The sequence below is a fragment of the Humulus lupulus genome, chromosome 4 (genome assembly GCF_963169125.1).
Source record: "Humulus lupulus chromosome 4, drHumLupu1.1, whole genome shotgun sequence".
NCBI lineage: Eukaryota > Viridiplantae > Streptophyta > Magnoliopsida > Rosales > Cannabaceae > Humulus > Humulus lupulus.
Genome location: NC_084796.1, coordinates 232,426,889 through 232,498,977, shown reverse-complemented (window position 1 = coordinate 232,498,977; position 72,089 = coordinate 232,426,889). Strand labels below are relative to the sequence as shown.

Sequence of the window (72,089 nt, the reverse complement as noted above, 5' to 3'; positions counted from 1 at the left end):
TAACGACAACGCCATTGGGAGGCATCCCAAATTCATTTAAGTTATTTGAGTTTTTAAGCGATTTTAGTTGAGACAATTTTTATTTTATTTATTAGTTTTTGGTTTATTTTATTTTATTATTTTATTGTAAATATTATGGATTTTGTCATCTTGAAATACGTGAAAAAAAAGAAGAAAAGAAGAATAAAAATTGATGAGGTTGTGGTTTATAGAGCAATCCTGCGACCGCAGGAATCATTTCTTGCGGCCGCAGGACCAGAGATCAGGGCAAAATGGGAGCAATCTTGCGACCGCAGGAACCACTTTCTGCGGCCGCAGGTCCAGAGGTATACGAGAAATGGGGAGATTCCTGCGACCGCAGGAATGGTGTCCTGCGATCGCAGGATCCCGTATTTAAAAAAAAAAAACTTATAATAATAATATATATTATTATTTGCATCAGAATCTTTCTTTCTCTTCTCATTTTCATTTTCTCATTCTCCTATTCTTTTCATCCCCAAATCTAATTCTCTCCTTCTTTCATTCTTTCAAAAAAAATTCAAGAGGACATATCACTCCAAGGTTTTGTAAGTCTAATCCTCTTCTACTCATTTTCATCTCTCTCTCCATTATCATCTACCATTGTAAGTCCCCTTCCTCTTTCTCCTTTAAATTTCTACATTGTGTTCTTAAGAAATTTTTCATGCTAATCTCTTGAATCCGAAATTTGTGTGTAGTGTTTGATAAATATATGTTATTTCTGGATTTTTAAGATATTATTGAAATAATTGTATTGCATGTTGGTGGATTTGCATGTGTATTGAGATTCCTTGATTTTGCAATTGGGAAAATTTGACCTAATTTTGGGTCCGAATTTTTCTTTGTGATTTTGTGAAATTGAATTGACATTGGTGAAATTGAGAACTATAGTTGCTTATTTTTATGTTCAATTTCATTGGGTCTTCAATTTATTTGGAGAATTTTGCCATTGTCTTATTATAAGGTGTAAATTTGGGGCTTTTGCAATTTGAAGGAATTGATCATTGTTTTTGTGCTTGTTTTGATTGGGGAATTTTATAAATTGAACATTGCTATCACTTTTGCAATTAGTGCCCTTGAGTAAATTTTTAGTGGAGTGTGCATTATTTTGAGTAGTTTTGGTTCTTGAATCATAATGTCCACTAGTAGAAAACGAACTAAAACTGGAAAAGCGAAAAAACACCAACCACCTCCCCCATCCATAAAGAATGAGGACGACCTAAATTTTGAGGATGTGCCTAGGTTTGTCAACCCAACAGCCAATTCTAGGTACATTCAAGATAAGGAGCGTAGCCTTATTAGAGAGAGAGGTTTTGCTACCAATTGGAAAGATGAGTTTATTGTCCCTGAAGAGTATACATCAATGATTAGAGCCCATAAGTGGGAGGTTTTCTGTGATCCTCCAATTGCTGCTATCATCCCTGTAGGTAGAGAATTTTATGCTAATTCTTTTCACCATGACTATACCTGGGAAGCCGCTGTTAGGGGAAATACTGTGAAATTTCACAGAAGTGATATCAATAAAATTTTCAAATTGCCTACCTTAGAAAATGATGAATATAGGGACTTACATGACCAACTTTGTGAGGAGAGTACTTGGGACACTATCTTGCAAGCTTTAACCCCGCCAGGCACTGAATGGACCTTCAATGGCACTCATCGAGTGGGGTTTCCCTTCAATTTGTTGACGAGGGAGAAAAGAGTGTGGTTGTATTTTATTTGTTCAAATCTGACACCCACCGAAGCCTTTACCATTGTCACCCCTAGTAAAGCGCTATTGCTGTATGCTGTCTTACACAAGAAATCTATAGATGTTGGCAATATTATTGCTGCTAATTTAAATGAGTGTTGTGTCACTGGTTATGTGGGGCTTTATTTTCCTAGCCTCATCACTAGTTTGTGTCTGCAAGCAGGGGTTCCCATTAATGAATTAGAGGAGAAATTTCCCCCTCTAGTTTATGATTTGGTCAAGATTAACAATGTCAAAAATTTTTCAGCTGTTCCTAGTGCAGGTACCTCAAGACAGTATGCTCATCCACTGCCAAGAACTCAGAATGTCAACCAAAGGCTGGACACTTTGGTGTCACAGTTCCAGCAGCACTACTTGTGGAGTGTCAACGTGGCGCAGAACCAATATGCCTACAACCAAGCTTTCGCCACTCACTTTGGCATTAACACAAGTGGATTTCCACCATATCCACTACCACCCAATTTTGCGTATCCTCCACCTGAGGGGGATGACGAGGCCGATCCTTCATCGTGAGTCGAGTCAGGTAACTTTCCTTTCCTTAGCTTTTATTTAAACATTGGGGACAATGTTTTTGGTAAGTTTGGGGAAGGGGGATTTTCTTTTAGTTATTTGTGTTAAGTTAGTTGAGTCAAGTGGCTGTTTCGTTTTGGTGTTTTGTGTTTTGTTAAATTGTGTTTTTTGTTTTGTGTGTTAATTGTGTTTTGTGTTAGGGTTTCTAGAGAGTCTGTCGAATCAAGATAACAATGATTAGCTGATGAGAATACGTGAATGACTTGTAATATAATTCGAGAAAAATATATTTGATTGTAAAAAAAAAAAAAAAAATCTGTGTGCTTGGTTTGACCACTTCTTTGGATTACTTTAATTCATTGTAAAACTGAATATTTGATCATGATTGGTAAATTCTTACATTTAAATGTATTTACACTTGCTGAATTTTGAATGTGGAAAGAATGTATGAATATTTCTAGAACTTGCTTGCTTACTATTTGAGGCGAAATCCCAGACAATGCTTGTGTTAGGAAAATGATTTAGGCGATTTTTGGAACGTTTGAGCCTTTCAAGCCATCCTTGATTAATTTATCCTTAGTTACCCTTTTTCGAGCCTAAAAGTATAACTTTTTATTGTTAACCACTTATTTTGAGCCTAATTGAACACTTCATTATAAATTTTTCATTCCCTTGATCTATACCATGAGCATATAAACATATAAATGGGGATTGATTTGTAATGGGTGTTATTGTTTGATTTGGTTGTGACAATAGAAAAATAAAAGGAAAGATTGAGAGGAAAATTCAGAAAAAAAGAAAAAAAAAAGATTGGAAACAAATTACACTTCTTATGTTTGTTCACATTGAAAAACATAAGTTTGGGGAAGTGTAGTTAAAAAAAAAAAAAGATACAATTAGTGTGAATTTTTCTCAATCTTGGAAAATAAAGGGAAATTTAGGGTTGTTTGGATTACAATGCGGATATCAAGTTTGGGTTGTTTGGATTATGTGTTTATGGTATATATGAGCCTAAATGACTATCTTATCTACCGTTATCTAAGCCTCTCAATACAAGCTTTAAAAGACCTTTTGATTCTTGAACAGGCATTGATTTATATTAGTGGAGAATAATAAGTTAGCAAGCATATGGAAATTTGGGATTTGATGGATTGATGGTGAGAGTTCAGCAAGTGTAAATTATTTTAAATATGGTTTATTTACTGTTCATGATTGAGTAGACAAAAAAGATTAATGGGTTAAGGTAAGTTGAAGAAGTGGTTGGATTGAAAATCTGGATTACTTTTTAGTTAGTTTTCGAAAATTATATATGCTTGTCATTCATTAATTTTGAGGCTTAAAAAAAATTGTGGTTATCTTGATTCATTTGTTTAGTGTTTGTATCTGTTTGTTTAGTTTTTCTTAAGTTTTGTTTTCTTTGCTTGAGGGCGAGCAAATGTTAAGTTTGGAGAAGTTTGATAAATGAGTTTTAGACTCATTTATCTATGTGTTTTTCAGGAAAAGTATTGCGTGTTTTTTTTGTTCTGTTCTATTTTACGTTTGTTTTTGTATGTTTTCAGGTGTCGAAGGGCTTAGGTGCGGAAACATGGTGGAAAAATCGACAAAATGACAAAAATTGGTGGAAAACGTGTTTCAGAGCACTTCCTGCGACCGCGGAAAGGTGTCTTGCAGCCGCAACTTCAGAGGAGTTTCTGCATTTCTAGAGCATTCCTGTGACTGCAGGAATGGCATCCTGCGACCGCAGGATATGTCTACAAAAGAGAAAAACGCAGATTTTTAATTAAGGGTGCTTTAGTCATTTCATGTTTAACAAAACACTAATTAGGTTTAAATGACGATAAATGAGAGGGAAGGAGGCACTTTTTGATATCTGGACTGGGAGAGGAGGCTAAGGAGTGCTTTGGATGAAGATTGGATTTATCATCTAGAGTTCTTTTCTTTTTCTTTTAGTTTATGTTAATTTCATGTTTATGGATTTCTTAATGATAAACATGAACTAAATTCTATTTAGGGCTTTTAATTGAATCTCTTGACTCTTTATTATGAATTAATGCAAGTTTTTAATTTATTCTTCATTTAAGATCTGTTCAATTTGTGTTGATTATGTATGTGATTGATTGTGCACCTTTTACATGCTATTTATGAATTCAAATCAAAATCTGAGAAGTGAGATTTGGATATGCTAAAATTGAACAGACATAGATGTTAATTTAGAACGAGAGTATCAAATTGTTCTATGTGATTTAGAGCTGAGTTCATTGCTTCCTATTGTTTAGATTTCTCATAGAAATCTAGAGAATTTGCATTAGGTCGAGTTTTATATTTCTTAATCTGAATATTTAACACTTTTGCATGTCTTTCATCTTAATGAGAAGAATTACCTCTGTGATTGCATTAATGAATAATAAAGTGGATAGTAGAGGAGATTAGAATCCCTAATTTCTTATCTATATTTGAATCAAGTTTGCTGCAAGATTATTGTTCTTTGTTGTTTTTCAATTAATTCTGTTATTTATTTATTTTAGATTTAAAAATTCCAATTTTTGATTACCAAATAGAAAATAAAATAAACTATTGGTACTTGATAATCAGTCTCCGTGGGAACGATATCGGTCTTGTCGAAATAAACTACAAAAGCGATTACGTATACTTGTGTAGCCTTAATTTTCGCAACAAGCCTTGCTTCTTCTTTAGCACACATGGTTATCAATTCATTGATACTCCATTTGTCCGTATGTGTGTTGTTGGAGATTTTAAAAGGACCATATTGAGGTGGAAGATTGTTAAGGATGTAGTGGACCAGGAAGGTTTCAGGAATGACTACATTGAGCTTCTTCAGTTGAGCAGAAAGATCCCTCATCTTTGAAATATGTTCTCTAACTCCTTTAACACCAGTGAGTTTTGTGGATGAGAACTGGTGGATGAAGTTGTTGTACAGTGGTTTGTCCAAAGTGTCGAACTGCTCATCGATCAGTTTACCGATCCACGCATGCCCAGAAGGATCTTGGACATGATGAACATGATGCTGAGGCAATTGGACCGCTCCCATTTTTCATATAATGGGATCTGAGCAGCAGTGATTGCAGCAGGTTCGTCCTTCCTTATTGCATAGTCCATGTCGGCGCAACCTAAATGAAGAAGAACTCGTTCCTTCTAGATTTTGAAATTGTCACCCCTAAGCTCAGGAATTTTAGTAAGGATTTCAGCGAAACTAGAGGAGGATGAAGAAGCTGCATGAATAGGAGTACAAAGTTAGATTTTGAAGATTGAGGCTTAATGAAGTCATGTTTTACCAATGTATAACATGCTGAAGAATGAAATTTTATTAAACAAAAATTGTTTGTGGGCTAAATTTTTAATTTAATAAAATTAGATGTATAGGATGATAGATTATTCAAACGAATTATTTAGGATAAATTAAGGTTTGATACTTCTATCTTTATTAAACTTTATGATAAAACTATTAAATTAATTTTCATAACTCATGTAGGTAAATTAAGAAAATTAGTTTAATATATTATCCTAATTAATTATATAAATATAATAAAATCTCTATGGGGTAAAATTATTATATCTATAAAATCAATCACAATTTATGTCCATTATGTGATCCTTTCAAATTAATATATAATTTAAGATGTTGTGGCTACTCTCTAATTATTTAAAATTATATGGTTCACTAAACATTATGTTTTAGGCTCTAGGAAGACCTAAGAACAATTTTGTTATAACATAATTGGCAATCACAGAGAGTAGTGCTCCTAGTGTGGTTGTCCGAAGATCATTAAAAACCGTTCTAGATTGAGCATTTGTCTTAGTTTCATGCGTTCTTATGTCAACCACAAAATTGTTTATGAATTATTCATAATTTTATTCGCTCTAAATGTTTTATGAATATTTTATGAATAAATTATGGATATTAATGTGCTAAATATTATTCAACCTATCTTAATGTTTGAACAAAATCTAAATATATCTAACAAAATTATGGATTATACAAGTATTTAAAATTATAAAGTCATACATATAAAATTAAAGATAATTATACTTAGAATAAATTTGCATGAATAATAACAAAATAATCATACAAATTGGCATAATTAACTATATGTACGAAAATAAATACAATACTTCCATATATATGCTTGGCAAAAAATACACATGCTAAATAAGACAATAAAATAATCTATTGATTTAGTGAATTAATAAAATAATTGCACAAACTCAATTGTAAAACAAAAAGTAATTACATTATTAAAATAGCACAATTATTTAATATTGCATGAATAAAAGAAAATAACCATACAATAAATACACCAAAATCAAGTAATTGCACATTTTAATTAATTTCTAAATATATAATGTAATGCCCCAAATTCTCCGTTGTGTTTAACGGCGTGAACAGTAGGCTGGGAGGGTCATACTTGCTTAATTATGTTATTAACTGATAAAATGCATGTATATGTTGACTATATTATGATATGATGTGAAATGCATGCATGCGAGTCCATATTTCTTATTACAGGGGTGTGATGGTAATTTGGCCCGTTGAGGGTAAATTGGTTATCTGTTCGCATGTTGGTGATATAATTTGAGACCACATTATGATGTGGGTTTGTTCGAGCTATTTGGCATGAGATGATCAAGGAATGTTAAATATCGGTTTGGTCATAACGGGTTTAAGCACGGGGCTCGGGGTGAGTCTCGGGGTGTTTTAATGATTAAAACGTCGCCAGGAGTAAGAGGGTAGCAGGATATGAATTATTGGTGTTTGGGAATTTTGAGGAAAGCGGGAATTGGAGAGCGTTAATTATGATTAACGAAATAGGTGAAAGATGACGATTTTACCCTTGGGGAGACATTAGAAGCTTTTGATGACCTAGGGGTATTGAGGTCTTTTTTCTTGGGTTATATATGTTTCAAGAGGCTGTAGAAAGTTGTAGAACAAAAACAGAGTGTAAGCTTCTTCCTTCCCGTACCTTCACCTACCTTCATCTTCTTTGTGAGATTTGGTGATCTTGCTGAGGATTTGAGCTTAGGAGCTAAGCCTTGGTACTTTGGGAGAGTGTTCCACTGTGGAAGAGCACCATAGCCTGAACTTGAGGTAAGATTTTAGCCATTAGTTTCCATGTATGGTCTGTTTTCGTTTTAGGATTTCAGCTCTTGATTTTGGTGTGGGAAGTTGGAATCAAGGGGAGTTCTTGTGGTGTTTTACTTGGGCTATGATGGTGGAGAGTTATGAGTGTTGTTTAGGGGTTTAATTGTGTGTGTGGAGGAGGTTTTGAACTGATTTGAAGGACTGGTTTGGGAGGAAAATACAGGGGAAAGTTTTAGTTCGCGTGCTGTCATTTTGGCCATTCTGGGTTGGGCGCCGCGGCGCAGTTGTAGTGCGCCGCGGCCCTTGGCGTCTGGCAGGGGAGGCCCCCCTTCTGTCTGAAGGGCGCGCCGTGGCGCAGCAGGGGAGGGCCGCGGCCCTTAAGGCATTTTTGGCCAGAATTAGCTTTTTAGCATGGGGATTCAAGCCTAAGGCCTCGGGGTTGAACCTACTACCCGGTTGAGTAGTGTTTGAGATCCCGGAGGTTAGGTTTTGGTTTGGGAACCTTTTATTATTCATTTTTATTGATGGAATCCCATAATTTGGTTATGACCAGGTAATCGCTAAAGGACCAAAAGGTCGATCGTTCTCAAGGTCACTCTTTTATTTGTTCTAGCTCGGAACTGGAGGTAAGAAAACTGCACCCCAAGTGTGACATGCATGGATATGTGTAAGGCATGTTGAATGTATAATATGGACATGGATTGAACATGGAATGCTTAGCGTATGTTGTTCGCTTGTGCATAGCACTGACTAATTAGTCAGGTTTGGCAAAGGTGCTAGTATCAGCTGTGAAGCTATGACTGATTAGTCAGGTTCGGCAGTGGTACTGGGCACTGGTCACGTTGCACTGACTTGTGAGTCAGAATTGGCAAAGGTGTTAGTGTCAGCTGTGAAGCTGTGACTTATTAGTCAAGTTCGGCGGTGATACTGGACACTGGTCACTTAGCGCTGACTTATTAGTCAAGGATGGACTTAGCGTGGTTCACGCTAGCCAACAGAGATTAGATCTAATCGACTACTAGCATTGAATGACTCAAGGAGCATTAATGCCTGACCGACCCTGAGGGTCGATGAATAAACAGAGCTTGGAGGCTAGTGGCTTACCTAGCAGCCACTCTCCCGCTAAAATCATGTGAAGTTCATTCGCTTGTTGAAAGCTTTATGTTCAGTGTGACTATAATGATAATCATTTGATAATGGTTATGAAAAGTATTATGTTTTCTTGCTGGGCTTTGGCTCATGGGTGCTATGTGGTGCAGGTAAAGGAAAAGAAAAGCTCACCTAGCCTTGAGTGGAGAGCTGATGCGGTGGTGTGTACATATGCGGCCGCTTGACCACCACGGCCAAGGTGTTCTCAGAGGAACTAGGGGGTTTACCCTATTTTTGCCGCTTAGGTCGGCGGTATTGAAATTTAAAACAGTAATGAGCTTTTTGTACTGAGAACTACTTGTAAATGTTTTGTTTAGCTCTGCAGAGCAGTTTGTAATAAAATCTCCATTTCCTTTTTATTGGTTTTATACATTAACCTGTTAATTACACTTAGAGCATGTTTTTGACCAAAGGACTCAGGTAACGAGTCAAATTTCTGGTCCACCGTTCACCGTAACTGTTCTGGGGTAGCCAGGGCGTTACATATAATATACCAAAATTATATGTGTTTAATAAAAATGGAAAAAAAAATTAAAAATGATATTTATTGTCTAAATAAGCATTAAAATCAAGAAAATAATAAAATCCCAAAATAAATCAAAAATGTAATTTTTCATAATTTTTCTTCAATTTTTTTTTTTTTAATTTCTGCCTTGGGGATGTAGTCGTATGACCCGTTAAACGACGGGTCGTTTTCTTCTTTAGTTATCTGGGAGATATGACCAGGTTGCAGATAAACGGGTTCGAAGGACCCGGTTGTGAACCTGGCTGGAAAATGGCGTTTTTGACGTCGAAAATTTAATCTCTCAACCCAGATCAATTAGAAAACCGTGTCTAAAGAGATTCATGTAATTATAATGCATAAACAACAACTAAAACCGAGACTTTGATTTCAAAATGAATTTTGGACTTAACCGGTGCTTAAGGTTTCAAAGCTTGTTTTACAGGGTCTAAAATATGTTTTTCATTCTTAAAATCATAAGAAAATTAAATAAAACATGAGGAAAAGAATCTCTAATGATATTGAAAAACAAATCTTAAGCAAACCTATATGAATTAGTATCCAAAAAACAATGTATTTACATATACACACACGTGTATATGACCATAAGTTGTTATGTCCAAAAATGTTAGGAATGAAAAAAAAAACATCATCCTAGACTTAACAACAAAGGCAGGAAAAAACACAATTAAAATACCAAAAGAAATTTTGTTATGTGTACGGCCAACTAAAGAATATATATAAATATAAATGCATATATAAAGCAAATATATATATATATATGCAGATAAAATTAGCAAGGCAAAGATGTAGATTAGGCGGCTGATACCAAATATTAGATTAAAATAAATATATGTATGCATATGAACAATCTTATACATGTAGGCGGAATTAATATATAGATTGAACATATACAAATAGATGATCGAATATTGTATACCTCCAACCATTGCAATTGATAACTTCGATCTAGCTTTAGATCTACAAAAGAAAATTAAAATAATTAGAACGAGTACTCGGTCTTCCAAGCTCTCACTAACTTTTTTTAGATGGAGTTACTGATAGTCAGAATGAGCAATGAGCTTGGAGACCGGTACTCTATATTTATAGAGTGAGAGTTATCATCAGAGTCTCTGCCACAGATTGAGATATTCTCTTAATCAATTGGGATATGCAAAATCGGGTAACAACAAAATCGGGTAACAAATAATGTTGACCATTAATTGGAATATTTTGTCAATAAATAAAATATTGACTCTGATATATTAAATCAATTAGATGTAACAAATTGATTTTATATACCATTTAAATAAATATTATAACAATTCAATTTAGAAAGAAAAAACAGAATACCATATTTTTGTCCCTTGGACTTATAGGTTCTACAAAAAAAAAAAAAAATGAACCCTTCATTATGTAATTTAGTTAAAAATAATACTTTCAGTTAAATTTCATTTTAAATAGTTATTTTGAAGAAAAATTTACCATAAATTTAAATACTCTCTAATACTATTTAAATGCCATGAAATAGTTGTGATTCATTTAAAAAATTTGTTAATGAAAACAAATAAAACTTAAGGCACACAATCTCACTCAAAATTCATATGAAAAAGAGATATTTGTGAGATAAATGCGCAATATTTTCGTATTTATCCACTTATATACCAAAACAAATTGACAGTAAAAGGACCCATTAATTTCCCTTGCAGTCGTCACTATCAGCTCCATTAATTGCACTCGCGATAACTAAGTAAACAAGTCATTATTCAATGTCATATTTTTAATAAAAAACTTATAATTAATTAATTTTTAAATTATATAAAAAATTAAATACTCTCTCCTTCGTCTCTTTCCCTGACTCATCCTTCTTCTTCTTCGTGGGCAGCAGATTGATGAGTAGCTCATTGAAGGATAGCTTCCCCTAGGTTGAAGAGAACCTCCGCAGATCAACCTCACAGCTCACCTCTACACCTCCTCTTCTTCTACCCAGATCGGTGTGGGGTTGTGCTGGTCGTTGGAGTCGGAATAGTGTGGGTGTGGGTGTGGGTGTGGGTGACAAGCTGGGCGTGGGTCGATGAGATGGGCAGGGTAAACCCAGAAAAAAAACCAAATCCCCTAAGTTTATATTAATCCCCGACCCTCTCTCTTCGATTGAATCTGGTTTGTAATCCAGATTCCCATATGTTTTTTTTTTATTATTGTTGTTGTTGAATTTGATGTGCTTGTTGGTGTACTGATTTGTGATGTTTCTTTTCATTGAATAATAAAAAATAGTGGTTTTTTGGTTTGAGTTGGGTATTTGAACTGAGTTTGTGTTCATTGATAAAATTTGAGTTTGAGATTTAGATTACTGATTTTGTGATCTGGGATTTAGGTTGTCGATTTTGATTTTTCATTTTGATTGTGAAAATTTTAAGTATTGCATTTCAATTTGAGTGCAGGTTTGGTTTGATTTTTTTGCTGGATCTATCTTTGTACTGGGTTTAATCTGGGTTTGGTCTTGGTTGAATATGTGTTATTTTGGGTTTTCTAATGAAAAGAGAGGAAGAAGAAATGAAAGCATTGGTGAAGGTGAAGAAAAAAATATTTTTCTTATTTTTAAAATCAACTAATAAGATTTTTTTTTTTTAGGAATTATGATGTGAACAAATAAAAGAATAAAAGAGTGACACGTGTCAGTTTACTAAGCCATGTCAGCTATTAAAATAACTGGTGGTAACGACTAAAAAAAAAGTAACTTGAGGCGATTAAAAAAAATATTTAGATATACAAGTGTATAAACATAAAAAAATATTAAGTATTTATACTGTAAATATTTCTATGCAAAATAAACTCTCATCATCTATGTCTGCATTTGAGTTGTTTTGAATTTTGATAATCACAAACTCATGTTAATGGTTAATTAGTAACTATTACTTATTTTTTTCATACTAATAATTGGTTAAGTCTTTTTACTAAAAATATTGGTAAATGATTTTTATTGTAAATTTATTACATATTATAAATAATGTGGATATTGTAGTACAAAATATGATAATGATGAGTGATGGGAGCAGAAAAGCACCACTTTTGGGGGACCAATGACTCCGATGTACAAATAAATATATATATATATATTTATATAATTTTTTTTTAGTATAAAGCAAGAGGCCCACAGCAAAGCCAGGGTTGTATATTGGTAATTGCTTATTATATTGTTTCAATTAAGAATTCGATTATAAGTCTCAATTATTTTATTGAAATTATAGATCAATTAGTTTTGTGATCCAATTCAGTCAAAATTACAAGTTTTTGTGTTTAAAATACGAGCCCAAAATATATAGTTGGTCTACCTTTCTTTTCTCTCTTTACTTTTTTTATTTTTATTTTTTATCTTCTCTATTTTTTTTTATTATCTTGACTTGCCATTATTTTCGTCAACTTAATTATGTAGAGCAGTTAATCAATTAGACAGGAAATAAAAAGAAAAGAAAAAGATATTTTACATAGTTCAACAATTAAAATATGTCTACGTCCGCGAGTCAATCTTACTAAAGTTTGTGTTAAAGCTTCAAGAAAGAGCAATCTCACAATGTATTTCTTAGTACAAAATTGTACGTAAGTACAAATGACTAGATCCAGCTATTTATAAATCTGGTTGTAAGAATATTTTTCCACAAATTTAGGGAAGTTATAACATATATTCAAATTTAAATTCAAATGAATATTTGAATAATAATACAATTTAAATACATTATTTAAATAAAGATCCCTTAAAAATATGGATTCAATACACGGCTTTAACTAATCCCAAAGAAATATAGATTTCCTAATAGCTTCTTTGTGTATATATTTAACTCGTCTTCGAGCTTGAACACCGCTTCAACGCGCTTTCGAGATGACTCATAGCTTCAAGCTCACCATTCCAGTTGTCGCCACCTTCTTGCTTGATCAGTCTGTTGAACTCATCTCTTGGAGGAAACAAATGACTTTGAGCCTGCAACTCATGCTCGAGTGCTGATGACGTAGTTTTGGAACTTCGTAATGATTTGTCAAAGTATAATGCTAACACTTTTTAATCCCGAGCATACTTACGAGCCTACATTTCGAGGCTATTTATTTATTCTTGAAATTTGAGTGTAACATTACTTTTTTTTTTGCATCTTTTTCTTTTTCTTTCCTCCTTTTGTGTGTTTTTTTCCCTTAATTTTAATATTTTTCTTAACCAATTTTATGGATAAAAAAAAAAAAAAATCACCCTAAATCTTCTTTTTCATGAATCTAATGTTTAGTGGAAAATTTAAAGCAACCAAAATAAAAGCACCATTACATCATTCCCCAATTTTCTTTATATAACCGTGTTCATTGTAGATATTTAAGACATTCTACAAGATTTTAGAAAATTCAAAGTTATTTAAGGTGCCGAAATCAGAGTTCAAACAACACGTTACACATGCATACGAAAAATAATAAGCACACATGCAATAAATTGTTTGAACTCTGCTTTTAGTACCACAAATAATAAAATTCCTTGAAAACTTGGAGAATATTCTAAATAGCTACATATAAAAGAAATTGAGATTATAACTTCACCACGTGCCAAAACAGAAAGTGATGCACTGATGCATCCTTTTTAGCGATTGCATCATAGAATTATCCAATATTTAGTAACTTCAAAAAGAAAGAGGAGAAAAATTACATAAATTAAAAAATAACAAGGAGTAATTATAACAAAAAAAGGTGTTGCTATTAGCACCTCTCATTTTTCTATTTACACCCCATGTCATTAATTATTATTTCCAAATATATAATTTTGGTAAAATGACATATATGTCCATCTCAAATATTAAAATAATAATACAAATTTATTTTTAGCACAACTCCAAAATAACTAATATATCACTTTATATATTAATTGATTTATCATTTTTAAGAAATTATTTGAATATATTTGAATTTTTTTTTACAAGCATAACAATTGAATATTTTGATTTTACTAATAAATTTGATTTTAATGAGAAAAAAATTGTAATTTATATTTATACTTGCTATTATTTTTAAGAATAAATAGCATTTTTTCCCTCCAAAATATGATCACTGTATGATCGTTCCCCTCGAATGATTTGCGATGTTAAAAATTTCCCCCAACCTATGCACGTTACTGAAATATGAGAGTTCTGTTAAATTTCATCCTAGGTGGCTAACGGATGGATGATGTAGCATTTTGTTTCTTGATGTGGCAGTGTCATGTGTAGAATAATTAGAATTTTGCCCCCCGAGCTTTGACCACTACCAAATTGTGCCCTTTTTATTAAGACTAATTTAATTTTTTTAAAAAATGATAATTAAATCCTTAAAAATTAAAAAAAATCATTTTTAAAGATTAAGAAAATAATCAATACTAAAAGTTTCAAATTAATTAAATAAAATTCAAATACTCAAAAAATAAAAATATAATTAATAGCAAATAATTTTTTTTACTTTTTCTTTTCTTTTACAATATAAAATAAATATATTTTAATATAAAAATTAAAAAAATCATAAAAAAAAGTTTTTTCCCATTTGTCCTCCTTTTAAATTAAAATTTTTATTTATTTATTTAAGTCTTTCGTCCACCTCTTTAATTAAAAGTTTTTTTTTGTTTTAGTATTTATTTTAAATGTTCATTCTAAAATAATTTTAATTAATATTGTAAAAGAAAAAGTAAAAAGGAGTTATTTGCTGATAATTAAAATTTTTTATTTATTAAGGATTTAATTATTATTTTTAAGAATTTTTTTTAATAAAAGGGGTATAATTTGGTAGTGGTCAAAGTTCTGGAGACAAAATTGATAATTATTCTACACATGGCACTGCCACATCAATAGACAATATGCTACGTCATCAATCTGTCAGCCACATAGGACGAAATCTAACAGAAATCCCATATTTTAGTAACGTGCATAGTTCGGGAGAATTTTTAACATCGCGAATCATTCAAGGGGCATGATCATACAATGGTCATAGTTCGGGGACAAAAATGCTAATTATTCTATTTTTAATTAAAAATTATGATTAATTTTTAATTGAGAGTGCTATATGTAAATTTTATTTAAATAATAAATTATAAAGAAGAAACAAATTAAAAAATAAAATTATTTACTAATGAGTAATTTTGTACTTTAAATTTTTGTTGAAAGGTATGTAAAAAGAAATTTTAAGAACTTATAATGGGTTTATTTAGAAATATGTGGAGAGGAAAAAAAAGTTGGTGTATAGAAGCACCCTAATAAAAATTAATAATCATTTTTGAATTTTTAAAATAAATACCGAAGATGAAAATTTCTATTTGTACATAGATTCTTAAAATCACATACAATATTTATTTTAGTAATTAAATCCCATAAATAGTTAGGGCATGTCAAGAGTAGGGTACACATTTTTTTTGTATCGATACATTAGATAAGTCATAACCCAATTTTTTATATGTATTTGTTGTAGTTACGAAAACCCTCTTGTATATTTTTTTAGAAATTATAAATAATTTAGGGTATGTTTGGTATTGTTTTTTGTTTTCAAAATTGTGTTTTTAGAAATGAGAATAGAAATCAGGTTTTGTAGTTTTAAAAAAACAACAAGTGTTTGAATAATATTTTTAAAAATAATTTTTTAGTTTTATTTAAAAAAAATCTTAAATAAAAAATTAATAAATATATTTACAAAGAGAAAAATCTTTTGACGATTTGTAATAAATAATGAAATAAAGTAATGTGAAAGAAAAAGTGATGAAAAATAATAAGAGAGAAAATAAGAAAAAAGATTTTGAGTAATAAAAATTGAGAATAGAGAAATTAATGCAAAAAAATGAGAGAGAAAATGATTAGAGAGGAAATAATGAGATAATAAGTGATGAGAGAAAGTGATGTTAGAAAAAGTAAATAAAGATAAATTAATGAGAGAGAAAGCGATGTAAGATAATAATTAAAAATGTTATGTGAGAAAAAAATTGAGAACAACTAAAAACAACTTTATATTCTCAAAATTTTCTATTTTTTGTAATTTTGTTTTTAAAAATTAGTTTATGACAATAATATCAAACATCCCTACTTGTTTTCAAAAAACAAATTTTAAGTTTTAAAAACAAAAAATAATTTTTTAATTAAATAGTCAACCACCCTCTTAATGGGCTGAAAATAGAGTTAGATTTTTTTTCTACACGTAGTTGTTTGGAATATATTAGAAAATATACAAGAAGATTGCGGCAACTACAACCATGTAAAAAAAATTAAGTCCTAACTTATTCAAGTGTTTAAAAACAGTAGCGTAACATACTATTAGGGTAAAAAAGCTTACCCTGTTGTAGAATCCCAAAAAGTTAAATTTTTAAAAATCCCAAACATTTCGATTTGCATAACTATGTTCCAACTTTATAAACATGCCTCTTTTGCGTGGATGTCAAAACTGTACGTTATAGTCAATCCACTAGATCGATGAAAAGAAAGTTCCTTCAAAGAAAATATCTATATCTTTCCCCATAACTAATATGGCAATGTAAGTCCCTATCATATAATAAATTCCCGATTGCACATTCAACCATCAACCAACAATATGTATTCACACATTATATTATTTATTTTTCTATATTTTTATATAAAAAAAATACTACTAAGTCAATTAAACTTAATTGTCATGTTCCATACATAAAACCCATAATTGGTCTCCTTAAGAATATAATTTAAATTTTTAAAAAAATTAATTGATGGGATGAACTCAACTACTTTGCCTCAGCCATTTTAATTGGAGTAACTTACGTGGGCAACACGGTATCTATGTGTAGAGGTAGACAAGGACTGATCTACTTGGCAAACTCTTTGCCCAGTGCCTTACTAAATTTTTAGGAAATAGTAATTTAAAGCTATCATCTCTATTTTTTTTAAAAAAAAATTACATGTTCAATTCTCTTTTAATACATATATGTTTATATCTTTTGGCCCTCCCTTTTTTTTTGCCTCCGTCCCTGTGTAAAGGTTAATCAAGATCACAAGACCATCTCCAAAAAGCAAAAATTCCTCAAGTTTTTTAGTACTAAAACCTCAAATAATATGATTACTCTGGAATACATTGGTTAATATTTGGACAAGACAGTCACTTTTAGTTTTCATCGAACTTGAGGTCGGTCAAGCATTAATGCTCATGATGGTTAATTCAATGCTTATGTTGATTAGATCTAATCATTTCGGCTTGTGTTGAACACATCAATGTCGTTCTTGACTCTTAAGCCAATACCATACAACTCGTGCCGATTTTTGACTCATAGGTCAGTGCCACTCACAAGTAAGCAATGCAACCAGGCATATATCATATGTCAAATATCCAAATGCAGTGCATTCAACATGCTTACTTAACAATCACTAGCATAATGATGATCATACACATTTACAGATGTATTCATGCCATGCCCTAATCACATGTATCTCATGCATCACATACTGGGTGCAGTTTTCTTACATTTGGTTCGAGCGAGAAATAATAAAAGAACGACCATTGAGAACGATAAGTCTTTTGAGTTCCTTAGCAGTGACCTAGTCATAACATGTAGATGCTCAAAACTCCATGCTTGTAAAAGACCCAAAGCACATGCTAAGGTCCCCCAAACGCCTAAATACATACTTGTGCCACAAAACCCTTGGGCCATCATCTTCTCGCAAGGAGACACATGAGGTTATTCTCGGCATGACCAGCACCCGTGCACCTCGACGGAACCTCTCGGTGTGCCTGGCACCCATGCACCCAGCGAGGCCATGCCTCGCGCAAGAGCCCCTCGCGATGCCACCTGGGATCCGCGCGCGCTGGGCCTCGCGACACCACCTGAAATCCGTGCGCGCTAGGCCTCGCGACACCACTTGGGATCCGTGTGGGCTGGGTCTCGCGACACTACCTGAAATCTGCGCGCGTTGGGCCTCGCGACACCACCTGAGATCCACGCGCGTTGGGCCTCGTGACACCACATGGGATCCGCGCGCGCTGGGCCTCACGACACCACCTAGGATCCGCGCACGCTGGGCCTCGTGACACCACCTGGGATCTGCGCACGTTGGTCCTCGCGACACCACTTGGGATCCACGCGTGCGTGGCCTCGCTCCAAAGAGCCTCGCCCAAGAGCCATCTTGCATGCATAAGGCCTCACTCCAAAGGGCCTCGCCCAGGAGCCATCTCGCGTGCATAAGGGCCTCGCCTAGGAGCCATCTCGCGTGCATAAGGGCCTTGCCCAGGAGCCATCTCGCATGCATAAAGGCCTCGATCCAAAGGGTCTTGCCCAAGAGCCATCTCGCATGCATAAAGGCCTCGCTCCAAAGGGCCTCGCCTAGGAGCCATCTCGCGTAGGTGCTCCCACAGCCTCGCGCCTATGTCGCTTCGAAGGTGTATATGACACCCCACGCCTCGCGGGCGCACACGGTGCTAGGATCTCCCCACGTCCTCATGAGACCTCACTAGCCTTATAACATGCTATACCCACCTCGTTGAAAAGGCCCTATGTCACTTGGTTAGGTTGGGGCCACCAAAAAAATACACCCTCTCCAGTTAGCCAATTGGGACCACTTACAAGAAGGCCAACCAGAGATGTCGTTCAAGGTGGCCCACAAGAGACAAGAAATACGAACAAGGTACCTCTAAATAGGTACATACATGCCTGCAAGGATCAAGGAACATACCTGACACCTGTACTCGACAAGTAGTGGTGGTAAGGGGTAGTACGAGGAGTGGGAGCACCACCTCCACGCCTCTGACATGCACTAGAGCCGACCACCACTCTCCCAACACCACTACACCTGATACCACTCTCTTGACAATGTACTTGTGTACCATCTGGTCCCCTGGACCACACTGTATCAAGGGCCATTAGAGCCTACTATAAAGGGAACCCTTCTTCAACATTGAGGGGGGGTTGGAAAAAACATTGTAGCTTGAAACAACAAAGGAATACAAGTTCTTTTCTCGTTTGTTCTTCTGTAACTATTTTCTAAGTTTCCAAGTCTCTGATTACATTGTTGAAGTTTTTCATTGATAAGCAATAGATTTTGATTTTTCTAACTTAACTTCGTTGATGAGTTCTCACCGTCAACATAACCAAATATGTGATTCCATCAATAAAATCAATCAATAAAAGGTCCCAGACTAAGAGCTAGCCTCCGGAATGTTGAATCCTACCAAATCGGGTAGTAGGAACGATCCTGAGGCCTAAGGTTTAAGTTCCCATGATAAAAACACCATTCTTGCCAAAAAGGCCTTTAAGAGCCACGACCCCACCCCACTGAGCTGCGATCCGCTTCCTATACAGAGGCGCCAGCCTCTTCTCTGTCTATACCTTGCGCCGCGGCCCTACCTACCCATCAGCCAACCTCGTCCTCTTCATCAAGCCTGGGCCGCGTCGCCCTGGAATAGGGCTGCGGCCCGACCTCAAACCAGTCATTTTTCCTTGTTTTCTCCCATTTAAAACCTTCCAAAAACTTATCCAAACATCTCCAAAATTCACAACCAAACATCAACACATCATGTCCACTAGTTTAACCACAAAACCCAAGCTTTAAACCATTTAAAACCACACCAAATACTCAATTCTATAATCAAAACTCTCAAACTTTCAACCAAACCAAAAACAGTGTAAAACTTAGAATTAAAGCTAAATAACCTTACCTCAAACTCAGGTTTGAATCCCCTTCAATGGCTGAACATTAGCCTAGAACCTCAAGCTCTAATTTCCTAGGTTGAATCCTCAAATTAAGCTTCAAAGTTTAGAAGAGAGAAGAAGATGATCGTAGGGGAGGGAAAGGAGTGCTTTGTTTTGCTTCTAAGGTTTCTACAACCATCCTTAAGTTAACATATATCCCTTGGTCAAATGACAAAAATGCCCCCAAGCCTATCTTTTTTTCTTAACAGCCCCCAAGGGAAAAAATGTCATTTCCCACTTATCCGTTAATCATAATTAACATCCTCAAATTCCCGTTATTCCCAATATTCTCAAATAATAATAATCCATATCCCATTACCTTTTAATTCTCGGCAATGCACTAAACATCAAATTACCCCGAGACTTACCCCAAGCCCCGTAAATAACCCCGTTATGACCAAACGACTAACTTGCATTCAAAGACCGTCTCATGTCGAATAGCTCGAACAAATCCACATTATAATGTGGCCTTATCCATAAATCACCAACATGCATGAAAATATACAAATATGCCCTCAACAGGCCAAATTACCAAAATTCCTTTATAATGAAAAGTGGACCCACATGCATGCATTTATCATCATATAATAATATAACTCACATAATCATGCATGTAATCATTTAATGACATAATAAACCAATTATGGCCCTCCCGGCCTCCTAATCAAGGCCCTAAGCCTTATTAGGAAATTTGGGTCATTACAAAACATCTTGTTGAAACAGCTCTAACCTTACTTGCCAATGCTTTCTTGCCCCATAAATTCTAGGTTGAGGTTGTTCATACCTCTACTTACCTCATTAATCGTCTTCTTTCTCCAGTCATCTTCAATACAACTCCTCTTCAATGTTTGTTTCATAAAAATCCAAATTAAAGCAAGTTAATTTTTTTTGGCTATGCATGTTATCCCAATATTTGACATTTTAATGCTCATAAACTTCAATATAGATATGTTGAGTGTACTTTCCTAGGCTATAGATTTAAGCATAAAGGCTATATGTGCCTTTATTCCACAGGTCGAGTATACATCTCATGAGATGTGATTGTCAATGAGCACCATTTTCCTTGCTCTATTCTCAAATTTGCTTCTTTTCCTTCACCGATTATTCAACCTAAACAACCATCTATTTTTATTCCTCTATCATCTAAACTTTGTTCTGTAGCCTCTTCTTCTTCTCATTCTCCTCATGTCTCCACAATGCTCTCTAATCCTCATTCCTCGTCTCACTCTCCATCCACTTTTTTGCTTCTGTCCTTCTATTCCATTGTTCCACAACCACCTTCTAGTGTTTTGCCACCTGTTATCGATCCTTCAGTAGTAATTTTCGCTACCTCTTCTCCTCATTTACATGATCCTATTTCCACCAACCCACTTAGTCCTACCTTTGTATTGCAAATTGAACCGGCATTACAATTTATTATAGAGCACCCTAACATTCACAAAATGGTTACTCGATCCAAAGTTGGTGTGTACAAGCCGAAAGTATATATCACTTCCAAAGAGTCATTGACGCTTGTTGATGCTCTTCAAAATCCCTTATGGAAATCGGCTTTGGATGAGGAGATTAAAGCTCTGAATCAAAATGGTACTTTGACCTTAGTTGAGTTGCCTTTGAATAGAAAAGTCATTGTTTGTAAATGTGTGTTCAAGCTGAAAGAAAATCCTGATGGTTCCATTCTTAAACACAGTGCTCGTTTGGTGGCTAAAGGGATTCAATCAACATTATGGCTTTGATTTTACAAAGACCTTTTGTTCAGCTATTAAGCCAACTACCATTTGGATTATTTTGACTATAGCTCTCTATCATGGTTGGCCTATTGAACAACTTGACATTAACAATGTTTTTTTTTTGAATGGGCAGCTTCAAGAAGAGGTTTTTACGTCTCAACCACCTGGTTTTCAACTCAAGGAATCTCCTAAACTAGTATGCAAGTTGCATAAAGCTCTTTAAGGCTTGAAACAAGCTCCAAGAGCTTGGTTTGAATGATTAAGAACCACTTTATTCTCATTGCAATTTAAGAGTTCAAGAGCTGATCAATCTTTATTCATTAAGCTAACTCCCTCTTACACTATATTGTTCTTGTTTATGTTGATGATATCTTGATAACAAAGAGTTCTCAATATGAAGTTTACCTCTTGATTTCTCATTTGCATTCAATATTTGCTCTTAAAGACCTTGGTTATATTCATTACTTCTTGGGCATTTAAGTGACAACCACCTCTCAAGGTCTATATTTGTCTCAAACTAAGTATATTATAGATATCCTCTGTAAATCAAAAATGCAATTTGCCAATGGTCTTCCTACACCAATAATTGGTGGTGAAAATTATCAACCTCAGGCAACGACCCTAATCAAGATTTGAAGCTATATCATAGTTTGGTGGGTGCATTGCAATATGCTACTATTACAAGACCTGGAATCTCTTAGTCGTGAATAGGGTATCTCAGTTCATGCATACCCCTTGGAGTCACACTAGAAAATGGTCAAGATGATTCTCAAGTACTTGAAGCAAACTTTAGACTTTGGTCTTCATCTTAGAGGCCCTGAATCTCTTCAGTTGGTTGGCTTCTGCTGTGCTGATTAATTAGGCTACAGACCTCGATGATAGGCGCTGAACTTTTGGATTGTGTGTTTACCTTGTACCTAATTTGGTCTCCCAGTTTTCTAAGAATCAAGCTATTGTTTCACGTTATAGTAGTGAGGCTGAGTACATGATGTTTACCCAAATAATGGACTACCTGATGACGTGGCAGGATTGATCTGCATGTGAGAAACACGTGGCAGTTTTAAGTGAACATATCCTCCTCGACCCTCAACTAGGACCATTGGCTTATCAAGTAATCATGGGCGACCGGCCTTATAATGCCCCAAAATCCCTAATGTGGTTTAATGGTTGGATTAGTAGGCCGAGAGGGCCATAATTGATTTATTATGCCATTAAACTATTATATGCATGTTTATGTGAATTATATTATAATATGATGTTAAATGCATGCATGTGGGTCCACATTTCATCACAGGGGTATTTTAGTAAGTTGGCCCGTTGAGGGTGTAATTGTATATTTGTATGCATGTCGGTGATCTTTTGTTGAGGCCACATTATAATGTGGATTTGTTCGAGCTATTCGGCATGAGACGGTCTTTGAGTATAAATTAGTGGTTTAGTCATAACGGGATTAAGTTCGAGGCTCGGGGTGAGTCTCAGGATATGAATTATTGGTATTTGAGAATTTCGAGAATAGCGGGAATTTTAAAGGTGTTAATTATGATTAACAAAATAGGCAGGAAATGACAGTTTTACCCTTGAGAGTCTTTAGAAACCTTTAAATGACCTAGGGGCAAAATAGTCATTTCACCCCTAAGATATATATATATATATATCAATCCTTTAGACTGTAGAAGCTTACCAAAACAAAGCTTCTGGTTTTCCTTCTCACGATCATCATCCTCCTCCTTTCTTCTTTTCAATTTTTGAAGCCCAATTTGAAGAACCAAGCTAGGAAATCAAAGGTTAGAGCTTAGAAACATAGTTCATCCATTGGAGAGGACTCAAATCCAGCTTGAGGTAAGAAATCATCCACGAACTTAAGCTATACTCTGTTTTTCTTATGGTTTTCAGTCAAGAGAATTTGAAGTGGTTAGTTGGGAATTAATGGAAGTTTTTGAGTAAGTTTGCTTGGTTTTGATGAGGGTGTGATATGGATGAAGTTTTGGGGTTGAATTTGATGTTTGGATGATGTTTGGGATTGATTTGGAAGCTTAGATTTTAGGGGATGTCGCAAGGGAGAAGACCAGAAAATTTCTGGTCTGACAGTGGTGCCCCAGCGCCACTCCTGGCGCCCCAGCGCTAGGCAGAGCAGGGAGCTGGGCCTCTGTAATGCCCTATAGCTTTAGAGCCATTACTAAGTGAGTTTAAAACGTGCAATTAACTCGCTAATCGAGGTTTTTAAGACAAAAGTGTAATTAAACCATAATCAGAGTCATAAACTTTGAAAATAAACCATTCACTGAAAATTGTAAAGTGTTTAACATTTGGGATCCCAAAAATATTGTCTAGAAATATTTACAATTCAAAAATATAACCAGAGTTGGATAAATGACAAAATTTAAGTTTAGTACAATCATCCCCCAAAAGTACCCCTGGCCGTGGCAGCCAGGCAGACCAGACATGTACACGTCGCTCATCACGCTCACCATACTCAAGGTTGGTCGACTTTCCCCTTGCCTTTACCTGCTCCATAGAGCACCCGTGAGCCAAAGCCCATCAAGAAAACCCTCACAAGCAAATAATATATGCATATCAAGTACCTAACATATAAACAAGCCATCATCACACATACGACCATGTCGTCCCAGGCGCTTTACCAGGCCCTGGGTTCGCGGTCCACATCATGAGGATATCCCAGGTATCCTTTGGGGTCTCGCCCTGGCAACTCGCACTCCGCGTGCTGAACGCTGCTCCCGACCCCTTGCCGTTCTCGGCCTTCGCCATTCCTGGCCATCGCCGTTCATTCATTTATATGTACACATAACATAACTAAATAGATACTTAAACACATATAAATTCAATCAAAGGGCCACGCCTTGCAACACAATTTTATTGGGCCGAGCCCTGCAACTCAATCATTAAGGGTCGTGCCCTGCAACTCAAGATCTACGGGAATAGTAGTTTTCTTACTTGTGTCCCAAGCTTTCCAAGCATCGATGTCCCGAGCTCAATCCCCTAGTCTGAACCTCGCCGAAACACTAGTCACAACGCATTAACAATTTCCACTCATCAAGTTCTAATTCTTTGAATAGCTTTGGGTCATAATTCTAGTCTCCGGAACATTGAATTCTATCAATCCGGGTGATAAAATCCATCCAGAGACTTAACTATTGAATTCCTGAGCCTAAAACCTCTCTAGAACCCAAAAATGCACTAAGCGCCCCAGCCCTAGGAACTTATGCCGCGACCCCTAGCTCAACTCAAGGCCCTGCCTCAAATCAGCCTACACATGCCGCAGCCCTTCCTGAAGGGCGCCGTGGCGCGCCTCCAATTCCAGACACCCCTATGTTCTAAGGGGTCGCGGCTCAACAAGAACAGCGCCACGTCCCGACCCCTTGAGCCTAGAAAACTCACCATTTTCACCTCAAAAACTAATCCAATTTACCCCAAAATCAAGCCAATAATCCAAACAAATCATCACAGAGGTTATACTATAGATTCAGCAACAAAACCTATCAAAGAACTAGCCCTAAACCTCATCAATTCTCAAGAATGATCCTTCACCCAACACACATGCAAACTCTAAGAAAAACCAGCAGCTACTCAATACAATTCACTGAGATTAAAGCTTACCTTAAGCTGAAGTGAATCCCCAAGTCAGTTCTCTAAGCTCCAAGCCTCTAGCTCCCCAAATCCCAGCTGAAATTCCTTAGTCTTTGATTAGATTCACCAAGGTTTCCCCAAGCTTCCAAAGGATGAAACTCCAAGAGAGAGAGAGAGAGTTCAGAAGGGAGGGTTGGTTTCTTTTTTTTTTTTTCTTCTAAAGGCTTCTTATGGTTTTGTTTTACTTAACTCAAGTTCCTAAGGTTACCTCAAGGCTTGGGGTACCAAAAACGTCCCCGAGGGAAAAATGGTAAATTTCCCCAATATTCCCTCCTAAACATTCTAACCTCAAATATATCTCCAAATATTTATTTCCATAACCCGATAATCCCATAAAATGTCTAATACCCGAAATGCCCCTCGAGTCTCCCCGAGTCAGATTTTTGACCATGTTGTGACTTTCTAGCTAACCACTCCCTAGGACTGTCTCGGATCGTGCAACACAGATATATCACAATTATCACATTTATGCCCTCAACGGGCTAAAATTGCAAACATGCCCCTAATAACCAAAAGGGGCCCACATGCATATTTAATTCACCTAAACATGCATCACTAATCACATATTCACAAAAATTCACATATTATAACAATAATTCACTTATTGCCCTACAGGCACGCTAATCAAGGCCCTAAGCCTTATTATCAAATTTGGGTCATTATAACTATCCCCTCCTTACATAAATTTCGTCCTCGAAATTACCTGAACAACTCGGGATACCATTCCCGCATCTCATATTCAAGTTCCCACGTCGCCTCCTCGACCTTGTTGTTCCTCCATAACACTTTTACCAAGGCGATGGTCTTGCTCCACAAGACTTTATCCTTCTGGTCGAGAATCTGAATTAGCTTCTCTTCATAAGACAAATCCTGACCTAGCTCCAGATTCTCATAACACAGAACATGCGTCGAGTTAGACACATACTTCCAGAGCATGGACACGTGAAACACATCATGAACCTCTAATAAGGCTGGAGGCATCGCCAATCTGTAAGCTACCTCTCCAACCCGCTCCAGAATCTCGAAGGGTCCAACAAATCTAGGGCTCAGCTTGCCCCGAACACCAAATCGTTTCACTCCCCTCAAAGGTGAAACCCTAAGGAACACATGGTCACCAACCTGAAACTCCACACTCCTGCGTTTGAGATATGAGTAACTCTTCTGGTGACTCTGGGAGGGGAGCATTCGAGCTCTAATCTTCTCAACCACCTCATTGGTCCTCTAAACCATCTCAGGACCTAAGTACTTCCTCTCATCGGTTTCATCCCAATGGATAGGTGATCTGCACTTCCTCCCGTATAACATCTCATACGGAGCCACTCCGATAGACGCCTGATAACTGTTGTTGTACGGGAACTCAATCAAAGGAAGATACTTACTCCAAGATCCCCCAAAATCTAGCACACAGGCTCGTAGCATGTCCTCCAATATCTGAATTGTCCTCTTAGTTTGACCATCTTTCTGAGGATGATAAGCAGTACTAAATCGTAATTGTGTGCCCATAGCCTTCTGCAGACTCTCCCAGAACTTGGAGGTGAAGGTGGGGTCCATGTCGGATACTATTGACCTTGGAGTCCCATGAAGTCGAACAATTTCCTTCACATATAACTCAGCATACTGCTCCTTAATATAAGTCATCCTGACTGGTAAAAAGTGGGCGGACTTGGTGTACCTATCCACAATCACCCACACCGAATCATGTTGTCCCACGGTCTTCGGTAAACCAACTACGAAGTCCATGGTGATATCCTCCCACTTCCACTCTAGAATCCCTAGAGGCTGCAGCAACCCTGCTGGCCTCTGATGTTTAGCCTTGACCTGTTGACAAGTTAAGCATTTGGACACATAATCCACCACATCCCTTTTCATGCCCGACCACTAATACAAAGCTCTCAGATCCTGATACAACTTTTTCGTACCTGGATGTAAAGAATATGGAGTGGTATGCAGTTCATCTAAGATCTATTGCCGGATATTTGAATCCATCGGAACACAGATTCGACCCTTGTACTTCAGTAACCCCATCTCCGAGATAGTAAAAGATTATGACTGTGAGATCTTGTATCATCCAGGAAAGGCCAACGTGGTAGCTGGTGCTTTAAGCTGGAAGGGTCCGAGGAAGATTTACAGTGCGAGGCTGATAGCCAGAGAGTTAGCAAATGATATGACCAGAGCTGGTATAAATTTGCTGGTGGGCCAGTTGAACAATATTATGCTTCAGTCTACACTGTTGGAGAGAATCAAGGAGGGTCAGTTAAGTGATCCACAACTGATCAAGAGTAGAGAGGATTTTTTGGCTAGAGCTTCTAGAGATTATATAGTGTCTGATTTAGGCTTACTGCGATATAAGGGGCGGATATTTGCATCCAGCTACCACGAAGATGTATCAAGATGTGAGATTGTTGTATAGGTGGCCGGGGATGAAGAGGGATGTAGTGGAATATGTGGCTAAGTGCTTGACATGTCAACAGATCAAGACTGAGCATCAGAGGCCGGCAGGGTTATTGCAGCCTCTGGATATCCCAGAGTGGAAGTGGGAGGACATCACGATGGATTTCGTGATGGGGTTACCTAGGACTGTTGGTCAGCATGATTCTATTTAGGTTATAGTGGATCGCTATACCAAGTCAGCTCACTTCTTGCCAGTGAGAACTACATATACAGTTGATTAGTATGCAGATTTCTATGTGAGAGGGATCGTGCACCTCCATGGAGCGCCGAGGTCTCCGTGTCAGATCGGGACCCCACTTTTACTTCCAAGTTCTGGGGGAGTCTACAGAAGGCCATGGGAACACAATTGAAGTTCAATACTGCTTATCATCCTTATACAGATGGGCAATCTGAGAGGACGATTCAGATATTGGAAGACATGTTGCGAGCATGTGTGCTGGACTTTGGTGGATCCTGTAGTAAGTATCTACCTTTGATAGAGTTCTCCTACAACAACAATTATCAGTCTACCTTATGAGATGTTGTATGGTAGGAAATGCAGATCTCCCATTCATTTGGATGAGACATGAGAAAGGAGATACTTGGGTCCTGAGGCAGTTCAGAGGACCAGTGAGGCCATTGAGAAGATTAGAGCTCGGATGCTCGCTTCTCAAAGCAGACAGAAGAGTTATGCAGATCCCAAGCGCAGAAATGTGGAGTTCCAGGTGGGAGACTATGTCTTCCTTAGAGTCTCATCATGGAAAGGGGTGAGAAGGTTTGGGAAGAAGGGCAAGCTGAGCCCTAGATTTGTTTGTCCATTTGAGATCGTGGAGAGGATTGGTCAGGTGGCTTACAGGTTGGCCTTACCTCCGGCATTGTCACCCGTGCATAACGTGTTTCATGTTTCAGCTCTTCAGAGGTATGTATTTGATGTAACTCATGTTTTGAGCTACGAAGATCTGGAGCTTGAGGCAGATCTCTCTTATGAGGAACAACCATTCCAGATACTTGACAGGAAGGACAAGGTCCTACGGAATAAGTCGATACCTTTGGTTAAGGTATTGTGGAGGAACAGCAAGGTCGAGGAAGCGACCTGGGAGCTGGAGTCAGATATGCAGAGTCAGTATCCCGAGCTGTTCAGGTAAATTTTGAGGACGAAATTTCTGTAAGGAGGGGATAGTTGTAATGCCCCAAAATCCCTAATGTGGTTTAATGGTTGGATTAGTAGGTCGAGAGGGCCATAATTGATTTATTATGCCATTAAACTATTATATGCATGTTTATGTGAATTATATTATAATATGATGTTAAATGCATGCATGTGGGTCCACATTTGATTATAGGAGTATTTTGATAATTTGGCCCGTTGAGGGCATATTTGTATATTTTGGTGCATGCTTGTGATTAATTGTTGATGGCACATTATAATGTGGATTTGTTTGAGCTATTCGGCATGAGACGATCTTTGAGTATAAATTAGTGGTTTAGTCATAACGGGATTAAGTTCGAGGCTCGGGGTGAGTCTCGGGATATTTTGGTGATTAGAGTGTTGCCGGGAATTAAAGGGTAACGGGATATGAATTATTGGTATTTGAGAATTTCGAGAATAGAAGGAATTTTAAAGGTGTTAATTATGATTAACGAAATAGGCGGGAAATGACGGTTTTACCCTTGGGAGTCTTTAGAAACCTTTAAATGACCTAGGGGCAAACTAGTCATTTCAGCCCTAAGATATATATATATCAATCCTTTAGACTGTTGAAGCTTACCAAAACAGAGCTGCTGGTTTTCCTTCTCACGATCATCATCCTCCTCCTTTCTTCTTTTCAATTTTTGAAGCCCAATTTGTAGAACCAAGCTAGGAAATCAAAGGTTGGAGCTTAGAAACTTAGTTCATCCATTGAAGAGGACTCAAATCTAGCTTGAGGTAAGAAATCATCCATGAACTTAAGCTATACTCTATTTTTCTTATGGTGTTCAGTCAAGAAAATTTGAAGTGGTTAGTTGGGAATTAATGGAAGTTTTTGAGTAAGTTTTCTTGGGTTTTGATGAGGGTGTGATATGGATGAAGTTTTGGGGTCGAATTTGATGTTTGGATGATGTTTGGGATTGATTTGGAAGCTTAGATTTCAGGGGATGTCGCAAGGGAGAAGACCAGAAAATTTCTGGTCTGGCAGTGGCGCCCTAGCGCTAGGCAGAGTAGAGAGCTGGGCCTCTCTAACTTGGGGCAGCGCCCTAGTGCTACCTAGCAGTGCCCCAATGCTAGGTTTGCTTTAGCAAGTCCTATTTTTAGGGCTCGGGATGACTTTGGGGGCTCGGGGATTGGTTCCTTTACCCCGTTTGGGTAGATTGGGAGTCCCGAGAGTGCGGGATTGATCCCGGAAGTAAGGTTTAAAATTGTGAACCTCTTATTGATTTAATTTATTAATGGATTCCAATTGGTTATGACTAGGTGACCGCTAAGGAACTAAAAGACATATCGTTCTCAAGGGTCGTTCTTTTACTAATTCTCGCTCGAACCCAAGGTAAGAAAATTGCACCTTATATGTGACATGCATGATTATTATTGAGGCATGTTGAGTGTTTAAATGTGGACGTGGATTGCATATCAAATTCTTAGAAAATCTTGCTTACTTGTGAATGGCACTGACTTACTAGTCGGAATCGGCAATGGTGTCAGAACTAGCTATGTAGCTGTGACTTACTAGTCAAGTTCGACAGTAGTTTTGAGCATTGGTTGTATGGCATTGACTTATGAGTCAAGGACGGTTTTAGCATGTTTAATGCAAGCCGATAGATATTAGATCTAATCGACATCTGCATTGAATGAATCATCATGAACATTAATGCCGGACCGACCCTAAGTTCGATGAAAACTAAAAGCGCTTGCCTAGTTCTATGACTAGTTACTTAGAGCCAAGGCCAGAAGGCCTAGGTGACCCTATCATCACATGGCTAAGGGTACGGAACCCACAGTTGTGACTCCATGGTCACTCATTTGGTTTACATTGGTGACTCGCTTATCAGTCACATATCCTATTAAAACTAGTGGCTCGATCACTTATTTGTAAAGGGTGCGGAATCCCCTGTTAGTGACTTATACATCTGTCACTCATCAATTTAGGACTATAAGTCCTGGATGATTATCATGATCATCGTTTGATATTATATATATGCAGTATTGAGTTTTCTTGCTGGGCTTTGGCTCATGGGTGCTATGTGGTGCAGGTAAAGGGAAAGAAAAACTCACCCAGCCTTGAGTGGAGAGCTTAGGTGGCGATGTGTACATATGCAGCTGCTTGACCACCACGGCCAAGGAGTTTCTAAGAGGAACTAGGGGGTTTGCCTTATTTTTTCCGCTTAGGTCGGGGGGTTGTAAATTTTAAACTGTAATGATCATTTTGAATTGTAAATAACTTGTAAATGTTTTTACGGGCCCATGAACAATTTTATGTTTTAAATAAAATATATCATTTCCTTTTGATTGGTTTTCCACCTTAACTTATTAATAACACCTAGAAACACGTTTTTAACCAAGGAACTCGGTTAGCAAGTTAAATCACGATTCAAAGTTCACCGTAATTGTCTTGGGGTAACCAGGGCGTTACAAGCCTCGTCGCATATATTCAGTTATTTCCTTCAAATATGCAATCTTGCAATTACGTATTAATTATAATTTTCATTATTATTTAGATACTCATGTATTAAATGTAATTAAGGCCCATTGGCCCATGTAAACCTCCTTGAGCCTATAAATAAGAATCAAAGGGCTCAAAAGAGGGGACTTTTGCTTTTCGAACATTTGGCTTGAGAACGCTTGAGCTAAGAGAGAAAAAGAGTGTTGTTATCCATCACAATTGTATTAATCTGAGATCTAGTGAAACTTGTGAACCCTAGTTCATTGATCACTTTTCTTGGAATACTACATCAATAAGAACACTAAGTGGACGTAGGTTGTTACCATTCTATTGAGGCCAAACCACTATAAATCGTTTGTGTCGTTCATCTTTTGGTCTGGAGTTTTTCTCATTTTCATCTTACTTTATATCCTTTATCTGACTCAGTGTCGTTGGCCAATTCGAGGGTCAACATTTTGATGCTTTCATTGAGAGTTCAACTCAAGACGTCCAGAAATATCAAATGATGAAAACATCCAGAAAGATGGGACAAACCTTTGGTGCTGCGTCCACCCAGCCTCCTCCACCAAATGTGGCTGAAGATGAACCACTGTTGGATTTCGAAGAGGAGGAGGAGATGGATTCTGAGACCTTGAGGACAACACTGAGTGTGTTGCAGGAGGAGTTAGCCAATATGAGGCTTAATCAGGAGAATGTGGCTGAGACAATGGCGTTGCAACAGAGAGAAATTGACTGTCAACATCAAGAGTTGAATGAGCGGCAGGCCGACATGGACCGCCGACAGAGAGATGCCATCGCCGCCCTGGAGTTAGCCATTCAGTTTGCCCAAAACAACGTGCGCCAACTTCTCAACCGGATCAGCCACCAAGTGCACCACCACAACAAGGCCCAGACCTAAGTCCTCCACCTCAGCCGGCAAGCCCTCAGAGGCCAGAACAACCTACCACGGCTCAACAGGATATTCCATCTCAAAAACCTGAGCAGCAACCACCTTCTCATTCTGGTCGAGATAACCCCCAACATCAAAGGAAAAATAGGGCCGGGCAGCCTCCCCGAAGCCATAGATGCCAAACTGTTGAGGAACCGAACCCACTGAACAGGGGACAGTGTCCTTCTGCTAGCAGAAGACAAGTCGAGTCACGCTCTGCGGTCAGCCCCCCCCCCCCCCCCCCACGACATAATAATGGCCGGGGACCCACCGAACAACGCATGCCTCCCTCTAACGCTCGGGACATGCTAGCAAGAGGAGGTGACAGTGCGATCAGCAGGTCGCGACATAACCGGTCACATTTTAGATGGACACGACTACAATGAGGCTGATTCCGGCAGAGGAAATGTTGGTCGAAGACAAGGAGAGCGGGGTGGAGAACAGAATCCCCCACCAAGAGAAAATAGGTTTGCGAGCCAGAACGCTGGGGGGCAGCCTAGGCAACCTAACGTCTTTGATCGGTTGGGCGCTAGCGAGCAAAGGCGTAGAGATGATGACTTGAGGGATGTGCTCAATGATAGATGGGAAAGGCACGATGAGTACGCTCCTCTAGCATCGGTAGCCCCAGCAATACCAGATGCAGTACAAGCCTAGATCGATGTGCTGAATCAGGCCGTACAACAGGTGGTGGGGAGCCGAACATCCCACATCGAGCATGATCGGAGAAGAGGCACATTCATACAAAGAATAGCAATGGCAAAAACCGCAAGTAAATTTAAGATGCCAGTATTGCCCAACTTCGATGGATATGTGGACCCGGTATCTCATGTGAATAAGTTTGAGATACAGTTGGACATCCAGAAGGTGTCGGATGATGCTCGCTGTAGAATCTTTCCGGCCACCTTATCCGATACTGCTCAAGAATGGTTCTTCAAATTCTCTCCTGCTAGCATAGTGTCATGAGAGATGCTCGTAAAGGAGTTCTACGGGCAATTCTACGCTGGTCGAGTACATCCGACTGAAGCTAATCAACTGGTTGAGATATGCCAGAAGAAGGGAGAATCCTTAAAGGAATATTTTCAGCGTTTTATGCGAGTGACAACTGGAACTAAGATGGTTGGCGATGAGGGGAAAATGATGGCACTTACTGCTAGAGTGTGGCGCCAGTCACCCCTCTTGAATAGATTAAGGAAGAATGGGGTGAAGAGTACCCAAGAATTCCTAGATCGAGCAGACCGGTACATCAAGCTCGAAGAGGCGATTGCTGACGAAGGGAAGTCACCTATAGGAGACAAGGGGCCAAAGGAAGATCCCGTCAAAGCCACCAATGGGTCAGATAAACCCAACAGCAACGACAAAAACAACTGGAAAAATGGTGGAAAAAGGGCAAACAACGAGCTATCGAAGTTTCAGAATAAGCGCCCTAAGGGTAACAGATACGAGCCAAGATTCACCAATTACACGGCCCTAGTCGAAAGCAGAGCGGAGGTGTACCAGGCGACCAGCACCAATGTCCCTTACAAGCGACCAGCTCCGATAAGGAAAGATATCTCCAAGAGAGATACAACCAAGTTCTGTCTTTTTCACAACGACTATGGTCATGACACCAATTAGTGCAATCAGCTGAAAGATGAAATTGAGTTCCTTATCAGATAGGGACACCTGAGGAGATACGTATGAGCCACTAGAGGTTCTCAGCGAGAGGCTCAAGGAGGCAACAAGCATGCACCTATACGCCAACGCTTGCCCCCTTTACAGCCAGCTCCCGTGGCAGGTACGTTTCTAACCATCTGTGGCAGACCACACCTAGCAGGAGATAGTGGGAAGGCAAGGGATCGATACGCCCGAACCTTACGCCATGACCAAGACATTGAAATGTTGAATGTGGAGGAGCGAACTCCCAAGAAACCTCGAACAGAGGAAGAACTGATAACTTTCTCTGAGCTTGACGCTCAACACGTTCGGTTCCCCCATTCGGATCCTCTGGTTGTGGATGTCCAAATCGCCAATATGATGGTTAAGTGGGTGTTAGTGGACATAGGGAGCTCAGTAAATATTTTGTACAAGTCTTCTCTGGAAAGGATGAAGTTATCCGTGAAGGATTTGGAGCCATGCAACCAAACCATTTATGGTTTTTCTGGCGAAGGGCTCGCGCCAACAGGGTTGATCAGGCTTCTGATCACAGCAGGAATTGCACCTACAAACAAGACATTACTCACTACTTTTATAGTAGTTGATTGTCCTTTTGCATATAATGCTGTGATTGGAAAGCCTATTCTAGTCGACCTGCAAGTCGTGACCTCAGTATGGCACCTAGCCATGAAGTTTCCAACCGACGCAGGGATAGGATGTGTGTTGGGAAACCAGCGAGAAGCGAAGGAATGCTACAATTCCTCGATTACTAAATGAAAAAGGGTGGATCGAGGGGAGGAGCTGAAAAAGGGTTGCAATTGGCCAATGAGTTACAAGCCCCATCAGGTGAGCACGTTGCCAAATAGGGTGTTGCTCAAAGTGAGGTAAAGATTTAGATCCTCGCTTTGGGGATTTTGAGGAAGATGTAGGACTAGTCGAGGACCTCGAGGAGGTCCAACTCAATGAGTCAGATCCGACCAGGGTTATGAAAGTCGGTAAAAACTTAGAGACAACAACAAAACAAAAACTGGTGAAATTTTTGAAGAAGAACCAGGAGGTCTTTGCCTGGTCGCACAAAGATATGGTTGGGATTGACCCATTAGTTATCAGCTATGTCTTGAACATAGATAAATTTTTTCCACCAATACAATAGAAAAGAAGGCTGCTTGACAAAGATAGATCGAAAGCCTTAAAAGAAGAAGTCGAGAAGCTGAAGGAGAACGTATTCATCAGGGTAGCATTTTATCCATCATGGGTCTCTAATCCCGTATTGGTTCCCAAGCCAAATGGCAAATGGAGAACATGCGTGGATTTCACAGACCTTAATAAAGCCTGCCCAAAGGATTGTTTCCCACTCCCAAGGATCGACCAGCTGGTCGATGCAACTTCAGAGCGGGAGATCCTATCATTCATGGATGCATACTCTGGGTACAATCAGATCAGTATGCACCCACCTGATGAGGATCACACTAGATTAAGGACTGATACAGAGCTTTACTGTTACAAAGTAATGCCTTTCGGTTAGAAAAATGTTGGTGCGACTTACCAGCGATTAGTCAATCAAATATTCAAAGAGCTGATTGCTGTAAATATGGAAGTATATGTTGATGGCATGCTGGTTATGTTGAAGAAAGAAGAAGAACACATCGGGGACCTATAAGAGTGCTTCAACGTCTTAAACAAATATCAGATGAAGCAGAATGTAACGCCCTGATAATTAGGGTCCATTACCAGGTGTGTTTTGAAACCAGTGCTGGACTTACTAACAAGTCATTTGAACTAAACATGTGATTAAGCCACTAAGGTTTGGGTATTAAATTTTTTTGATCATTTCATAAACATTTCCATTAGGTTACTAACCAGTTCTTTACATGGGATCCCAAAAACATTAGTTTAAAAGTCTGTTACAAAACTCAGATTACACACTAAGCCGTCCTAAGTGGCAAAAGCTGGGTTTAACCCTAGTTCCTCTGAGCATCTCGGCCGTGGTGGTCGAGCGGACTGCATATGTACATACCACTGCTAATGCCCACCGACTCATGCTGGTTGATCTTCTCTTTACCTTTACCTACACCACAAAGCACCCGTGAGCCAGAAGACTCAGCAAGAAAACTTAATCAACAGTTCAGTGAATAAAACAACCATCAAACAGTAATAACTAAATCCAGTGCATCCATTAAACCCAATTGGAGACCATAGAGTCACACAAGTGCATGTCGCACTTTCTTTCAAGTTGTTGGCATCCGAGCAAGTCAAGTGCATGTTGCACTTTCTTTCAAGTTGTTGGCATCCGAGCCAGTCAAGTGCATGTTGCACTCCCAGGGTGCCAGTCATGGTGGCCTGCACTCCACGTGCATTATGCCAATCTTAGCTTATAAACTAAGTTCATTATGCCCTTGACTTATAAGTCAAGCCACCACGTGCCTTCAACTGATAAGTTGAAGCCTTGGGGTTCTCAACTAATAAGGATCTCCTAGAGTCCATCATATTCTCAACTAATAAGTTGATCCCCACTTAACATCCCGATAATACCCTAGTTTATAAAATAAGCTTCACAGCCATAACAAACAGTCACATGTTTCATATAGCATGCTTATCAAATAGTCACATAATGCATTATAATACATTCACTCAACAGTCATATGCATAATCATAATTATGCACGTTACAGCGTACCTAATTAGACATTCGCAACACAATAATAATCATGTTCATTACCTTAACTAAGCTCCAATCATGGATTCACATAACAGGTGCAATTTTCTTACCTTTGGTCCGTATGCAGGTTATTAGCGACAACCCTTCGAATACGATCCCTGATTCAAGCCCTTAGCGAAAACCTAGTCACAACCGCGATAAAGAAGTTCCCATCAATAACATGTAAATAACAACTTCTAAACCAACTCCTAGCCTCCGGGACATCGAATTCCACTTAACAAGGAAGTAAAATCTATCCCGAGCCCAAATGGTTAACTTCCCAATCTAAAAATCCCATTTAAGCCAAAATTCCCCTTAAGAGCCGCGACCCCTCACACCCTAGCCGCGACCTGCCTCTAAATCCAGAGGCTTGGCCTCCCTGGAATCCAACACGCGCCGCAGTGCGCCCCTAAGGTGCCGCAGCCCGCCCCTGCATCCGAGCCCTACTGGCTCCAAAATCTTCTTTGCAGGCCGCGACTCATCATAAAAGAGCCGCGGCTCATCACCATGAACCCATAAATTTCTGGGTTTTTCTGCAACCGAACCCATCCAATTTCATCCCACTCTTCCAATATAATTCCCACAACCTATATATTCATTCTCACCAGTAAAACCCAACTAATTATAATGATACAACCCAACAAAATCGCAAAACCCAATCTCCCGATTATCAAACATGCATGAACACCATAACTCTAAATATACCAACTGAATTAACATGATATCCTTCAGTTCAAAATCCTTACCTTAACTATATGACTCCAGTGACAATAAATCCTAGCAATCCCCTGGTTTCAAGCCTTCCCTCCAAGCAAGATCCTTCAAGATGATCAAAATCACCAAAGCTCCAAGAGAGAAAGTGTAGAACGAGAGAGAGAAAGAAAGAGCTGCTACATTTCTTTCCTTTAATTCTCCAATCTTCTGATAATTACCCAGCCATTTATATCCTAAATTGAATGGTTATGACAAATTTGCCCCTTGCCCTTAGCCTATTCAACAAGTGCACACAAGGGCAATTTTGTCCTTTACCTCAAATCCCGCTATCCACAATTTACATCCTATAATTCCCGCTACTTCCAATATTCTCACTCGGTTACCAATAAATTCCCATTACCCACCAATTCCTGGTAATGTACTAAATTACTAAAATACCCCTAAGCTAACCCCGAGCCGAGTATTAAGACCCCGTTGTGACTTTTCCGCTAACTTGCTCATCGGGACCGCCTCTCGTCGAGTAACCCAAATATATCCACATAATAATGTGGTCTCAATCACACAAGCACATATTCGCATTTATACCCCAAATGGGTCAAATTACTAATATACCCTTCTTATAAGAAACGGGCCCACATACACATATTTAATATCTTTAAAATACAAGCATAATTATATTATAATATAATTCACATATTAACTCAATTATTGCCTCCCGGCCCCCTAATCCTGGTACTAAGCCATATTAGGAAATTTGGGATGTTACAACTATCCCCTCCTTATAGGAATTTCGTCCTCGAAATTTTACCTGAACAGCTCGGGATACTGATCCTGCATATTTGACTCCAACTCCCAGGTCGCCTCCTTGACCTTGTTGTTCCTCCATAATACCTTCACCAAAGGTATAACTTTATTCCTCAGGACCTTGTCCTTCCTGTCTAATATCTGAACTGGCTGCTCCTCAAAGGACCAATCTGACTGCAGCTCCAGATCATCATAACTCAGCACATGAGTCTCATTAGAAACATACTTTCGTAGCATCGAGATATGAAACACGTTGTGCATAGCTGACAACGCCGGAGGTAATGCCAACCTATAAGCTACCTGACCAATCATTTCCAGGATCTCAAATGGTTCTACGAACCTAGGGCTCAACTTGCCCTTCTTGCCAAATCTTCTCACCCCTTTGAACGGTGAGACTCTAAGGAAGACATAGTCTCCAACCTGGAACTCCACGTTCCTACGCTTTGGATTCGCATAACTCCTATGTCTACTCTGCGATGCGAACATCCGAGCTCTGATCTTCTCTATAGCTTCATTGGTCCTCTGAACTGCCTCAGGACCCAAGTATCTGCGCTCACCCAACTCATCCCAATGAATAGGTGATCTGCACTTCCTACCATACAACATCTCATAAGGAGCCACTCCTATGGTCGCCTGATAGCTGTTGTTGTAGGAAAACTCTACCAGGGGTAAATACTTACTCCAAGACCCCTCAAAATCCAGTACACATGCTCTCAGCATGTCCTCCAGTATCTGGATAGTCCTCTCAGATTGACCATCAATCTGAGGTTGATACGCTGTACTAAACTTTAGTTACGTGCCCATTGCCTTCTGCAAACTTCCCTAGAACTTGGAAGTAAAAGTAGGATCTTGATCTGACACGATTGACCTCGGAGCTCCATGAAGACGTACTATCTCTTTAACATAGAGATTTACATACTGGTCAACGGTAAAAGTTGTCCTCACTGGTGGAAAGTGAGCTGATTTAGCGTATCTATCCACTATCACCCATACTGAATCATGCTGACCCACTGTCTTAGGCAATCCCACCACAAAATCCATTGCGATGTCTTCCCACTTCCACTCTGGAATGTCTAAGGGTTGCAATAATCCTGCAGGTCTCTGATGTTCAGCTTTGATCTGCTGACACGTCAGACACTTAGCTACATATTCAGTTACATCACCCTTCATCCCCGGCCACCAATACAAAGTTCTTAAGTCCTGATACATCTTGGTGGTACTGGGATGCATGGAATGCGGGATGGTATGAGATTCATCCAGAATCTCTCGTCTAATAACAACATCCATCGGAACACAAATCCGACCCTTGTATCTAAGCAAGCCCATGTCAGATATAGAATAGTCCCTAGCTACTCCAGCTAGAACATCCTCTCTAACCTTCACCAACTATGGCTCTTGTAAATGACTCTCCTTTATCCTCTCCAGGAGAGTAGACTGCAGGGTAATGTTGGCTAACTGGACCATTATTAATTCAATCCTTGCTCTAGTCATATCCTCAGCTAACTCCCTAGATATCTGTCTCACACTATACAACTGCCCTGGACCTCTCCGACTTAGGGCATCAGCCATCACATTGGCTTTCCCTGGATGATAGAGAATATCGCAGTCATAGTCTTTCACCAGTTCCAACCAACGCCTCTATCTCATATTCAAATCCTTTTGTGTAAAGAAGTACCTGAGGCTCTTGTGGTCTGTATATATCTCACACTTCTCCCCATAAAGGCAATGCCTCCATACCTTCAATGCAAAGACCACTGCTGCCAACTCCAAATCATGAGTTGGATACCTCTTCTCATAATCCTTTAACTGTCATGATGCATAGGCAATCACCTTCTCTGCCTGCATAAGGACACAGCCTAGCCCTTGCCTTGAGGCATCACAGTAAACCATAAATTTCCCCTGATCAGTCGGAAGACTCAAGACTGGAGTGGTAATCAAACGCCGCTTCAACTCCTGGAAGCTATTCTCACATTTATCCGACCATGTAAACTTCTGGTTCTTACGTGTTAATTCTGTCAATGGAGATGATATTCTGGAGAATCTTTCCACAAATTTCCTGTAATAGCCTGCCAACCCAAGGAAGCTTCTAATCTCTGAGGCATTCCTTGGCCTTGGCCAATTCTTCATAGCCTTAACCTTGGATGGATCTACCTTGATTCCCTCTCTACTAACGATATGACCCAAGAATGTCACCTGCGGTAACCAGAACTCACACTTTTTAAACTTCGCAAGCAACTTGTGTTCTCTCAGTCTCTGCAAGACTAACCTGAGATGTTGCTCATGCTCCTCCTATGACTGTGAGTAAATCAAGATATCATCAATAAAGACGATCACAAACTAGTCCAGATAGTCCTTAAACGCTCTGTTCATTAGGTCCATAAAAGCTGCCGGAGCGTTAGTCAGCCCAAATGACATAACAAGAAACTCATAGTGCCCATATCTAGTACGGAAAGCTGTCTTGGGTATGTCTTCATCCTTAATTCTTAACAGGTGATAACCAGATCAAAGATCTATCTTTGAGAATACCTTCTTACCTTGCAGTTGATCAAATAAATCATCTATCCTTGGTATGGGATACTTGTTCTTGATGGTCAATTTATTCAGTTCTCTATAGTCTATACACATCCTCAGTGAACCATCCTTCTTCTTCACAAATAACACCGGTGCACCCCATGGTGAGAAACTGGGTCTAATAAAACCCAAATCCAACAACTCCTGTAACTGTACCTTGAGTTCCCCCAACTCAGCTGGGGCCATTCTGTAAGGTGCCCTAGACACTGGCTCTGTCCCTGGTGCCAGCTCAATAACAAAATCAATCTCTCGGTACGGCGGCAATCCCGGTAGATCCTCTGGAAACACGTCTAGAAATTCACAGACCAACCTAGTCTTTTTATGGTCCCACTGGCATGACCTGCGTGGTATCCACCACACTGGCTAGAAATCCTATGCAGCCTTCCTGTAGTAGGTCCCTAGCCCTTAGTATCGAGATCATAGGCATTCGGGGTCCATGCACAGTGCCAATGAATACAAAAGGTTCCTCACCCTCAGGTTCAAAAGTTACCATCTTCTTTTTACAATCAATGGTTGCTCCATATCTAGTTAACCAATCCATTCGCAAAATCATGTCAAAATCAGTCATGGCTAACTCTATCAAGTCAATTGATAATTCCCTACCATCTACCATCACTGGTAAAGACCTAACCCACCTCCTGGAAACCACCAACTCTCCAGTGGGTAACAATGTCCCAAATCCCACAGCATAAAACTCACAGGGCCTACACAAACTATCAACAACCCTACTAGATACATATGATTGTGTAGCACCAGAATCAATCAACACAAAATAAGATATGCCAGCACTAGAAAGCTGACCTGTGACCATTGAAGGCCTAGCATCAGCCTCAACTTGCACCAATGCAAATACTCGAGCCGGAGTCGCGCTATCTGGCTTCTTAAGTTATTCTTTCTTCAGTCTTGGGCAATCCTTCTTAAGATGCCCCACAAGTCCACATACAAAACAGGCCTTCGCCTGACACTCACCCAGATGACGTCTCCTGCATCTGACACACTCTGGATATGTCTTCCAGTTCTCATTTTCGCTCTGGCGGCCAATCTGCGCACCCTGTGGCCTCCTATCAGGTCTAGGAGCCAAACTGGTGTCCGTGATTTTTCTTTTCTGATCACTGGGGCCTCTGCCCCTACCAACTCCTGAGAAGGGAGGTCCCGTCCTCCTCATATCCCTCCTAGTTGCGCTATCACGCCATATCTTATTCTCAGCACCCTCTGCAGTAAGGGCTCTCTCCACTACCTGAGCATAAGTTGTCACTCCGGGTACAGTGGTAATTCTGACATCCTGGGCTATCATAAGTTGTAGTCCCTGAAGGAATCTTTCCTTCCTTGTCCCATCAGTGGGCACCAAGTCTGAAGCAAACTTGGCTAATCTGTCGAATTTCAGGGCATACTCAGTTACTGACATGTTCCCCTGCAAAAGTTTACTAAATTCCTCAGCCTTCGCAGCTTTGACGGCCTCATTGTAATATTTTTCATTGAAGAGGGTTTTAAACTCTTCCCAACCCATAGTAGTTACATTTCTAGTCTGGGACACCACCTCCCACTAGATTCGGGCATCCTCCCGAAACATGTACGTGGCACAGGCCACCCTTTCATTGCCCACAACTCTCATGAAGTCCAAGATGGACATAATCATAGCCATCCACTGCTTTGCCTTAAGTGGATCTGCGCCACCCTCGAATACCGGAGGGTGTTGCTTCTTGAACCGCTCATATACCAACTCCCAACGGTTCTCCAACTCTTTCTGCTGCTGTACGATCGGTACTAAAACAGCAGATGGGGCCCCTGAAGCAGCGTTCTCAGCTGGAACCTGCTGTTGCCTAAATCGTAGTATCTTCTCATTCAGCCTCTATGGTTGAACTTGCAAGTCTGCAAGCACCTGTTGCCAGTTCTCAGGGGCTGGCGGAGGGTTCTGACCCTGATCATTACTTTCAGCCTAATTTCTAGCGCTGGCTAGCTCATTGGATTGCCCTGGAAGCATACTTCCAAGTCTATCCCCAATCAATGACTCAGCTTATCAGGCAGTAATAACAGTATCTAACATCAACCCATGGTTCAAAACTGATCGAATAAGCATCCACATGCATTGACAATGCTAATAAGCATCCCAATAATTCACACTCAGTAATCATGCTAATAAGCAGAGAAATTCATGGTATCATCTAAACAAAAATTCTAATAAGCATATTCTTTGGCATGCATAATCACTTAACAATGTTAATAAACATTTTTCTTAAGCATACTACAACGCTAATAAGCATTCTATGTCCAGGGTACACATACAACAACACTAATAAGCGTTTCTGACATTCATCAAGTTCAACAACGCTGATAAGCAGTCCTATAACATTTACAAGTATTTATCGTGCTAATAAACACGTTCCCAACCTACATACAGTAGTCAAGGGCCAGACCCTATCAGAATAGCTCATGCTTCTTATTTAAACTAGCAAATAAAGCACACATAACTCATTTAAGCAAATATACACATAATTATATTAATAGTTACCCAACCCTGAGTCGAGCTTGTCTTTAGCAGTGAATGTACATGCCCAGTCCAACATCAGGAACCCTTAAACCTTGGCTGCTTTGATACCACATTGTAACGCCCTACTAATTAGGGTCCATTACCAGGTGTGTTTTGAAACCAGTGCTGGACTTACTAACAAGTCATTTGAACTAAACATGTGATTAAGCCACTAAGGTTTGGGTATTAAATTTTTTTGATCATTTCATAAACATTTCCATTAGCTTACTAACCAGTTCTTTACATGGGATCCCAAAAACATTAGTTTAAAAGTCAGTTACAAAACTCAGATTACACATTAAGCCGTCCTAAGCGGAAAAAGCTGGGTTTAACCCTAGTTCCTCTGAGCATCTCGGCCGTGGTGGTCGAGCGGACTGCATATGTACATATCACTACTAATGCCCACCAACTCATGGCTAGTTGAGCTTCTCTTTACCTTTACCTGCACCACAAAGCACCCGTGAGCCAGAAGACTCAGCAAGAAAACTTAATTAACAGTTCAGTGAATAAAACAACCATCAAATAGTAATAACTGAATCCAGTGCATCCATTAAACCCAATTGGAGACCATAAAGTCACACAAGTGCATGTTGCACTTTCTTTCAAGTTGTTGGCATGTGAGTAAGTCAAGTGCATGTTGCACTTTCTTTCAAGTTGTTGGCAGCCGAGCCAGTCAAGTGCATGTTGCACTCCCAGGGTGGCCCAGCCATGGTGGCCTGCACTCTACGTGCATTATGCCAATCTTAGCTTATAAACTAAGTTCATTATGCCCTTGACTTATAAGTCAAGCCACCACGTGCCTTCAACTGATAAGTTGAAGCCTTGGGGTTCTCAACTAATAAGAATCTCCTAGAGTCCATCATATTCTCAACTAATAAGTTGATCCCCACTTAACATCCCGATAATACCCTAGTTTATAAAATAAGCTTCACAGCCATAAAAAACAGTCACATGTTTCATATAGCATGCTTATCAAATAGTCACATAATGCATTATAATACATTCACTCAACAGTCATATGCATAATCATAATTATGCACGTTACAGCGTACCTAATTAGACATTCGCAACACAATAATAATCATGTTCATTACCTCAACTAAGCTCCAATCATGGATTCACATAACAGGTGCAGTTTTCTTACCTTTGGTCTGTATGCAGGTTACTAGCGATAACCCTTCGAGTACGATCCCCGATTCAAGCCCTTAGCGAAAACCTAGTCACAACCGCGATAAAGAAGTTCCCATCAATAACATGTAAATAACAACTTCTAAACCAACTCCTAGCCTCCGGGACATCGAATTCCACTTAACAAGGAAGTAAAATCTATCCCGAGCCCAAATGGTTAACTTCCCAATCTAAAAATCCCATTTAAGCCAAAATTCCCCTTAAGAGTCGCGACCCCTCACACCCTAGCCGCGGCCTGCCTCTAAATCCAGAGGCTTGGCCTCCCTGGAATCCAACACGCGCCGCAGTGCGCCCCTGAGGTGCCGCGGCCCGCCCCTGCATCCGAGCCCTACTGGCTCCAAAATCTTCTTTGCAGGCCGCGACTCATCATAAAAGAGCCGCGACTCATCACCATGAACCCATAAATTTCTGGGTTTTTCTGCAACCGAACCCAACCAAAACTCATCCAATTTCATCCCACTCTTCCAATATAATTCTCACAACCTATATATTCATTCTCACCAGTAAAACCCAACTAATTATCATGATATAACTCATCAAAATCCCAAAACCCAATCTCCCAATTATCAAACATGCATGAACACCATAACTCTAAATATACCAACTGAATTAACATGATATCCTTCAGTTCATAATCCTTACCTCAACTATATGACTCCAGTGACAATAACTCCTAGCAATCCCCTGGTTTCAAGCCTACCCTCCAAGCAAGATCCTTCAAGATGATCAAAATCACCAAAGCTCCAAGAGAGAAAGTGTAGAACGAGAGAGAGAAAGAAAGAGCTGCTGCATTTCTTTCCTTTAATTCTCTAATCTTCTGATAATTACCCAGCCATCTATATCCTAAACTGAATGGTTATGACTAATTTTCCCCTTGCCTATTCAACAAGTGCACACAAGGGCAATTTTGTCCTTTACATCAAATCCCGCTATCCACAATTTCTATCCACAATTTATATCCTATAATTCATGCTACTTCCAATATTCTCACTCGGTTACCAATAAATTCCCATTACCCACCAATTCCTGGTAATGTACTAAATTACTAAAATACCCCTAAGCTCACCCCTTGCCGGGTATTAAGACCCCGTTGTGACTTTTCCGCTAACTTGCTCATCGAGACCGCCTCTCGTCGAGTAACCCAAATATATCCACATAATAATGTGGTCTCAATCACACAAGCCAATATTCACATTTATACCCCAAATGGGTCAAATTACTAATATACCCTTCTTATAAGAAACGGGCCCACATACACATATTTAATATCTTTAAAATACAAGCATAATTATATTATAATATAATTCACATATTAAATCAATTATTGCCTCCTGGCCCCCTAATCCTGGTACTAAGCCATATTAGGAAATTTGAGATGTTACACTGAATTCCCTTAAGTGTTCCTTTGGAGTTGGATCATGGAAATTATTGGGATTTATAGTGAACTCATGAGGCATTGAAGCTAATCCCGAAAAGATCAAGGCCCTGATCGAGATGAAGTCGCCAACAAAGATAAAAGATGTTCAAAGCCTAACCGGGAGGATTTCCGCCTTAAGTAGATTTATTTCCAAATTTACAGACAAGTGCGCCCCATTTTTTAATGTACTTAGGGGCAATAAGAAATTCGAATGGACGGAGGAGTGCGAACAGACTTTCCAGTCTCTAAAGTCTCATATGTCGCAACCACTGGTTTTATCTAAGCCGGTTGAAAAGGAAACTTTGTTCATCTATTTGGCAGTCACAGAATATGCTGCTAGTGCTGTCCTGGTAAGAGAGGAGGAACATGTGAAAAAAGTTGTGTACTATATAAGCAAAAGGATAATAGGAGCATAACTGCAATATCTGCCCATTGAGAAATTAGCCAAGTGCTTGATCTTAGCCTCCAGAAAGCTGCGACCATACTTTCAAGCTCACCCCATCGCAATACTCACTGACCAGCCACTACGGCAAGTCCTGCAGAAGCCAGAAGTCGCTGATTGATTACTAAAATGGGCAGTTGAACTTGGACAATTTGATATTTCTTACTTTCCACTAGCACCAGTGAAGGGACAAGCTCTAGCAGATTTTGTCGCAGAATTTGCGGGGCTCCAGGACATTGGGCTAGCAGAAGAGCCTGAACCTCAAAGCCAAACTCTCTCTTGGAAGTTGTTCGTAGATGGCTCTTCTAACGAGCACAATGCTGGAGCAGGTGTGATTTTAGTCACACCTGAAGGACATTGATTCCACTGCGCAATCAGATTCGACTTCACAGCGTCCAATAACGAAGCTTAATACGAAGCTTTGCTGGCAAGATTAAGATTAGCCAACGCCATGAACATAAAGTCGCTTGAAATCTATAGTGACTCCCAGTTAGTGGTTAATAAAATTGCCAAAGAATATCAAGCCAGGGGTCTGAAGATGGTTGCTTATTTAAACAAAGCAAAAGATTTATTGGCACAATTTGAAAAATATACTTTCCAGCAGGTGCCTCGGGACCAGAACTCAAACGCTGATGCTTTGGCCAAGTTAGCAAGTGCAAATGATGCTGACACCTTAAATATAGTGCTTGTTGAACATTTATCCACACGAAGCATCCAAATAGAAGAAACCTCCCTGGTCATCCAAGCAGCAGACACATGGATGACACCTTTCATTGAGTACTTAGAACGTGGAATATTACCGTTGGACAGAAACAAAACAAGAGCCCTCCAGAGGCAGTCGACTCAGTTTATCCTGGTCGACGGAGTTTTATATAGAAGGGGGTACTCAATGCCACTCCTAAGGTGTGTTTCAAAAGAAAATGCTAAACAATTAATGCAGGAAGTACATGAAGGTTTTTGCGGAGATCATGCTGAGGGCAGAGTTTATCAAAAAAGATTTTAAGGTAAGGATACTTCTGGCCAACAATGAATGAAGACTCTGTGAATTTTGTTCGAAAGTGCGACAAGTGCCAAAGATTTTCCAAGACACCACTAGCAGCCCCTAATGAGCTAAAACAGATGCAAAACCCGTGGCCATTCGCAGTGCGGGGAATAGACTTGATTGGGTCTTTTTCCATGGGAAAAGGAAACGTCAAGTATGATGTCTTTGTTGTTGACTATTTCACGAAGTGGGCCGAAGCTGAACCACTTGCAACAATAACGACCAAGAAAGTTCTCGATTTTGTGGTCAAGAACATCGTGTGTCGCTATGGACTGCCAAGGAAGATTGTTTCAGATAATGGCACACAATTTGATAGTGATCTGTTCACTTATTTTTGTGAAAGGCATGGGATTCTCAAGAGTTTTTCTTCAGTAGCTCATCCACAGGCGAATGGACAGGTTGAAGCTGTCAATAAGACATTGAAGGATACTTTGAAGAAAAGGATTGAAGAAGCGAAGGGGGCTTGGCCAAAACAGTTACCTAAAGTCCTTTGTTCATATAGAACATCCCACTGAACAACAACATGCCATACTCCATTTTCCTTGGCCTATGGGTATGAAGCTATGTTGCCTGTTGAATTAGATCCGCCATCGCACCGAAGGTTGGCATACGATCAAGACGTTAATAGTCAGTTATTGATGTAATCTCTGGATTTGGTCGATGAAAGGCGCGAGTAATCTCAACTCCGAGTAGCAACTTACCAACAAAAGGTCGCTCGGTATTTCAAATCTAAAGTACGCGAAAGAAAGTTTAATGTGGGAAATTTGGTACTTAGAAGAGTTTTCCTCAACACCCGTGATCAAGCTGCTGGAGTGCTTAGACCTAACTGGGAAGGGCCATACCAAATCAAAGAAGTCCTAAATCCAGACACTTATAAACTTGCTCGCTTAAATGGAGATCTCATTCCTCGCTATTGGAATGGAGAACACCTGTGCAAGTATTATCAATAAACAATTCTTTCTAAATAATTGTCTTGTATTAATTTTACTTTTTACAAGTTTATGAACAAGGGTTAGTCAATCATATGACTGATCGATTATAAGTGTAAGATCAAATTTTTGATCACTCGTACAGACAAGGTTGTCCATTTATTACGAGAAATAAAAGGAACTGTGCGTAGCCAATTATTCTTGCCAATCATTGTATTTATTACAAGTATTTTCTCATTACGTGTGTTGTTTTGTTCTATTATCATTTCTATAAGTATTTATTCCCAGCAATAATGTTCGAACAGGTCTTGGTCAAGGCAAGTGATCGAGGACCTTAAGCTCCTCAATCACTTGGGAGGCATATAAGGTATTAAGCAAGCAAATCATATCAATAAGTATATGTAAACACATGAGCAAAATAAGGGAAAGCATGCTACGGTACTTAGAGTATTTTTCAAAATTTTGTTTAAATTTTGTTAAATCAAAACAAAGTGCTATGCTAAGTTCGGTCATGCGAACAGATGTTATAATAAAATGCAAATATTATAATGTCAAAAGTAAATCCTTTTCATCGCGAGCAGTTTCTGCTCAGATGAAATTGTTAATTAAAAAAAATAAATAAATTGTCTTGACATAACGAATCGAGATTCGTGTGTCCCAAGTTACAAGTTAAAAGAAATACAGGTAAAATTTTACGAAGCAACAGAAGGATCTTGAGGATCTTGTGGATGTTGGTCGACGGTGGCCCCAACATCTTCATTGACGCCCTCAATGCCTGTTGCCAAAGATATCTCAAGGGATCCTTGAGCCCTCTCCTCCTCTTCCAGCCGAGCAACACAGTTTGCCAACTCAGCCTCCCTTATAGGGTCTAGTAAGTAGGCAAAGTCCGCCTTGGGATTACTCTTCCAAAACATATAGAAGCACTGGAACGCCGCTCCCTCATACTTCTCTAGGTTGCGAGCATTGGTCTCCTCGAGGTCGACAACCTCTTTGCGGCTGATTTCCAACTCCGGTTGAAGTTTGTTGGCTTCTTAGTAGTTTATTAGCAAGGCTTCCTTATACTTATCTTTGGAGGCAGTGATTTTGGCAATGGAGTCCTCCTTCTTCTTCAGTTCCTCCTCAAGCTTGGAAATCTTAGCCTCAGCTGTTCGCAACTCCTCAACATGCTTAGCCTCGACCATCTTGTGCTGCTCGCAAGCCTTCCCTCGACCGCCTTGATTTCTTCAGCATGCTTGGCGACCGCCTCCTCTGAGCGTCACCAACTAGTACTCACGGTCAGAATCCCCTGTGTTCAGAGAAAAAATAAAAAGCTGTTATTATCAATCAGAGGGATAAGTAATCAAACCACAGTAAAAGCAGCGACTTACAGTGAGTAGTTCGTTCTGCGCGCGATTAAGAAGCTGGTCAACCGGCATGGTGGGGCATTGCTGAAGGATTCCAAACTACGCCGGTGTCTGGAGAGTTTCTTTAGCTTGTCGCTGGCCGAAGTGCAGGCGGAGTTCAAAATAGCCTCGACCAGAGTTTTATCTGGTTGGGCAGCAGGGCTGGGGTTGGCGGCAGCTGGAGGGTTCTGGTTGACAGCAGCTGGAGGATTCTGGTCGGCAGGACTTGGAGGAGTCGTCTCTTTCGAAGGAGTTGGTGCAGGAGGGTCCTCCGTTCGAGCCCTTTTTGCGATGGGTCACTACAGCCTTCTCCGGCTGGCGCTGGTTAGATTTTTTCTTGCTTGCAAGAGTGGTGGTAATAGGGTTGGTGTATAAATTGAATGCTTTCTCGGTAGGCATGTCTGTAAAAAATAAGCATACGATCAGTCAGGGAAAGTTGTCATACAAAAAAGACAAGGAAATGGAGAGAAAAGAAATTATAAGTAAAATACCCGAGCTACAACTACTGGTCATTAGATTATCTATTGTACTATTGCTACACTCACTCTCTGCCATGAAGAAGTCTGAATCTAAACTAGTCGCGTATTTAAAGTTTCCGTCCCCGTCAAATAAATGACATGGAATGGGCAAACTGTCTAAAAGTGAGAAGTCAGTACCGTTCTCATCCGAGGACTCAAGTATAGGCTCGGGGTGTTCAGAAAGCTTCTGCTTTCCTTTTCCCTATTGGGCAGGGGCAGCAGCTGCTCGCGGAGTACTGGAGGGTTCCCTGATGGTCACTCCTATAGCCCTCTTCCTCGGGGGTTGTGACACATCCTGGTTCTGCTCAGTAAGTTCTCCCCCAGTTGCACTTCCTGCTATCGATTCCCTCACATCCTGGTGAGGTGCAAGAAGATCGACCAGCCTTAGGTTATTCTCCGTGACCAGCTCTTTGACACTTTTTTCAATATTTGTCATGATGGCCAGGGCTGCTGCTCGTATCTCCATGTCTGGAGTGGGGACTAGTCGATGCTGTAATGACCAAAATTTGCTAATAGGGCTTAGGACCTTAATATGTTAATATGTGAATCTATGTGAATATGTGATAGAGATGCATGTTTAGTTGAATTAAATATGCATGTGGGCCCCGTTTGGATATTAGGGGTATGGCTGTGATTTTAGCCCGTTGAGGGTATAAATGTGATAAATGCGATATGTATGTGATTTATTTGTGCAACACGATCTGAGACAGTCCTGGGGAGCGGTTAGCCAGAAAGTCACAATGGGGTTAAGAATCCGACTCAGGGCAAGTTGAGGGGTATTTGGGGTATTAGATGTGTTATGGGGTTATCGGGTTATGGAAATAAATATTCGGAGATATATTTGAGGTTAAAATGTTTAGGAGGGCATATTGGGGAAATTTACCATTTTTCCTCGGGGACGTTTTGGTACCCCGAGCTTTGAGGTAACCTTAGAGCTTAAGTTAAATAAAACAAAAGGAAGGGAAACACTCAGAAACTGGTAGAAACCGACCTAAGTATTCTCTCTTAACTCTCTTTATTTTCTCTAAGGCATATCAAAGGAAAAATTATGGTGGAAGCTAATCAAAACAAGGAATTGAGCTGGGGAATCTTTGGAGCTAGAAGTCTGAGGCTTAAGGACCAAATTCAGAGACTAAGTTCAGCAAGGGTACGCTTTAAATTACAAGGTTTAGCTTGAAGTTTTTGCTGGTTTTCTTAGAATATGCATGTAGTTGGGTGAATGATTGATTTTGGGTCTTATGAGGTTTTTGGTTTAAGTTCTTGTTAGGTTTTGCTGCTGTGATTGTCTTAAGACTTCTGTGATTAATGTTTGGATTGTTAGGTTGATTTTTAAGGATGATTAGCTGGGTTTTAGAAGAGAAAATGGAGGATTTTTCTAGGTTCGAAGGGTCGGGCTGTGGCATTGTTCTTGCTGAGCCGTGGCCCTCCGAAGCATTAGGGTGGCTTGGAAGAAGGGCGGGCCGCGACATGCTCTAGCTAGGGCCGCGACGCATGCTCTGTTTTGAGTGTGCTCTCGGGTTTGGGGGCGGGCCGCGACTCTTAGTGCCATTTTGTGTTTTTAAGTGCGTGTAGGCTTGGGAACTCAAAGGTTAAGGCTCGGGATGGATTTTATCACCCGGATTGATAGAACTCAAGGTCCCGAAGATTAGAGTTATGGCTCAAAGTTGTTTAATGGATTAGAACTTGATGGATGAATGTTGTTGATGTGTTGTGACTAGGGTTTTGGCGAGGCTTAAGCTAGGGGACTGTGCTCGGGATATCAGTGCTCGGAGAGCTCGGGACGCAGGTAAGAAAACCCCTGTTCCCATAGAGCTTGTATGCAGGGCTGAGCCCAATATGTTTGAATTGCAGGGCGTAGCCCTTTGCTTGAAATTGTTAATGTTCGATATATGTTTATTATGCTACGAATGCAATTGTGTAAGTGTTCGGCAAGAGCCGGGAATGGCGCAGGCCGAGGTCGACAGGGGCCGAGAACGGCAAAGGGCCGGGAACGGCGTTGGGCACGTCAAGTGCAAGGCCGAGTACGGCAAGGGGCCGGGGGCAGCGTTGAGCACGTGGAGTGTGAGTTTCCAGGGTGAGACCCTAAAGGATACCTGGGATATCCTCACGGCGTGGACTGCAAACCCAGGGCCTGGTAAAGTGCCTGGGACGGCTTGGCCGTATGTGTTTAGCCTATTGATGGCCTGTTTATATGCTAAGTGTTTGTTATGCATATGTTTTATGCTTGTGAGGGTTTTCTTGCTGGGCTTCGGCTCACAGGTGCTCTGTGGTGTAGGTAAGGGCAAGGGAAAAGTCGACCAACCATGAGTACGGAGAGCGTGAAGCAGCGCATACATGTTTGGCCTGCCTGGCTGCCATGGCCAGAGGATTTTGGGAGATGGTTGTATTAAAACCTAGATTTTGTCGTCTATTCGACTTGGTTTGTACTTATATGTTATAGATATTTCTAAACAGTATTTTGGGATCCCAAGTGTAAAACACTTTATGATTTTTAGTAAATGGAATTATTTTCAAGGTTTATAACTCTGTTTATAGCTCAATAACACTTTTTGACCTAAACCCTCAATTAGCGAGTTGAAGGCGCATTTTAAACTCACTTAGTAACGACTCTAAGGAAGTAGGGCGTTACAGATGCCATGGACCTGAATGACACCGAAGTTCTAAAATGCGAATGGGAAAGCTAACAGAAAACAAACGACCAATAAGTAAATGACTTACCTCCTTCAGTGAAGGCCAGGTTGTGGGCGACCAGGTCTGGTGTTAAAAAGTACTTCCCCACGCTGGACTTGTGGGTAATGTCACTCAGGAAGGTGTGAGCAGATTCCTGATGGTAGAAATGGAAGAACCCCATGTTGTTGTTGTTGGGGTTAGATTTGAGATCAAACAAGTAATTGATCTCATGTGGCGTAGGAACCAGCCACTTCTTGTGATTGTAAAGGATATAGAGAGCAGAAAGCACTCTATATCCATTTGGGGTGATTTGGAAGGGAGCGACCTTGAAATAGTTGCCCACCCCCTAGAAGAACGGATGCAGAGGCAAGGTTGCCCCTACCTCAATGTGATACCTCGACCAGGCGCTGAAGGCGCCCCCAGGCAGGTTTGCCTGCTGGTTGATCGAGGGCTTGATGAGGGTTATCCCAGGAAGGCCATACTTCTTGAGATAATTCCTTACCATCCTAGCTGTAATAATACTAGGAGGTGCTACGTACCATTCAACCTCTGGTCGAAGGACGTCGCGAGGTTGGGCATTGGTTTGAATTTATGGCGAGGAAGTGTTTTTAGGTTGAGGGTTGGTCTGAGGAGTTTCAGCCAGAGGAGCAGGCTGAGTAGTAGAAGGCTTGGTTATATTCTTTTTTCTTTGAGCGATGGACTTCACGCGACCCATATTTGTTGGGCTGCTCGTTGGTCTGTTTGCGAGGTTGTGTTGAGAAAAGGGAATTTATGAGAATTGCAGTGACGACTATTCTTGATCTTCGAGCAGTAGTGCAAGCAAGTCGTCATCGATCGACCTCTCACCTCCCCACGGGTCGTGCATGAAAATCTGCGAACAGAGAAGGGGAGATGAGAATGTACGACCAATAGACTAAAGAAGTGGAAGCATTGGGATAACGTTGTTCGTGTATAAAAGTTAAGCTTTTATACGACCAATAGCATTCTAACGTAAACACTAAATAATATGCGAACAGTTTGGAAAATGGATTAAAAATCATAAATGAAAAGTTTTTCAAAGAAAACTTTTCAACTCTGAAAAAGGGAGGGAAAAACCCAGTTTTTTCCAAGTGCTTAAAAATCAAAATTTTACTTCGATTTTGCATCCTAAATCAGTAATCCCAATTCCCAAGCCAATTCCTAAGCCTCGTGTAGTGTTTTTCCCTTATCCTATCATGTTAATAACTACTAGCCTGATTACCCCAATCATTTTTTCAAGAACATTCGGGAACTCAGAATTCAAAACACACTAGAAAACTCAAAATATAACTATTGCATGGCATCTCAGAGAGAAATAAGTTCAAGGGACTTGAATAGAAAGTTGAAGGGGAGATATGAGCGTTAATTCGAGTGGCTGAACAAAGACTCCACGGATCATTGAAGTCGTTTGAGTTTTCTGGGTTCTTCGTATTTCGTTCTTTAGTTTCTGTTTCGTTCTTTAGTTTCTGTTTCGTTCTTCAATGTTCTTGAGGACAGAAGGAAAGTAAAAAGTAAAAAGTGAATCTGAGAGTTATTTATAGTGGTCAAGGCACGATTAATAAGGTAATGATCGGAGATGGTTTTTCGAGGCATGGAAAAGTGTGATAGCCGTCAAATCGCTTTTTGGGGAACTACAATGACATGATTGGTTGCCTTTTTTCGAAAAGGCATTGATGGCTCTGAAAGGTCTGACAGGTCATGCGAAGGGTCACTCGAAGGGTTGATTATTTAAGTTTACTTTATACTGGTCGTAGTAAAGTAAACTTGGGAGGCAAATGTTTACCTAAGAATAGACTACCTGATGACGTGGCAGGATTGATCTACATGTGAGAAACACGTGGCAGTTTTAAGTGAACATATCCTCCTTGACCCTCGACCAGGATCATTGGCTTATCAAGTAATCATGGGAGACCAGCTTGGTCGCATATATTCAGTTATTTCCTTCAAATATGCAATCTTGTAATTACGTATTAATTATAATTTTCATTATTGTTTAGATACGCATGTATTACATGTAATTAAGGCCCATTGGCCTATGTAAACCTCCTTGAGCCTATAAATAAGAATCAAAGGGCTCAAGAGAGGAGACTTTTGCTTTTCGAACATTTGGCTTGAGAACGCTTGAGCTAAGAGATTCTAAGAGAGAAAAAGAGTGTTGTTATCCATCACAATTGTATTGATCTGAGATCTAGTGAAACTCGTGAACCTTAGTTCATTGATCACTGTTCTTGGAATACTACATCAATAAGAACACTAAGTGAACGTAGGTTGTTACCATTCTATTAGGGCCGAACCACTGTAAATCATTTGTGTCGTTTATCTTTTGGTCTTGAGTTCTTATCATTTTCATCTTACTTTATATCTTTTATCTGACTCCGTGTCATTGGCCAATTCGAGGGTCAACACATGAGTTTAGCTTAATTGACTGTAGAAGTCACGCGGACTCAAGTTCTTCTTGCTGAACTGCAAGTTCATTTGACTAGTACTCCAATCTTATGGTGCAAAAGCTTGAGCACTGTATTGATGTCTGCCAATCTTATCTTGCACGCTCGCACAAAACATATATAACTTGATCTATACTTTGTTTGAGAAAAAGTTCAACGCAAGCAGATTATTGTTCAGCGTGTTCCAACACATGACCAAAGGGCAAATATCCTAACTAAGGCTCTTTCTAACACCCATTTTTTGTACTTGAGAGAAACAAACTTAGAGTTGAGACACTCTTAGCACTAAGTTTGAGGGGGGTGCTAAGAGCTGGCTAATTTCTGTTATAACTAATTAGTTAGTCTGCTGATTGTATAGTCTTAGTTAGTTAGATTAGTTTCTAATTCTATTAGAGTAGTTGTTACAGCTATTGCATCGACTCTTTTCCTATATATATATATATATATATATATCTTACCTATTATATAAATGGCTATCAAACAGAATTTTGTGTGCTTAACAGAATTTCGTATGTTTAACAGAATTTCGTATGACTTTAACAGAATATGTTAAAAACAGAGAGTTAAAGTTTAGATAAGTCATCCAAACTGAACAGTTGCTTCTGTTCCAAAAAAATACAATAATTGCTTCTTTACACAATCAAATGGTTAATCTTAAAAAAAATTAAACAATACAACACTTAAGAAGTACACATCCTTTCAAAAGTACATAACCTTTCGCATTGAGTGACACATTAGAAATACATAAATATTATCTTATTAAACTTCTTCTCATCAATATAAACTCTCAAATAATAAAAAACACAACAACTCAAAACGACACAACTTTTGACATTTACAGGCACAATACACTCAAAACGACACAACCTTTGGCGATCACAGACACAATACAAATACTAAAAAGTCATCTTAGCATTCTCATCAATAAAAAAACTCATAATAAGAAAATCAAAATCATCATTCTAAAATTAATTCCACTTGTAGAAGAGGCAAACACAAAATTACGAAAATATTAAATATATATTATATTTATGCAAATTGTCAATTTAGAAAACTTATTCCACTTTTGATTTATTTTTCTCAGGTGTTTTGTTATAATACATTGTGATTTCATCTCATAAACTTTTAAAGAACAATCCGAACAATCCAAATGTTAGTTAAATTATTATTATTCTTAGTACATTAACAAATTCCAATTTATTATTTATATATAAACTAAACTACTACATAATTCAACATTGTTTCACCAAATAAAATGAAAACCAAAGCAAACATGATTAAATACCACTTTCAAACCATTTGACTCTTTGTATTATATTTAGATTAAGAAAAAACTAAGAGTTACATCTCAACTATACTTCAAAAATATTTAATAATTGATATCCTTTACCAAAATCGAAAATAAAATCAGAAATGAATAACCCATAGGTTCATAATCATCCAAACAACCAATTTAAATTAGTTGTGCTTTTTAAATTTTGTTACTTATAAATATTTTAAAAAAATAATTTTTATAAATTAGCAATATCATTATTATCAAACACAGTATAACTTTTATGTTTTGACTATTAACCAGAGTCTCGTGACTATTTAAAAAATAATATTTAAAGATAGGTACGAGTGCGACTTTGGTTATGAAATTTATGAAGCTCCATATTCAAACCATACTGGTCACGTACGTACTCATCCACTGTATGTCAGTATTCTCTTCATCTCCATTAATATCGACTATTACAGTTCAGAAGTCTTAACTATTTATTGATGAATACATATATGAAATCATCGCTGTTATAATCTTGCAAGAGTCAACAATATATAAATATATATATATATATATATATATATCAATATACATATGGTTGAAATTTACACATGTCATCTTTCTCAATCCACAAATACGACCACTACTAGTACTGCACCCTAATTTAATGCTACGTTGTATTATTAAATGGTCATTTTCTGACTCATGCAATGTAACTATTCCTTCTTTAGAACAGCATATATATATATACTACTACTACTAGTCTCACTACTACTACACATGCTCTATTAATTATGGCTGCAGTTACATCAGCTGTCGGCGGCGACGAAGACGGTCGACTAGGCTCGACGAGCAGCAGGCGAAGCTGGCAGTCGGGAGGGAGTTTCCGAGAGGTATGGACCACGCCGCCCGACGTGTTCAGCCGCAGCGTGCGGCGGAACGAGCCGGACGACGAGGAGGAGTTACGGTGGGCCGCTATACAGAGGATACCGACGTTTGAGCGGATGAGGAAAGGTGTGATGAAACAGGTTCTTGAGAATGGAAGAATCGTTCATAACGAAATTGATTTCACTAAGCTTGGAGGTTTGGAGAAGAAGCAGATTGTGGAGACTGTGCTTAAGATTGTTGAAGAAGATAATGAGAAGTTTCTTCGAAGACTTAGGGACAGAACTGACAGGTATGCGTATTTAGGTAATTTCAATTTCATTTTTTTAATTATATAAAAAGTGTGATAATATAATTTTATTTTTATTTTTTTTAGAGCTGGAATTGAGATTCCAAAAATCGAAATTCGGTATGAGAATTTGAATATTGAAGGAGATGTGTATATAGGGACCAGAGCACTTCCTACTCTGCTTTATTGTACCTTAAACACTATAGAGGTATTTTTTTTCTTATTTTAATTTTGATTTTTTTTTTGGGTATAAAATTTGAGTCTTGAATGAAATATATATATATTTTTTTCTGTTTGGATGTTTTAAAAAAAATTCACCTTGTTTTGGATTATAGGATTAGTACTGGATAACATGGACTTGATTTCGATACGTACTGTGTTTTCTATTTTGCCAGCACAAAATATTGTCTTTACTTATCATTTTGGACAAAAGTAGCATTAAAATTAACTTTCTTTTGTTTGATTCTGGGTTTATTTATTTATTTTTGAGAGTGCAGAGTATTCTTGGATCTGTGGGGTTATTTCCATCGAAGAAGACAAAAATTCAGATACTTAAAGATGTCAGTGGAAGAGTCAAACCTTCCAGGTATTGGTATAGCAAACATACTAATAATAATAATAAATGATGACAATCAATAATACTACTATAATATGAAAAAGCCATAGTTTCTTTTATTAATTTGACTTTGTATTCTTCTAGGATGACTCTACTTCTAGGCCCTCCAGGAGCAGGGAAAACAACCTTGTTGCTGGCGCTAGCCGGAAAGCTTGATCAAGATTTGAGGGTCTGGCTTGATTTTTAATTTATAATCAATTTTAGTTAATAATTGCTTACTTTTACACATATTACTTTTTCTGTTTATTAAAGAGTACAGTTGATATTATATATAATCAGGTATCTGGGAAAGTGACTTACTGTGGTCATGAAATGAATGAGTTTATTCCTCAAAGAACATGTGCTTACATTAGTCAACATGATCTTCACTATGGAGAGATGACAGTGAGAGAGACGTTAGATTTCTCAGGACGATGTTTAGGCGTTGGAACAAAGTATGAAACGTTAGCAGAACTGTCAAGAAGAGAGAAAGCAGCTGGAATTAAACCAGACCCTGAGATTGATGCATTCATGAAGGCCACAGCCATATCAGGCCAAAAAACTAGTTTGGTTACAGATTATGTTCTGAAGGTTAGCTATCTCAAATAGTTATGCATGTATATATATAATACGTATATTATTATTAAGCACATATTCTTACAATGAATAGTACTAACAGATACTCGGATTGGATATGTGTGGGGACATTCTGGTTGGTGATGATATGAGAAGAGGTATTTCTGGTGGGCAGAAGAAGCGTCTAACAATAGGTACGTGTCTATGGTCTATCGGTTAAGAACGGTTCACTCTATTCATTACCTGTTAGTTTTGAGATAATATTGATCATAGCCTAATAGCTCGTTAAATGATTTTCAGGAGAGATGTTGGTTGGTCCAGCCAAAGTTCTTTTAATGGATGAGATTTCGACAGGTCTAGACAGTGCAACTGCTTTTCAAATCTGCAACTACATGAGGCAAATGGTTCATATCTCAGATGTAACAATGGTTGTCTCTCTTTTACAACCAGCACCTGAGACGTTTGAGCTTTTTGATGACATTATCATACTTTCAGAAGGTCAGATAGTGTACCAAGGTCCCAAAGAGAATGTCCTAGAGTTTTTTGAGTACATGGGATTTAAATGCCCGGAGAGGAAAGGAGTTGCTGACTTTCTACAAGAAGTAACTTCCATGAAAGACCAAGAACAATATTGGTCAAACAAGGACCGACCTTATACATTCATTCCTGTTAATGACTTTGTGAAAGGCTTCAAATCTTTCCACATAGGCCAACAACTTCAAGCTGAATTAAGTGTTCCTTATGACAAGTCTAGAGCCCACCCTGCAGCATTGGTGAAAGAGAAATACGGTATTTCGACTATGGAACTGTTAAAAGCATGCTTTTCAAGGGAGTGGTTGTTGATGAAGCGTAATGCTTTTGTCTATGTCTTCAAGGGTACTCAAATAACAATTATGTCACTAATTGCCATGACTGTGTTCCTTAAGACAAAAATGCACGTGGGAACTTTAGAAGATGGAAATAAATATTTTGGTGCACTCTTTTTTGGATTGATTAATGTGATGTTCAATGGCATGGCAGAAATGGCTTTGACCATATTCAAACTTCCTGTTTTCTTTAAACAAAGGGATTTCTTGTTTTACCCTGCATGGGCTTTTGGCTTACCGATTTGTGTCCTGAAAGTCCCGCTATCCTTTATGGAATCAGGAATATGGGTTGTTCTAACATACTACACAATTGGGTTTGCTCCAGCTGCTAGTAGGTAATGTGGGGCTAACAACTTTTTTAACAATATAAATTTGAGTTATCCTAGATCTTGTGTTTATTGCTGATCATTATTGATTCAAATATTCATGTACATATATGTCCTTTTGCTTACAGTTTCCTCTTTCTCTTTCTTTCTTAAAATACAGATTTTTCAAACAATTCTTGGCTTACTTCTGCTTGCATCAGATGGCTCTGTCCCTCTTTCGTCTTATGGCGGCTATGGGGAGGACATTAGTTCTTGCCACTATGGAGGGTACCTTTATCATGTTGATGATTCTTGTGCTAGGAGGATTTGTTATTTCCAGAAGTAAGTTTTATTCTTAACTTCTTTTTAACAGTTCTTCAGAATCCTTATTTAAATTCGGATGTAGCATGTTATCATACACAAAAACATGCTAAAAAATACATATTTATATATGTTTGTGAGAGCATATGGATTCTTCACATGCTTCAAATATTCAACTCATGTTGTGCTGTAGATGACATTGAGCCATGGCTGTTGTGGGGCTACTATGCTTCCCCCTTGATGTATGCACAGAATGCAATCTTCATGAATGAATTTCTTGATGAAAGATGGAATACGGTAATATCTCTTCTTGAATTAATGATCTTCATTTGTTAGTTTACCACTTTACATTTTATTCTTACAAGTAAAAACAATAAGCACAGACACAAATGTAAGGCTGGATTAGGCAGATTTTTTTTTTTAAAAAATATTGGATCCGGGTGGTAAGAATATCTTTACTCTAACTCATCAGTTGAGTTCTAATGAGTTGCTTAACTATTGTAGCCAGTGGGGAAATCTACAGTGGGGAAATATCTTCTGGAGTCCAAAGGGTTCTTTACAGATGAATATTGGTTTTGGATTTGCATTGGGGCACTTGTTGGGTTTTCTTTTCTCTTCAACATCTTATTTATTGCAGCATTGGCCTTTCTAAATCGTAAGTCATCTCTTCTTATTTTTACTCAAGTGCTTCAATTGTGGAAGCAATGCATTAAAGTGCTGACAAAGGCATTTCATGTGGAAAACAATCAGCTATTGGGGATTCAAAAGCTGTCATTGCAGATGAAGAAAGTGTCAAAAAGAAAAAGAACTCAGCCTCTAGACAACAAACATTTGAAGGTTAATTTAGACCGTTTATATCTTCCTTTCATCTTTTGTGACTGCCTTTTCACTTTTATGCCAGTAGAAATATAACTTGTACTACTACTAGTGGAAGAGAGAGAGAAAAGAGAAGCTAATGCAAGAAAGGATAATGTTGTTTGAGAAAACAAACCAAAGTATTTTTCTGTGTTTGACATTGTGTGAGATATTTACAGATCTTGAGATGCCAGAGAAAGGTTCTTCAGAAACCATTAGAAACTCTGTTCGTGCACAAAGGAGAGGAATGGTGTTGCCCTTTCAACCCCTATCACTTGCTTTTAGCCATGTGAACTACTACGTAGACATGCCTACTGTAAGTGTCTCTTTCAAGTCTCACATTTTATTCCTTGATAATATAATTTGTTTATTTCCATGGAAGTCATTTCTTTTGCAACAAGTAACTGAATTATATGCCTCATACAACAGGCCTGATTGTGCCCTTTTGCAACTCAAAATTCAGTGGTTTGAAACCTTCCTAGAATATAAAGTTATTGATCTAGAACCTTACAATATTGTGAATTTTTTTTCCTTTAGACTACCACCTTTTGAAAAAAAATACTCACCTGATTACTCGAGACAGTATTCTTTGTTTCTTCTACAAACCTCTTTTATTTGAAGCAAAGATTGAAGGTCAAGTTTGGTCTCTCATGACAGGAAATGAAGCGACATGGAGTCGAAGAAGACCGTCTTCAACTGCTACGAGATGTCAGTGGTGCTTTTAGGCCAGGAATATTGACAGCACTGGTTGGTGTCACTGGAGCTGGAAAGACAACCCTTTTAGATGTCTTGGCAGGAAGAAAGACAGGTGGCTATATAGAAGGAAACATTAGCATCTCAGGCTATCCGAAGAACCAATCAACATTTACTCGAATTAGTGGTTATTGTGAGCAGAATGACATACATTCACCCTATGTGACTGTCTTTGAATCTCTTATTTATTCAGCATGGCTTCGTCTTCCTCCAAATGTGAAGGCTAAAACACGAAGTGTATGTCAAAGTGTCCTCTTGTATCATCCATTTCTCAGTCGTTACAATATGTCTATCTGCTAAAAACAATATAATCATATCTTTTATTTGTTGTGCAGATGTTTGTTGAAGAAGTCATGGAACTAGTTGAATTAACTCCTATTAGAGATGCTATAGTGGGGCTTCCAGGTGTAGATGGCCTTTCAACAGAACAAAGGAAAAGACTAACAATAGCTGTGGAGTTGGTTGCTAATCCATCAATAATCTTTATGGATGAACCAACATCTGGTCTCGATGCTCGAGCAGCTGCTATTGTCATGCGAACTGTGAGAAACACAGTAGATACAGGTAGAACTGTGGTGTGCACAATTCACCAGCCAAGTATAGATATCTTTGAAGCTTTTGATGAGGTGCGGGTGTATTTATTGCTGAACTTTAATATCTCAATTTTCTGTTTTTATCCATATTTGTTACATATTATTTCTTCTTGTTGCAGTTAATACTTATGAAACTAGGTGGACAAGTGATTTATGCTGGATCTCTTGGCCGCCACTCTAACAAGCTTATAGAATACTTTGAAGTGAGTATAATGTGCACACATTTGTGCTTGTGCTTCTATTAATTGCTGAAAAATCTTGGCTTTCAAATTTTTTCTCTTTGAATTTTCTCAATAGAATAGACTAACATGTCAAGCTCACTACAGGAGATTCCAGGGGTTTCTAAGATTAAAGATGGTAATAATCCAGCAACATGGATGCTTGAGGTCACAAATCAGTTTGTTGAGGCTCAGCTTGAAGTTGATTTTGCTGAAGTTTATATCAAGTCTTCTCTTTACCAGTAAGTTTAAATATATCAATACATAACATTATATCATAACATATCTCTTTATTTCAACGATTCTCATTCTCAAACTTGATATTCTTTCAGGAACAATGAGGAGCTTATCAAAGAACTTAGTACCCCAGCACCCGAATCTAAGGACCTATACTTCAGTACCAAATACTCCCAATCATTCTTTGTCCAATGCAAAGCTTGTTTGTGGAAACAATATTGGTCTTATTGGAGAAATCCACAATACAATGGCATTCGGTTCTTCATGACCATAATCATTGGTATTTTGTTTGGTCTTATCTTCTGGAACAAGGGACAAAAGACGTAAGTGTTTTAGTTTGTTTATTACAAGGATATAACGTAAACAGAGTACGTGTTTGGTTGAGCTGAATCTAAAAACAATTATTATGTGATGACAGAACCACATACCAAGATCTGATGACTCTTCTGGGAGCCTTGTTTACTGCTGTGTTTTTCCTTGGAGCAAGTAATGCTTCTTCAGTGCAGCCTGTTGTGGACATTGAGAGAACAGTATTCTACCGTGAAAGAGCAGCTGGAATGTATTCAGCACTACCTTATGCAATTTCTCAGGTACACAACACACAATTATTTTCAAGTGAACACGAAGTGAAAAACAAGATATCTCTTTTGTGAATCTTGTAGCTGATCAGTACATGACTTTTCATACAGGTGACCATAGAGATAATCTATTCAGCCATTCAAGCTTTTGTTTATATGCTTATCCTATACGCAATGATTGGATTTGAGTGGAGAGCAGACAAAGTATGGTGGTTCTTCTACTACATATTCACGTGCTTAGTCTACTTCACACTGTATGGAATGATGGCTGTGGCATTGACACCTGGTCACCAAATTGGTGCCATTTTCTTGTACTTCTTTTTCAGCTTCTGGGTTTTGTTCTGTGGATTTCTTATTCCTAGAAAGGTTAGTAGTAGTAGTAACTTAGTATGGTATGATTTACATTGATACATGTTATAAATGCTAAAAAAATAAATGCATTCACTTAACTTGTATGGTAATATTTGTGCAGCAAATCCCAATCTGGTGGAGATGGTACTATTGGGCTTCCCCTGTGTCTTGGACCATACATGGACTAATCTCCTCTCAATTAGGGGACAAAGATAGTAAAATGGATATACCTGGGTTTGATATTAGTTTTCCATTGAAGGATTTCATCAAGGAAAGACTAGATTTTGACTATGATTTTCTTCCATTTGTTGCCGTAGCCCATATTGGTTGGGCTCTTCTCTTTCTCTTTGTATATGCTTATGGAATCAAGTTTATCAATTTCCAAAAAAGATAAACCTACACTCATGTTAATCCTAGTCAAACAGTGTATATTTACAGTTTCACTTCTTTTTTTCATTATTAGTTTAATGTTTTTAAGTAATAGTTGTAAAGTATATGCATAAAGCATTTATCCGTACCCGTATCTGTATCGTTTTAATTGAAAAACAAATAAAAATTGAGTTTACATTTTATTATTTTAGTTTGGTTTTTTTCTTTTACAAAAGGAAATATGTCACTCAAAATAAAAAAAATATTAGATACTATATCCAAGTCTGTAAAACAATTCTAATATATATTTATATAATAATTAAAGGTAAAAATATAAAGAGAAATGCAATTGAGTAATAGATAATAAAATAAATTTGAAAATTGAGTATATATTACCTAAAATTGAATTAAATTAAACCTAACCTAGGAAAAAATTGTAATAATGAGAAAAGAACAATGTACTTTAATAAACTATATATGATTGTTACATAGAATAAAGGGAGGATAGAGATTATGTACCTCTAGCTATTGAATTTGATAACTTCAATCTACTCACTTTAGATTTGCAAAATAAAAGAAAATGAAATTAGTGAGGATAATCAAACTTCCAAGCTTTCACTGACTCTTTTAGATAGAATATGTGTAGCATTCCAAAACTTCTAATAGAATTAAGTATCTTGGGTAGCGTGTCAGGAGGACATGTGGGGTAATTATGTGTTAATTAAGCGAATTATGTAATTATGTGATTGGGTATGCATGATTATGCGTATTAAATATGTTTAAATACCTGCTTTTGTTTAAAATGGACATTTTTGTAATTTTGATCCGTTGATGGTATAATTGTAATTTTATATGTGTTGACGCAGTTTTTTGCCAACAGTGAATTAAGAAAATAACAAGGTTGATTAATGCTTGATAATAAACTGAAATAAGAAATGAACTCTCAAAGACACAAATCTTTTTGCATGGTTCAGTGGTTAAAATTCACCTAGTCCACGAGTCTATATTATTATTGTTTCTCTCTCTCTCTCTCTCTCTCTCTATTTTGGCAGAGTTTCAGTATTACAGAATAACCCTCTCTTTCCTTGTCCAATATTCTCAGTATTTATAGAGAAATTCTATGGACAGGTTTGGGTAACTGCGTGAGTCAATCACATATTTACATATTTATTACATTTAATACAAACTATTCCCATTTATACTAGGATATGATATGATAACGAAATAAATAGTCTCCTAATATCTGAGACATTAAATATTATAGGCTGGCCATAAATGATCGTATAAAAGTACTCGAGTCTTTGGGGATTCGCGGGTACGTAATATATTTGAGTTACCACGAGCTGAATATATCTCCGAGCTCGTACTATGGAGGTTGTATGAATATCATGAGCTCGCTGTAATGCCCCAAAATCCCTAATGATGCTTAATGATCGAATTAGTAGGCCGGGAGGGCCATAATTGATTTATTATGTCATTAAACTATTATGTGCATATTTATGTGAATTATATTATTATATGATAATAAATGCATGCATGTGGGTCCACAATTTCATTATAGGGGCATTTTGGTAATTTGGCCCGTTGAGGGCGTAATTGTATATTTGTGTGCATGTTGATGAATCATTGTAAAGGCCACATTATAATGTGGATTTGTTCAAGCCATTTGGCATGAGACGATCTTTGAGTGCAAGTTAGCGGTTTGGTCACAACGGGATTAAGTTCGGGGCTCGGGGTGAGTTTAGGGGTAATTTGGTGATTAGAGCGTTGTCGGGAAGTAAAGGGTAACGGGATATGAATTATTGGTATTTAAGAATATCGAGAATAGCAGGAATTGGAGGGTGTTATTTATGATTAACGAAATAGGCAGGAAATGACGGTTTTACCCTTGGGAGCCTTTAGAAAACTTTATTTGACCTAGGGGCAAAAAGGTCTTTTCACCATACGATATATTTAAGCCATTGAAGGATGTGGAACTTAGGCCAAAACAAAGCATAAACATTTCCTCCCGTACATCCTTTTTCTTCTCCTTTTTCTTTTGTATTTTTGAGCTTCATTTGAGGATTCAAGCTAGGGAAGTGGATCTTGAGGGCTTAGGATTGTGTTCCACCATTGAAGAGGATCCTAAACTGAGCTTGAGGTAAGGTTCTAGCCATTAAAACTCTAACTTTGCTCTGTTTTTGATTTGGAATTCAGCTTGGATTTCTAGGTTGGTTAAAGGGAATTGATGGGAGTTTTTGGCTAGGGTTACTTGGGTTGTGATGCCTAGGAATTATGTAGATGGTTTTTGGGTTCATTTGGGACTTAAAATGAGGTTTGGAAGCTTTTGGTTCAGGTTGGAAATGGTGGAGTCGAAGGGGGAAAATTTCAGGGCAAGTCTGGCTGGTTGTAGCGCTATAGCGCCCACAAGTGGGCACTACAACGCTACTCAGAGTGGATTCTTGTCTTTCTTGGGCACTGGGGCGCTAGGGGGGTACTGCTACAACGCTACCCTCTTTCTTCAGATTCTTGTTTTGGGCATTTTTAAGGATTTTTGGCTCAGGGTTTAAATTCCTAAGGCTTGGGATCGAATCTACTCACCGTTTGGGTACAATTCGGGGTCTCGGGAGTGAGGTTTAGGTTAAGACCCTTTTATTGTTAATGTTCATTAATGGAGGTTATAATTGGTTATGAATAGGTAATCGCTAAGGAATCAAAAGGTCGATCGTTCCCAAGGGTCGTTATTTTATAATTTCTCAATCGAACCAGAGGTAAGAAAACTGCACCCCATATGTGACATGCATGGTTATTATTGAGGCATGTTGAGTGTTTAAATGTGGACATTGATTGCATATCAAATGCATAACAAATCATGCTTACTTGTGAATGGCACTGACTTATTAGTCAGAATCGACAATAGTGTCAGATCTGGCTGTGAAGCTGTGACTTACTAGTCAAGTTTGACAGTAGTACTGAGCACTGGTCGTATGTTATTGACCTATGAGTCAGGAGCGGCATAAGCGTCATGAACGCAGAGCTGAAAAGATTAGATCTAATCGATATCAACATTGAATGACTCATCATGAGCATTAATGCCGGACCGACCCCAAGTTCAATGAAAACTAAAAGCGCTTGTCTAGTTCCATGACTAGTCACTCACAGCTAGGGCTAGAAGGCCCAAGTGACTCCATCATCACATGGATAAGGGTACAGAACCCACACTAGTGACTCCATGGTCACTCATTTGATTTACATTAGTGACTCGCTCATCAGTAACTCATCCGGTTTAAGCTAGTGACTCGGTCACTTATTTGTAAAGGGTGCGGAACCCACATTATTGACTTACAACATCAGTCACTCATTTGTTTGAGGCTATAAGCTTTGGATGATTATCATGATCATCATTTGAGATTATATACATGCAGTATTGAGTTTTCTTGCTGGGCTTTGGCTCATGGGTGCTATGTGGGGCAGGTAAAGAGAAAGAAAAGCTCACCCAGCCTTGAGTGGAGAGCTTAGGTGGTAATGTGTTCATATGTGGCCGCTTGACCACCACAGCCAAGGAGTTCTCGGAGGAACTAGGGGTTTAACCCTATTTTTTCCGCTTAGGTCGGCGGGTTGTATCTTTTGTACTGTAATGACCATTTTGGATTGTAAATAACTTATAAACGCTTTTATGGGCCTATGAATAGTTTTATGTTTTAAATAAAATATATCATTTCCCTTTTGATTGGTTTTTCACCTTAACCTATTAATAACACCTAGATGCACATTTATAACCAAAGAACTCGATTAGCGAGTTAAGAACGGTTTAAAGCTCATAGTAACAGTCTTGGAGTAACCAGGGCGTTATAACTTGGTATCATAGCGTGCCAAGGTTTAGGGTTCCTGTAGACTGGTTGGGCATGTACACTCACCACTGAAGACAAGCTCGACTCCTGGTTTGGTAACTATTTATGTAGTTTTATATTTAACTGCTTAAATATGGTATAAATGCTTTACCTGTTTACATGAGATACCTTGATAAGGTTGTGCCTTGAATACTACATCATCAGCAAGAACGTGCTTATTAGTACTGATATTGCTAGAACATACTTATTAGTATTGTTCATTGTGAACTATTATTTGATACATGCTAAATGCTAAATGCTATAATCATGTATCCATCTGTATACTTGTATAACTGTGGAATATGATACTTATCTTCTTGTTCTTAGACCGTGAGGCGGCAAGAGGTTTAGTTATCACTGCCTGACTGGCCGTATTAACTATTGCAACAAGGTTTAAGTTGATAAGAATGATTCCAAGACAGACAGATTCATCACCTGGCCAGGGTGATCAAGGCCAAAATAATACTCAGGGTCAAGAGAATGACCAAAATTAGATTCCACAGCCAGCTCCTGAGAACTGGCAGCAACTATTTAATGATCTGCAGGCTACAGTACTGAGGCAGGGAGAAGAACTCTGCCTCCTGAGACAATAGCAGGTTCCTGCAGTAGCCAGTGTACCTGAGGCACCCCCTGTACCGGTGCCAGCAGTTGAGCAGCTGCCAGAGGTTGGTAACAAATGGGAGCCTCTTTATGAAAGGTTCAAAAAGTAGCAACCTCAAGTATTCGAGGGCAGTGCAGATTCTGCAAAGACAGAACAATGGATGAGCATGACTACCACCATCCTGGATTTCATGAGGGTGAATGGTAATGAGAGGGTGGCCTGTGCCACGTATATCTTTCAAGAGGATGCCCGAATTTGGTGGGAGGTTATATCCCAGACAAAAAACATCAATGCCCTGAGTTGGGAAGAGTTTCAGACTCTGTTCAACGAGAAGTACTATAATGATGCCATCAGGGTGGCAAAAGCTGAGGAATTTATTAGACTACTCCAGGGGAGTTTATCAGTGACTGAGTATGCCCTGAAGTTTGATCGATTGGCAAAGTTTGCCATGGAGCTAGTTCCCACTGACGGGACCAGAAGGGAGAGGTTTCTCCAGGGGCTACAACCTAGATTAGCTCGAGATGTTCGCATTACCACTGTGGCTGGGGTTACTACCTACGCACAGGTGGTTGAGAAGGCACTCACAACTGAGAGTGCAGAGAACAAGAGTTGGTGAGACAATGCAGCCAGAAAAGAATTTAGGAGGACAGGTTCTCCATTTATAGGTTCTGGTAGGGGTGGAGGCCCCAGTGATCAGAAGAGGAAGGTTTCTGATACCTTCCCAGCTCCATGTCCTGACAGGTGACCCCGTGGTATTTCAATGGGTCTCCAGAGTGGTAGTGAGGCCTGGAAGACTTATCCCTAATGCCCTAGGTACAAGAGGCGTCATTTAGGAGAGTGTAGGGCAAGGACCTGTTTTTTATGTGGAGCAATGGGTCCTTTCAAGAAAGATTGCCCTAAGGCAAGAAAGGAAGAACCCAGAAAGGCGGACAGCTCAGCCCCAGCTCGAGTGTTCGCGTTGACACAAGCAGAGGCTGAGGCTTCACCCTCAGTAGTTATAAGTCAGCTTCTTAGTGCTGGAACCCCTTATAATGTTTTGATTGATTCTGGTGCTACACATTCTTTTGTTGCTAGTAAAATTATTGATAGACTGTGTAGACCTTGTGTAACGCCCTATTACCTTAGAGCCATTACTAAGTGAGTTTAAAACGTGCAATTAACTCGCTAAGCGAGATTTTTAGAAGAAAAGTGTGATTAAACAACAAGTCAAGGTTGTAATCCTTAAAAAGTACTCTATTTCATTAAAAGTTCAAGAGTTTAACATTCAGGATCCCAAAATGAGGTTTGTAAAATATTTACAATTCAAAATAGGTTTACAGATGACTAATTATCAAAAACATAGTTTAATACAGTTATTTCTCAAAATGCCCCCAACCAAAGCAGTCGGGCAGGCCAAACATGTACGCGCCGCCCCCACCCCACCCTCTCCGTACTCATGGCCGGTTGACTTTCTCTTTGCCCTTACCTGCAACACAGAGCACCCGTGAGCCGAAGCCCAGCAATAAAACTCACACAACACATAACATATGCATATTATATAATCAACACATTAGACAATCCACAGACAAAACAGATAGTCCATCAGACTAAACAGGTACGACCATGCCATCCCGGAAGCGTTACCAAAGCCCGGGATCTCGGTTCTCACTGTAAGGATATCCCATGTATCCATTGGGGTCTCACCCTAACCATAAGCACTCCATGTGCTAAGTGATATTCCCGGCCCCACTGCCGTTCTCGGCCCTTCGCCGTTCTCGGCACCTTGCCATTCCTGGCTCCTCTGCCGTTCATTCTGTTATAACCACATATAGCATACTTAAACAGCATACAAACATATAACAACTCAATCAAGACTACATCCTAACAACAACACAACTTAGGGCCACGCCCTGCAACAACACTATGGGCTCATGCCCTACTCTACGGGTGCTACAGTTTTCTTACCTGTATCCCAAGCTTTCCAATGCACCAAGGTCACAAGTATGGTCCTCTATCCCAAGCCTCTCCGAAATCCTAGTCACAACGCATATAAAACACTTTTAATACTAACCAATCTCAAAACCACTTCCCGGAGCCAATCCCGTACTCTCGGTACCTCTAATTCCCTAAAACAATGTATTGGAACCATCCCCCGTGCCCCCGGGCAAAAGCTCTAAAAATGCAAGATTTGACTGTCAAAAATAGCCTAGGGTCGCGGCACTCCCATCAAGGGCGCGGCGCCCAGAAGCTATCCCTAATCCTGATGCAAGCCTGCGCCACGGCACCAAAGAATAGGGCCGCGGCGCCCCTACGCGAACCCAGATTTCTGGGTTTTCCCCTGCGTTTTTCTTGAGCCAAAACAACTCCAATTCAACCAAAACAAGTACCTAAGCCCCAAAATCAATTTAAAACCCCAAATGAACCCTTTAACAACCTATAAACATAAAAAACAAACTCAATTACACAATCACACTCAAAATCCACTCTTGAGTTTCAAATTTCAGAAATTCAAACCATGGCTTCTAAAACATAATCCAAAGCTTAAAAACTGCAAACCATACTTCTAAAATCTTAAACCACACTAGGTACGAATTTAAACATGCTAAGGATTCATACCTCAATCAAAACTCAGCTTGAACTCTTCTCAATTCCAGCTTCAAGCCTCTTTCCTTTTGGTTAACCTAACTGAATTTCCAAGTAAAACCAGCCATGTTTCCTTTAGGTTCCCACACTTAACCTCTGTAAATTCAAGCTTAATTTCAACAAAATAGAGCACAAATTCTTACCTTTGATCAATCCTTGCTCAAATTCGAATTTGGTTGCCTCAAACTCCCTTAATTCTCTCCTAGGTTCAAGAATTCAGTTTTCCTCTTCTTCTCCTCTTTTCCTCTAGCTTTTCCCCCAATTTCAGCATAAACCAATTTCTAACTAAGTGTTATACATGAATCCCTCAGCTGAAGCTATCTATTCCTTGCCAAATGACTATTCTACCCTTCCATAAATATCCTTTCCTATCTAAACCTCAAGGGCACTTTTGATATTTCATCTCTATTACAATTCTACCATTTTCCCATCACAACTTGTTACTCTCAGCAGTTACTAATGGTTACTCAAGTTACTCAATTACCAATAACCATTAACTCACAAAAACTCACTTTACAAAATCCCCAAAATACCCCTAGGCTCCTCCCGAGCCGGGTATTTAATCATGTTGTGACTTTAAACTAATTAGCTCCCTAGGACCGTCTCGACACGTGCATCATAATAATATCACCACTCACATTTGGTACAAATCATATAATTTAATCATCACATTTTTGCCCTCAACGGGCTAAGATTACCAATTTACCCCTATCATGCAAACGGGGCCCACATGCATATTTATACCACCTAAACATGCATTCTAATCACATATTCATTTAATTTCATATATTAACATGTCAATTCACTTATTGCCCTCCAGGCACTCTAATCAAGGTCCTAAACCTTATTAGCAACTTGGGGTGTTACA

The 72,089-nt window shown here is 38.9% G+C and overlaps 1 protein-coding gene across 1 annotated transcript; it reads left to right on the top strand.

The window, feature by feature from the left end:
- Positions 1-57,083: 57,083 nt before the first annotated feature.
- Positions 57,084-64,340, top strand: LOC133831309 (pleiotropic drug resistance protein 2-like). The gene is made up of 20 exons (XM_062261558.1): positions 57,084-57,515; positions 57,600-57,720; positions 58,010-58,098; positions 58,213-58,297; positions 58,408-58,698; positions 58,787-58,877; positions 58,984-59,884; positions 60,036-60,196; positions 60,369-60,472; positions 60,680-60,830; positions 60,926-61,012; positions 61,210-61,346; positions 61,688-62,020; positions 62,119-62,409; positions 62,496-62,579; positions 62,703-62,836; positions 62,927-63,154; positions 63,250-63,421; positions 63,521-63,775; positions 63,882-64,340. Exons 1-20 carry the CDS (start codon positions 57,133-57,135, stop codon positions 64,152-64,154), a joined length of 4,371 nt encoding a protein of 1,456 aa, XP_062117542.1. The 5' UTR covers positions 57,084-57,132; the 3' UTR covers positions 64,155-64,340.
- The last annotated feature ends 7,749 nt before the right edge of the window (positions 64,341-72,089 follow it).

Coding starts and splice junctions, on each gene's coding strand:
- LOC133831309 (XM_062261558.1), top strand. CDS start 57,133: ATGGCTGCAGTTACATCAGCTGTCGGCGGCGACGAAGACGGTCGACTA. Junction 57,721..58,009: donor GTACCTTAAACACTATAGAG/GTATTTTTTTTC, acceptor TTGAGAGTGCAG/AGTATTCTTGGATCTGTGGG. Junction 60,473..60,679: donor TTGATGAAAGATGGAATACG/GTAATATCTCTT, acceptor TAACTATTGTAG/CCAGTGGGGAAATCTACAGT.